Genomic DNA, 65,798 nt, shown 5'->3' with positions numbered 1-65,798 from the left:
TGATTTGTGCTGTAGGCATTGGTTATATTACTGTATGCTAATGCAGATGTGTGATGCTTTGAGACTGTCATTTATACTTTGACAAGTCTACCTTTTGGTGTGTAGTGTGCATTATCCTTAGCGTTGTATACTGTAGGTGCCTTTAAACCCAGTAACCTACAGTATTGTGATTCACTTTGATTCTCCCTAGTGTTTTTTGAGTCACTATCCTTTTCATGTTTAGGGTTGACAGTGTGTGTCGTTCCCTAGTGCTGTTCATTAGTGTTTAAGGGTCCATGCCTCTTTTTTAAGTGTTTTTAAATCATGTACTGTTTATTCATCCCTTTTTGCACTGTGTCAAATAAATAAACAAATATATCAATTGCATACCTGAGTGCTCCCATACGGGTTACTTTTTTCTCTTTTCACTCACATACAGTACTGGTATATATATATATATATATATATATATATATATATATATATATATATATATATATATATATATATATATATATATATATATATATATATATATATAGCTGTATGATATATATATATATATACACAGTGTATATATGTATACTGTATATATATATATATATATATATATATATATATATATATATATATATATATATATATATATATATATATATATACAGTGTATATATATATACAAAGTATATACTGTACAGTATATATTTATTTCTCTTCATGTCTTTATTTATTTATTTAGATTTATTTATTAATTGTGGGGCTGCTGTGCGTGAATTTTTTTTATTGGGGGTGAGGGGGGTGTTTGGCCCTTGGTGTGAGTTTACGACTTGCAGCAGCAGCACAATTAATAAATATAAATAAATAAATAAATAAATGACAATAAATACATTTGAAATACATTTTTATTGATAGTGTACATGTGCAGGGGGTCTCCGGAGCTGAAGCGCACAGGTTTCAGGTCTGGGGACCCCGTGCCCCCCGAGATACAGGCCCCTTTAGGGGGTGCCGGTATCCCTCTGCTCTGCTTGGTTTACAGGCCGCGATCACGTGATCGGGGCTTTTAACGCAGAGCTGGATACCGGCACCCCCTAAAGGGGCCTGTATCTCGGGGGGCACGGGGTCCCCAGACCTAAAACCAACGCGGTTCAGCTCCGGAGACCCCCTGCACATCTACACTATCAATAAAAATGTATTTCAAATGTATTTATTGTCATTTATTTATTTATTTTTTGGCGGCTGCTGTGTGTATTTTATTGTTGTGGGTTGCGGGAGGGTGGGTGAATGGGGTATTCGCCCCAACGATGGTTGGGGAGGGCTTGCGGGGGGGGGGGGGTGGGGTAGCGGGAGGGCTTAACCCCTTCATGACCGTAGCGGTATTAACTGCTACAATCGTGAAGGGGTTAAGTGCTCCCGCAACCCCCCCCCCCCTCCCGCAAGTCCTAAACTCATACCAAGGGCCAAATACCCCCCTCACCCATCCCCACTACACACAATAAAGCGGGCACGGTGGGTTAACCCCTTCATTGCCTTAGCGGCTATCCGCTATGGTAATGACGCAGCATTTCTGTATTTTTAATAATATTGAGCAGGAGCAGGGGGGGTCCCTGAGCATTAATTTCTGGCTCAGGGAACCCCCTGCTCACTTTACAATATTATTAAAATAATGCTTCTTTACCATAGCGCATAGACGCTAAGGTAAAGAACGAGTGTTTATTTATACTGTATATTGTATGTGTTTTATTGATACTGTACATGTGCAGAGGGTCTCCAGAGCAGAAGCGCACAGGTTTCAGGTCTGGGGACCCCGTGCCCCCCGAGAAACAGGCCCCTTTAGGGGGTGCCGGTATCCCTCTGCTCTGCTTGGTTTACAGGCCGCGGTCACGTGATCGTGGCTTTTAACGCAGAGCTGGATACCGGCACCCCCTAAAGGGGCCTGTATCTCGGGGGGCACGGGGTCCCCAGACCTAAAACCAACGCGGTTCAGCTCCGGAGACCCCCTGCACATCTACACTATCAATAAAAATGTATTTCAAATAATTTTTAATGTGCGGATGTTTGCGCAGAGAGAGAGCAGCGGATCTCTCTCTGCTGCAAACACATCTCGCCCCCGCCGCCCATACAGTAGTATCATTTATGTATGTGCATATACAGTACAGTACAGTACTGTACAGTACTGTATGTTAGGGCTTACAGGGGTTGTTGTTATACAGTATATATATATATATATATATATACTGCATTACAATTCATTATAGGGGACGGCTTCACAGAGAATAGCTCGCAAGCGCCACCATGTGTATTTTGACGGCATTGCAGTATTGTAACCAGCCAGAATAAAAAGCTTAAATTCCTGCCGGAAAATAACGCAATGCACTCTGGCTGAAAAATATCAGAAACCTGAATAAACCCGAGTATACCCGAATTCGCGGGACTAGCCGTGCTCGAATAAAGTGTGTCGCCAGTGTAGAAAGAAAGTGCGCAGAGAGAGAAAGAAAGTGCGCAGAGAGAGAGAGAAAGAGCATAGAGAGAGAAAGAAAGAGCGCAGAGAGAGAAAGAAAGAGCGCAGAGAGAGAGAGAAAGAAAGAGCGCAGAGAGAGAAAGAAAGAGCGCAGAGAGAGAAAAAAGAGCGCAGAGAGAGAGAGCGCAGAGAAAGAAAGAGCGCAGAGAGAGAAAGAAAGAGCGCAGAGAGAGAAAGAAAGAGCGCAGAGAGAGAGAAAGAGCGCAGAGAGAGAGAAAGAGCGCAGAGAGAGAGAGAGCGCAGAGAGAGAGAGAGAGCGCAGAGAGAGAGAGCGCAGAGAGAAAGAAAGAGCGCAGAGAGAAAGAAAGAGCGCAGAGAGAGAGAGAGCGCAGAGAGAGAGAAAGAAAGTGCACAGAGAGAAAGAAAGAGCGCAGAGAGAGAAAGAAAGAGCGCAGAGAGAGAGAAAGAAAGAAAGATCGCAGAGAGAGAAAGAAAGAGCGCTGAGAGAGAAAGAAAGAGCGCAGAGAGAAAGAGCGCAGGAGAGAAAGAAAGAGCGCAGAGAGAGAGAAAGAAAGAGCGCAGAGAGAGAGAAAGAAAGAGCGCAGAGAGAGAAAGAAAGAGCGCAGAGAGAGAAAGAAAGAGCGCAGAGAGAGAAAGAAAGAGCGCAGAGAGAGAAAGAAAGAGCGCAGAGAGAGAAAGAGCGCAGAGAGAGAGAGCACAGAGAGAAAGAAAGAGCGCAGAGAGAAAGAGCGCAGAGAGAGAGAAAGAAAGAGCGCAGAGAGAGAGAAAGTAAGAGCGCAGTGAGAGAAAGAAAGAGCGCAGAGAGAGAAAGAAAGAGCGCAGAGAGAGAGAGAATGAGCGCAGAGAGAGAGAAAGAGCGCAGCGAGAGAGAGAGAAAGAGCGCAGAGAGAGAGAAAGAAAGAGCGCAGAGAGAAAGAAAGAGCGCAGAGAGAGAGAAAGTAAGAGCGCAGAGAGAGAAAGAAAGAGCGCAGAGAGAGAAAGAAAGAGCGCAGAGAGAGAGAGAATGAGCGCAGAGAGAGAGAAAGAGCGCAGAGAGAGAGAAAGAGCGCAGGAGAGAAAGAAAGAGCGCAGAGAGAGAAAGAAAGAGCGCAGAGAGAGAGAAAGAAAGAGCGCAGAGAGAGAGAAAGAAAGAGCGCAGAGAGAGAGAAAGAGCGCAGAGAGAGAGAAAGAGCGCAGAGAGAGAGAAAGAGCGCAGAGAGAGAGAAAGATAGTGCGCAGAGAGAAAGAAAGAGCGCAGAGAGAGAGAGAGAAAGTGCACAGAGAGAGAGAAAGAAAGAGCGCAGAGAGAGAAAGAAAGAGCGCAGAGAGAGAAAGAAAGAGCGCAGAGAGAGAGAGAAAGAGCGCAGAGAAAGAGAGAGAAAGAAAGAGCACAGAGAGAGAGAAAGAAAGAGCGCAGAGAGAGAGAAAGAAAGAGCGCAGAGAGAGAGAGAGAAAGAAAGAGCGCAGAGAGAGAAAGAAAGAGCGCAGAGAGAGAAAGAAAGAGCGCAGAGAGAGAAAGAAAGCGCAGAGAGAGAAAGAAAGAGCGCAGAGAGAGAGAGAAAGAGCGCAGAGAGAGAGAGAAAGAGCGCAGAGAGAGAGAGAAAGAGCGCAGAGAAAGAGAAAGAGCGCAGAGAGAGAGAAAGAAAGAGCGCAGAGAGAGAGAAAGAAAGAGCGCAGAGAGAGAGAAAGAAAGAGCGCAGAGAGAGAAAGAAAGAAAGAGCGCAGAGAGAGAGAGAGCGCAAGAGAGAAAGAAAGAGCACAGAGAGAGAGAAAGAGCGCAGAGAGAGAGAGAAAGAGCGCAGAGAAAGAGAAAGAGCGCAGAGAGAGAGAAAGAAAGAGCGCAGAGAGAGAGAGAGAAAGAAAGAGCGCAGAGAGAGAATGAAAGAGCGCAGAGAGAGAAAGAAAGAGCGCAGAGAGAGAAAGAAAGAGCGCAGAGAGAGAGAAAGAGCGCAGAGAAAGAGAAAGAGCGCAGAGAGAGAGAAAGAAAGAGCGCAGAGAGAGAGAAAGAAAGAGCGCAGAGAGAGAAAGAAAGAGCGCAGAGAGAGAAAGAAAGAGCGCAGAGAGAGAGAGAGCGCAGAGAGAGAGCGCAAGAGAGAAAGAAAGAGCGCAGAGAGAGAAAAAGAGCGCAGAGAGAGAGAAAGAAAGTGCGCAGAGAGAAAGAAAGAGCGCAGAGAGAAAGAAAGAGCACAGAGAGAGAAAGAAAGAGCACAGAGAGAGAGAAAGAAAGAGCACAGAGAGAGAGAAAGAAAGAGCGTAGAGAGAGAAAGAAAGAGAGCAGAGAGAGAAAGAAAGAGCGCAGAGAGAGAGAGAGCGCAGAGAAAGAAAGAGCGCAGAGAGAGAAAGAAAGAAAGAGCGCAGAGAGAGGAAGAAAGAGCGCAGAGAGATAAAGAAAGAGCTCAGAGAGAGAAAGAAAGAGCGCAGAGAGAGAAAGAAAGAGCGCAGAGAGAGAAAGAAAGAGCGCAGAGAGAGGGAGAGCGCAGAGAAAGAAAGAGCGCAGAGAGAGAAAGAAAGAAAGAGCGCAGAGAGAAAGAAAATGTGCAGAGAGAGAAAGAAAGAGCGCAGAGAGAGAAAGAAAGAGCGCAGAGAGAGAAAGAAAGAAAGAGCGCAGAGAGAGAAAGAAAGAGCACAGAGAGAGAGAAAGAAAGAGCGCAGAGAGAGAGAAAGAAAGAGCGCAGAGAGAGAGAAAGAAAGAGCACAGAGAGAGAAAGAGAGAGCGCAGAGAGAGAGAAAGAAAGAGCGCAGAGAGAGAAAGAAAGAGCGCAGAGAGAGAGAGAATGAGCGCAGAGAGAGAGAAAGAGCGCAGCGAGAGAGAGAGAAAGAGCGCAGAGAGAGAGAAAGAAAGAGCGCAGAGAGAAAGAAAGAGCGCAGAGAGAGAGAAAGAAAGAGCGCAGAGAGAGAGAAAGAAAGTGCGCAGAGAGAAAGAAAGAGCGCAGAGAGAGAGAGAGAAAGAAAGAGCGCAGAGAGAGAGAAAGAAAGAGCGCAGAGAGAGAAAGAAAGAAAGAGCGCAGAGAGAGAAAGAAAGAGCGCAGAGAGAGAAAGAAAGAGCGCAGAGAGAGAAAGAAAGAGCGCAGAGAGAGAAAGAAAGAGCGCAGAGAGAGAAAGAAAGAGCACAGAGAGAGAGAAAGAAAGAGCGCAGAGAGAAAGAAAGAAAGAGCGCAGAGAGAGAGAAAGAAAGAGCGCAGAGAGAGAAAGAAAGAGCGCAGAGAGAGAGAGAGCGCAGAGAAAGAAAGAGAGCAGAGAGAGAAAGAAAGAGCGCAGAGAGAGAAAGAAAGAGCGCAGAGAGAGAAAGAAAGAGCGCAGAGAGAAAAAAAAGAGTGCAGAGAGAGAGAGAGCGCAGAGAGAGAGAGAGTGCAGAGAGAGAGAGAGAATGAGCGCAGAGAGAGAGAAAGAGCGCAGCGAGAGAGAGAGAAAGAGCGCAGAGAGAGAGAAAGAAAGAGCGCAGAGAGAAAGAAAGAGCGCAGATAGAGAGAAAGTAAGAGCGCAGATAGAGAGAAAGTAAGAGCGCAGAGAGAGAAAGAAAGAGCGCAGAGAGAGAGAGAATGAGCGCAGAGAGAGAGAAAGAGCGCAGAGAGAGAGAAAGAGCGCAGGAGAGAAAGAAAGAGCGCAGAGAGAGAGAAAGAAAGAGCGCAGAGAGAGAGAAAGAAAGAGCGCAGAGAGAGAGAAAGATAGTGCGCAGAGAGAGAGAAAGAGTGCAGCGAGAGAGAGAGAAAGAGCGCAGAGAGAGAGAAAGAAAGAGCGCAGAGAGAAAGAAAGAGCGCAGAGAGAGAGAAAGTAAGAGCGCAGAGAGAGAAAGAAAGAGCGCAGAGAGAGAAAGAAAGAGCGCAGAGCGAGAGAGAATGAGCGCAGAGAGAGAGAAAGAGCGCAGAGAGAGAGAAAGAGCGCAGGAGAGAAAGAAAGAGCGCAGAGAGAGAAAGAAAGAGCGCAGAGAGAGAGAAAGAAAGAGCGCAGAGAGAGAGAAAGAGCGCAGAGAGAGAGAAAGAGCGCAGAGAGAGAGAAAGAGCGCAGAGAGAGAGAAAGATAGTGCGCAGAGAGAAAGAAAGAGCGCAGAGAGAGAGAGAGAAAGTGCACAGAGAGAGAGAAAGAAAGAGCGCAGAGAGAGAAAGAAAGAGCGCAGAGAGAGAAAGAAAGAGCGCAGAGAGAGAGAGAAAGAGCGCAGAGAAAGAGAGAAAGAGCGCAGAGAAAGAGAGAGAAAGAAAGAGCACAGAGAGAGAGAAAGAAAGAGCGCAGAGAGAGAGAAAGAAAGAGCGCAGAGAGAGAGAGAGAAAGAAAGAGCGCAGAGAGAGAAAGAAAGAGCGCAGAGAGAGAAAGAAAGAGCGCAGAGAGAGAAAGAAAGCGCAGAGAGAGAAAGAAAGAGCGCAGAGAGAGAGAGAAAGAGCGCAGAGAGAGAGAGAAAGAGCGCAGAGAAAGAGAAAGAGCGCAGAGAGAGAGAAAGAAAGAGCGCAGAGAGAGAGAAAGAAAGAGCGCAGAGAGAGAGAAAGAAAGAGCGCAGAGAGAGAAAGAAAGAAAGAGCGCAGAGAGAGAGAGAGCGCAAGAGAGAAAGAAAGAGCACAGAGAGAGAGAAAGAGCGCAGAGAGAGAGAGAAAGAGCGCAGAGAAAGAGAAAGAGCGCAGAGAGAGAGAAAGAAAGAGCGCAGAGAGAGAGAAAGAAAGAGCGCAGAGAGAGAGAGAGAAAGAAAGAGCGCAGAGAGAGAATGAAAGAGCGCAGAGAGAGAAAGAAAGAGCGCAGAGAGAGAAAGAAAGAGCGCAGAGAGAGAGAAAGAGCGCAGAGAAAGAGAAAGAGCGCAGAGAGAGAGAAAGAAAGAGCGCAGAGAGAGAGAAAGAAAGAGCGCAGAGAGAGAAAGAAAGAGCGCAGAGAGAGAAAGAAAGAGCGCAGAGAGAGAGAGAGCGCAGAGAGAGAGCGCAAGAGAGAAAGAAAGAGCGCAGAGAGAGAAAAAGAGCGCAGAGAGAGAGAAAGAAAGTGCGCAGAGAGAAAGAAAGAGCGCAGAGAGAAAGAAAGAGCACAGAGAGAGAAAGAAAGAGCACAGAGAGAGAGAAAGAAAGAGCACAGAGAGAGAGAAAGAAAGAGCGTAGAGAGAGAAAGAAAGAGAGCAGAGAGAGAAAGAAAGAGCGCAGAGAGAGAGAGAGCGCAGAGAAAGAAAGAGCGCAGAGAGAGAAAGAAAGAAAGAGCGCAGAGAGAGGAAGAAAGAGCGCAGAGAGATAAAGAAAGAGCTCAGAGAGAGAAAGAAAGAGCGCAGAGAGAGAAAGAAAGAGCGCAGAGAGAGAAAGAAAGAGCGCAGAGAGAGGGAGAGCGCAGAGAAAGAAAGAGCGCAGAGAGAGAAAAAGAGCGCAGAGAGAGAGAAAGAAAGTGCGCAGAGAGAAAGAAAGAGCGCAGAGAGAAAGAAAGAGCACAGAGAGAGAAAGAAAGAGCACAGAGAGAGAGAAAGAAAGAGCACAGAGAGAGAGAAAGAAAGAGCGTAGAGAGAGAAAGAAAGAGAGCAGAGAGAGAAAGAAAGAGCGCAGAGAGAGAGAGAGCGCAGAGAAAGAAAGAGCGCAGAGAGAGAAAGAAAGAAAGAGCGCAGAGAGAGGAAGAAAGAGCGCAGAGAGATAAAGAAAGAGCTCAGAGAGAGAAAGAAAGAGCGCAGAGAGAGAAAGAAAGAGCGCAGAGAGAGAAAGAAAGAGCGCAGAGAGAGGGAGAGCGCAGAGAAAGAAAGAGCGCAGAGAGAGAAAGAAAGAAAGAGCGCAGAGAGAAAGAAAATGTGCAGAGAGAGAAAGAAAGAGCGCAGAGAGAGAAAGAAAGAGCGCAGAGAGAGAAAGAAAGAAAGAGCGCAGAGAGAGAAAGAAAGAGCACAGAGAGAGAGAAAGAAAGAGCGCAGAGAGAGAGAAAGAAAGAGCGCAGAGAGAGAGAAAGAAAGAGCACAGAGAGAGAAAGAGAGAGCGCAGAGAGAGAGAAAGAAAGAGCGCAGAGAGAGAAAGAAAGAGCGCAGAGAGAGAGAGAATGAGCGCAGAGAGAGAGAAAGAGCGCAGCGAGAGAGAGAGAAAGAGCGCAGAGAGAGAGAAAGAAAGAGCGCAGAGAGAAAGAAAGAGCGCAGAGAGAGAGAAAGAAAGAGCGCAGAGAGAGAGAAAGAAAGTGCGCAGAGAGAAAGAAAGAGCGCAGAGAGAGAGAGAGAAAGAAAGAGCGCAGAGAGAGAGAAAGAAAGAGCGCAGAGAGAGAAAGAAAGAAAGAGCGCAGAGAGAGAAAGAAAGAGCGCAGAGAGAGAAAGAAAGAGCGCAGAGAGAGAAAGAAAGAGCGCAGAGAGAGAAAGAAAGAGCGCAGAGAGAGAAAGAAAGAGCACAGAGAGAGAGAAAGAAAGAGCGCAGAGAGAAAGAAAGAAAGAGCGCAGAGAGAGAGAAAGAAAGAGCGCAGAGAGAGAAAGAAAGAGCGCAGAGAGAGAGAGAGCGCAGAGAAAGAAAGAGAGCAGAGAGAGAAAGAAAGAGCGCAGAGAGAGAAAGAAAGAGCGCAGAGAGAGAAAGAAAGAGCGCAGAGAGAAAAAAAAGAGTGCAGAGAGAGAGAGAGCGCAGAGAGAGAGAGAGTGCAGAGAGAGAGAGAGAATGAGCGCAGAGAGAGAGAAAGAGCGCAGCGAGAGAGAGAGAAAGAGCGCAGAGAGAGAGAAAGAAAGAGCGCAGAGAGAAAGAAAGAGCGCAGATAGAGAGAAAGTAAGAGCGCAGATAGAGAGAAAGTAAGAGCGCAGAGAGAGAAAGAAAGAGCGCAGAGAGAGAGAGAATGAGCGCAGAGAGAGAGAAAGAGCGCAGAGAGAGAGAAAGAGCGCAGGAGAGAAAGAAAGAGCGCAGAGAGAGAGAAAGAAAGAGCGCAGAGAGAGAGAAAGAAAGAGCGCAGAGAGAGAGAAAGATAGTGCGCAGAGAGAGAGAAAGAGTGCAGCGAGAGAGAGAGAAAGAGCGCAGAGAGAGAGAAAGAAAGAGCGCAGAGAGAAAGAAAGAGCGCAGAGAGAGAGAAAGTAAGAGCGCAGAGAGAGAAAGAAAGAGCGCAGAGAGAGAAAGAAAGAGCGCAGAGCGAGAGAGAATGAGCGCAGAGAGAGAGAAAGAGCGCAGAGAGAGAGAAAGAGCGCAGGAGAGAAAGAAAGAGCGCAGAGAGAGAAAGAAAGAGCGCAGAGAGAGAGAAAGAAAGAGCGCAGAGAGAGAGAAAGAGCGCAGAGAGAGAGAAAGAGCGCAGAGAGAGAGAAAGAGCGCAGAGAGAGAGAAAGATAGTGCGCAGAGAGAAAGAAAGAGCGCAGAGAGAGAGAGAGAAAGTGCGCAGAGAGAGAGAAAGAAAGAGCGCAGAGAGAGAAAGAAAGAGCGCAGAGAGAGAAAGAAAGAGCGCAGAGAGAGAGAGAAAGAAAGTGCGCAGAGAGAAAGAAAGAGCGCAGAGAGAGAGAGAAAGAGCGCAGAGAAAGAGAGAGAAAGAAAGAGCACAGAGAGAGAGAAAGAAAGAGCGCAGAGAGAGAGAAAGAAAGAGCGCAGAGAGAGAGAGAGAAAGAAAGAGCGCAGAGAGAGAAAGAAAGAGCGCAGAGAGAGAAAGAAAGCGCAGAGAGAGAAAGAAAGCGCAGAGAGAGAGAGAAAGAGCGCAGAGAGAGAGAGAAAGAGCGCAGAGAGAGAGAGAGAAAGAGCGCAGAGAGAGAGAAAGAGCGCAGAGAGAGAGAAAGAAAGAGCGCAGAGAGAGAGAAAGAAAGAGCGCAGAGAGAGAGAGAAAGAAAGAGCGCAGAGAGAGAAAGAAAGAAAGAGCGCAGAGAGAGAAAGAAAGAAAGAGCGCAGAGAGAGAGAGAGCGCAAGAGAGAAAGAAAGAGCACAGAGAGAGAGAAAGAGCGCAGAGAGAGAGAGAAAGAGCGCAGAGAAAGAGAAAGAGCGCAGAGAGAGAGAAAGAAAGAGCGCAGAGAGAGAGAAAGAAAGAGCGCAGAGAGAGAGAGAGAAAGAAAGAGCGCAGAGAGAGAATGAAAGAGCGCAGAGAGAGAAAGAAAGAGCGCAGAGAGAGAAAGAAAGAGCGCAGAGAGAGAGAAAGAGCGCAGAGAAAGAGAAAGAGCGCAGAGAGAGAGAAAGAAAGAGCGCAGAGAGAGAGAAAGAAAGAGCGCAGAGAGAGAAAGAAAGAGCGCAGAGAGAGAAAGAAAGAGCGCAGAGAGAGAGAGAGCGCAGAGAGAGAGCGCAAGAGAGAAAGAAAGAGCGCAGAGAGAGAAAAAGAGCGCAGAGAGAGAGAAAGAAAGTGCGCAGAGAGAAAGAAAGAGCGCAGAGAGAAAGAAAGAGCACAGAGAGATAAAGAAAGAGCACAGAGAGAGAGAAAGAAAGAGCACAGAGAGAGAGAAAGAAAGAGCGTAGAGAGAGAAAGAAAGAGAGCAGAGAGAGAAAGAAAGAGCGCAGAGAGAGAGAGAGCGCAGAGAAAGAAAGAGCGCAGAGAGAGAAAGAAAGAAAGAGCGCAGAGAGAGGAAGAAAGAGCGCAGAGAGATAAAGAAAGAGCTCAGAGAGAGAAAGAAAGAGCGCAGAGAGAGAAAGAAAGAGCGCAGAGAGAGGGAGAGCGCAGAGAAAGAAAGAGCGCAGAGAGAGAAAGAAAGAAAGAGCACAGAGAGAAAGAAAATGTGCAGAGAGAGAAAGAAAGAGCGCAGAGAGAGAAAGAAAGAGCGCAGAGAGAGAAAGAAAGAAAGAGCGCAGAGAGAGAAAGAAAGAGCACAGAGAGAGAGAAAGAAAGAGCGCAGAGAGAGAGAAAGAAAGAGCGCAGAGAGAGAGAAAGAAAGAGCACAGAGAGAGAAAGAAAGAGCGCAGAGAGAGAGAAAGAAAGAGCGCAGAGAGAGAAAGAAAGAGCGCAGAGAGAGAGAGAATGAGCGCAGAGAGAGAGAAAGAGCGCTGCGAGAGAGAGAGAAAGAGCGCAGAGAGAGAGAAAGAAAGAGCGCAGAGAGAAAGAAAGAGCGCAGAGAGAGAGAAAGAGCGCAGAGAGAGAGAAAGAAAGAGCGCAGAGAGAGAAAGAAAGAAAGAGCGCAGAGAGAGAAAGAAAGAGCGCAGAGAGAGAGAGAGAGAGCGCAGAGAAAGAAAGAGCGCAGAGAGAGAAAGAAAGAAAGAGCGCAGAGAGAGAAAGAAAGAGCGCAGAGAGAGAGAAAGAGCGCAGAGAGAGAGAAAGAAAGAGCGCAGAGAGAGAAAGAAAGAAAGAGCGCAGAGAGAGAAAGAAAGAGCGCAGAGAGAGAAAGAAAGAGCGCAGAGAGAGAAAGAAAGAGCGCAGAGAGAGAAAGAAAGAGCGCAGAGAGAGAAAGAAAGAGCACAGAGAGAGAGAAAGAAAGAGCGCAGAGAGAAAGAAAGAAAGAGCGCAGAGAGAGAGAAAGAAAGAGCACAGAGAGAGAGAAAGAAAGAGCGTAGAGAGAGAAAGAAAGAGAGCAGAGAGAGAAAGAAAGAGCGCAGAGAGAGAGAGAGCGCAGAGAAAGAAAGAGCGCAGAGAGAGAAAGAAAGAAAGAGCGCAGAGAGAGGAAGAAAGAGCGCAGAGAGATAAAGAAAGAGCTCAGAGAGAGAAAGAAAGAGCGCAGAGAGAGAAAGAAAGAGCGCAGAGAGAGAAAGAAAGAGCGCAGAGAGAGGGAGAGCGCAGAGAAAGAAAGAGCGCAGAGAGAGAAAGAAAGAAAGAGCGCAGAGAGAAAGAAAATGTGCAGAGAGAGAAAGAAAGAGCGCAGAGAGAGAAAGAAAGAGCGCAGAGAGAGAAAGAAAGAAAGAGCGCAGAGAGAGAAAGAAAGAGCACAGAGAGAGAGAAAGAAAGAGCGCAGAGAGAGAGAAAGAAAGAGCACAGAGAGAGAAAGAGAGAGCGCAGAGAGAGAGAAAGAAAGAGCGCAGAGAGAGAGAAAGAAAGAGCGCAGAGAGAGAAAGAAAGAGCGCAGAGAGAGAGAGAATGAGCGCAGAGAGAGAGAAAGAGCGCAGCGAGAGAGAGAGAAAGAGCGCAGAGAGAGAGAAAGAAAGAGCGCAGAGAGAAAGAAAGAGCGCAGAGAGAGAGAAAGAAAGAGCGCAGAGAGAGAGAAAGAAAGTGCGCAGAGAGAAAGAAAGAGCGCAGAGAGAGAGAGAGAAAGAAAGAGCGCAGAGAGAGAGAAAGAAAGAGCGCAGAGAGAGAAAGAAAGAAAGAGCGCAGAGAGAGAAAGAAAGAGCGCAGAGAGAGAAAGAAAGAGCGCAGAGAGAGAAAGAAAGAGCGCAGAGAGAGAAAGAAAGAGCGCAGAGAGAGAAAGAAAGAGCACAGAGAGAGAGAAAGAAAGAGCGCAGAGAGAAAGAAAGAAAGAGCGCAGAGAGAGAGAAAGAAAGAGCGCAGAGAGAGAAAGAAAGAGCGCAGAGAGAGAGAGAGCGCAGAGAAAGAAAGAGAGCAGAGAGAGAAAGAAAGAGCGCAGAGAGAGAAAGAAAGAGCGCAGAGAGAGAAAGAAAGAGCGCAGAGAGAAAAAAAAGAGTGCAGAGAGAGAGAGAGCGCAGAGAGAGAGAGAGTGCAGAGAGAGAGAGAGAATGAGCGCAGAGAGAGAGAAAGAGCGCAGCGAGAGAGAGAGAAAGAGCGCAGAGAGAGAGAAAGAAAGAGCGCAGAGAGAAAGAAAGAGCGCAGATAGAGAGAAAGTAAGAGCGCAGATAGAGAGAAAGTAAGAGCGCAGAGAGAGAAAGAAAGAGCGCAGAGAGAGAGAGAATGAGCGCAGAGAGAGAGAAAGAGCGCAGAGAGAGAGAAAGAGCGCAGGAGAGAAAGAAAGAGCGCAGAGAGAGAGAAAGAAAGAGCGCAGAGAGAGAGAAAGAAAGAGCGCAGAGAGAGAGAAAGATAGTGCGCAGAGAGAGAGAAAGAGTGCAGCGAGAGAGAGAGAAAGAGCGCAGAGAGAGAGAAAGAAAGAGCGCAGAGAGAAAGAAAGAGCGCAGAGAGAGAGAAAGTAAGAGCGCAGAGAGAGAAAGAAAGAGCGCAGAGAGAGAAAGAAAGAGCGCAGAGCGAGAGAGAATGAGCGCAGAGAGAGAGAAAGAGCGCAGAGAGAGAGAAAGAGCGCAGGAGAGAAAGAAAGAGCGCAGAGAGAGAAAGAAAGAGCGCAGAGAGAGAGAAAGAAAGAGCGCAGAGAGAGAGAAAGAAAGAGCGCAGAGAGAGAGAAAGAGCGCAGAGAGAGAGAAAGAGCGCAGAGAGAGAGAAAGATAGTGCGCAGAGAGAAAGAAAGAGCGCAGAGAGAGAGAGAGAAAGTGCGCAGAGAGAGAGAAAGAAAGAGCGCAGAGAGAGAAAGAAAGAGCGCAGAGAGAGAAAGAAAGAGCGCAGAGAGAGAGAGAAAGAAAGTGCGCAGAGAGAAAGAAAGAGCGCAGAGAGAGAGAGAAAGAGCGCAGAGAAAGAGAGAGAAAGAAAGAGCACAGAGAGAGAGAAAGAAAGAGCGCAGAGAGAGAGAAAGAAAGAGCGCAGAGAGAGAGAGAGAAAGAAAGAGCGCAGAGAGAGAAAGAAAGAGCGCAGAGAGAGAAAGAAAGCGCAGAGAGAGAGAGAAAGAGCGCAGAGAGAGAGAGAAAGAGCGCAGAGAGAGAGAGAGAAAGAGCGCAGAGAGAGAGAAAGAGCGCAGAGAGAGAGAAAGAAAGAGCGCAGAGAGAGAGAAAGAAAGAGCGCAGAGAGAGAGAGAAAGAAAGAGCGCAGAGAGAGAAAGAAAGAAAGAGCGCAGAGAGAGAAAGAAAGAAAGAGCGCAGAGAGAGAGAGAGCGCAAGAGAGAAAGAAAGAGCACAGAGAGAGAGAAAGAGCGCAGAGAGAGAGAGAAAGAGCGCAGAGAAAGAGAAAGAGCGCAGAGAGAGAGAAAGAAAGAGCGCAGAGAGAGAGAAAGAAAGAGCGCAGAGAGAGAGAGAGAAAGAAAGAGCGCAGAGAGAGAATGAAAGAGCGCAGAGAGAGAAAGAAAGAGCGCAGAGAGAGAAAGAAAGAGCGCAGAGAGAGAGAAAGAGCGCAGAGAAAGAGAGCAGAGAGAGAGAAAGAAAGAGCGCAGAGAGAGAGAAAGAAAGAGCGCAGAGAGAGAAAGAAAGAGCGCAGAGAGAGAAAGAAAGAGCGCAGAGAGAGAGAGAGCGCAGAGAGAGAGCGCAAGAGAGAAAGAAAGAGCGCAGAGAGAGAAAAAGAGCGCAGAGAGAGAGAAAGAAAGTGCGCAGAGAGAAAGAAAGAGCGCAGAGAGAAAGAAAGAGCACAGAGAGAGAAAGAAAGAGCACAGAGAGAGAGAAAGAAAGAGCACAGAGAGAGAGAAAGAAAGAGCGTAGAGAGAGAAAGAAAGAGAGCAGAGAGAGAAAGAAAGAGCGCAGAGAGAGAGAGAGCGCAGAGAAAGAAAGAGCGCAGAGAGAGAAAGAAAGAAAGAGCGCAGAGAGAGGAAGAAAGAGCGCAGAGAGATAAAGAAAGAGCTCAGAGAGAGAAAGAAAGAGCGCAGAGAGAGAAAGAAAGAGCGCAGAGAGAGGGAGAGCGCAGAGAAAGAAAGAGCGCAGAGAGAGAAAGAAAGAAAGAGCACAGAGAGAAAGAAAATGTGCAGAGAGAGAAAGAAAGAGCGCAGAGAGAGAAAGAAAGAGCGCAGAGAGAGAAAGAAAGAAAGAGCGCAGAGAGAGAAAGAAAGAGCACAGAGAGAGAGAAAGAAAGAGCGCAGAGAGAGAGAAAGAAAGAGCGCAGAGAGAGAGAAAGAAAGAGCACAGAGAGAGAAAGAAAGAGCGCAGAGAGAGAGAAAGAAAGAGCGCAGAGAGAGAAAGAAAGAGCGCAGAGAGAGAGAGAATGAGCGCAGAGAGAGAGAAAGAGCGCTGCGAGAGAGAGAGAAAGAGCGCAGAGAGAGAGAAAGAAAGAGCGCAGAGAGAAAGAAAGAGCGCAGAGAGAGAGAAAGAGCGCAGAGAGAGAGAAAGAAAGAGCGCAGAGAGAGAAAGAAAGAAAGAGCGCAGAGAGAGAAAGAAAGAGCGCAGAGAGAGAAAGAAAGAGCGCAGAGAGAGAAAGAAAGAGCGCAGAGAGAGAAAGAAAGAGCGCAGAGAGAGAAAGAAAGAGCACAGAGAGAAAGAAAGAGCGCAGAGAGAAAGAAAGAAAGAGCGCAGAGAGAGAGAAAGAAAGAGCGCAGAGAGAGAAAGAAAGAGCGCAGAGAGAGAGAGAGCGCAGAGAAAGAAAGAGAGCAGAGAGAGAAAGAAAGAGCGCAGAGAGAGAAAGAAAGAGCGCAGAGAGAGAAAGAAAGAGCGCAGAGAGAAAAAAAAGAGTGCAGAGAGAGAGAGAGCGCAGAGAGAGAGAGAGTGCAGAGAGAGAGAGAGAATGAGCGCAGAGAGAGAGAAAGAGCACAGCGAGAGAGAGAGAAAGAGCGCAGAGAGAGAGAAAGAAAGTGCGCAGAGAGAAAGAAAGAGCGCAGATAGAGAGAAAGTAAGAGCGCAGATAGAGAGAAAGTAAGAGCGCAGAGAGAGAAAGAAAGAGCGCAGAGAGAGAGAGAATGAGCGCAGAGAGAGAGAAAGAGCGCAGAGAGAGAGAAAGAGCGCAGGAGAGAAAGAAAGAGCGCAGAGAGAGAGAAAGAAAGAGCGCAGAGAGAGAGAAAGAAAGAGCGCAGAGAGAGAGAAAGAGCGCAGAGAGAGAGAAAGATAGTGCGCAGAGAGAAAGAAAGAGCTCAGAGAGAGAGAAAGAAAGTGCACAGAGAGAGAGAAAGTAAGAGCGCAGAGAGAGAAAGAAAGAGCGCAGAGAGAGAAAGAAAGAGCGCAGAGAGAGAGAAAGAAAGTGCACAGAGAGAGAGAAAGTAAGAGCGCAGAGAGAGAAAGAAAGAGCGCAGAGAGAGAAAGAAAGAGCGCAGAGAGAGAAAGAAAGAGCGCAGAGAGAGAGAGAAAGAAAGTGCGCAGAGAGAAAGAAAGAGCGCAGAGAGAGAGAAAGAGCGCAGAGAAAGAGAGAGAAAGAAAGAGCGCAGAGAGAGAGAAAGAAAGAGCGCAGAGAGAGAGAAAGAAAGAGCGCAGAGAGAGAGAGAGAAAGAAAGAGCGCAGAGAGAGAAAGAAAGAGCGCAGAGAGAGAAAGAAAGAGCGCAGAGAGAGAAAGAAAGAGCGCAGAGAGAGAGAGAAAGAGCGCAGAGAGAGAGAAAGAAAGAGCGCAGAGAGAGAGAAAGAAAGAGCGCAGAGAGAGAGAGAAAGAAAGAGCGCAGAGAGAGAAAGAAAGAGCGCAGAGAGAGAGAGAGCGCAAGAGAGAAAGAAAGAGCGCAGAGAGAGAGAAAGAACGCAGAGAGAGAGAGAAAGAGCGCAGAGAAAGAGAAAGAGCGCAGAGAGAGAGAAAGAAAGAGCGCAGAGAGAGAGAAAGAAAGAGCGCAGAGAGAGAGAAAGAAAGAGCGCAGAGAGAGAGAAAGAAAGAGCGCAGAGAGAGAAAGAAAGAGCGCAGAGAAAGAAAGAAAGAGCACAGAGAGAAAGAAAATGTGCAGAGAGAGAAAGAAAGAGCGCAGAGAGAGAAAGAAAGAGCGCAGAGAGAGAAAGAAAGAAAGAGCGCAGAGAGAGAAAGAAAGAGCGCAGAGAAAGAAAGAAAGAGCACAGAGAGAAAGAAAATGTGCAGAGAGAGAAAGAAAGAGCGCAGAGAGAGAAAGAAAGAGCGCAGAGAGAGAAAGAAAGAGCGCAGAGAGAGAAAGAAAGAGCACAGAGAGAGAGAAAGAAAGAGCGCAGAGAGAGAGAAAGAAAGAGCGCAGAGAGAGAGAAAGAAAGAGCACAGAGAGAGAAAGAAAGAGCGCAGAGAGAGAGAAAGAAAGAGCGCAGAGAGAGAAAGAAAGAGCGCAGAGAGAGAGAGAATGAGCGCAGAGAGAGAGAAAGAGCGCAGCGAGAGAGAGAGAAAGAGCGCAGAGAGAGAGAAAGAAAGAGCGCAGAGAGAAAGAAAGAGCGCAGAGAGAGAGAAAGAGCGCAGAGAGAGAGAAAGAAAGAGCGCAGAGAGAGAAAGAAAGAAAGAGCGCAGAGAGAGAAAGAAAGAGCGCAGAGAGAGAAAGAAAGAGCGCAGAGAGAGAAAGAAAGAGCGCAGAGAGAGAAAGAAAGAGCGCAGAGAGAGAAAGAAAGAGCGCAGAGAGAGAAAGAAAGAGCACAGAGAGAGAGAAAGAAAGAGCGCAGAGAGAAAGAAAGAAAGAGCGCAGAGAGAGAGAAAGAAAGAGCGCAGAGAGAGAAAGAAAGAGCGCAGAGAGAGAGAGAGCGCAGAGAAAGAAAGAGAGCAGAGAGAGAAAGAAAGAGCGCAGAGAGAGAAAGAAAGAGCGCAGAGAGAGAAAGAAAGAGCGCAGAGAGAAAAAAAAGAGTGCAGAGAGAGAGAGAGCGCAGAGAGAGAGAGAGTGCAGAGAGAGAGAGAGAATGAGCGCAGAGAGAGAGAAAGAGCGCAGCGAGAGAGAGAGAAAGAGCGCAGAGAGAGAGAAAGAAAGAGCGCAGAGAGAAAGAAAGAGCGCAGATAGAGAGAAAGTAAGAGCGCAGATAGAGAGAAAGTAAGAGCGCAGAGAGAGAAAGAAAGAGCGCAGAGAGAGAGAGAATGAGCGCAGAGAGAGAGAAAGAGCACAGAGAGAGAGAAAGAGCGCAGGAGAGAAAGAAAGAGTGCAGAGAGAGAGAAAGAAAGAGCGCAGAGAGAGAGAAAGAAAGAGCGCAGAGAGAGAGAAAGAGCGCAGAGAGAGAGAAAGATAGTGCGCAGAGAGAAAGAAAGAGCTCAGAGAGAGAGAAAGAAAGTGCACAGAGAGAGAGAAAGTAAGAGCGCAGAGAGAGAAAGAAAGAGCGCAGAGAGAGAAAGAAAGAGCGCAGAGAGAGAGAAAGAAAGTGCACAGAGAGAGAGAAAGTAAGAGCGCAGAGAGAGAAAGAAAGAGCGCAGAGAGAGAAAGAAAGAGCGCAGAGAGAGAGAGAGAAAGAAAGTGCGCAGAGAGAAAGAAAGAGCGCAGAGAGAGAGAAAGAAAGAGCGCAGAGAGAAAGAAAGAAAGAGCGCAGAGAGAGAGAAAGAAAGAGCGCAGAGAGAGAAAGAAAGAGCGCAGAGAGAGAGAGAGCGCAGAGAAAGAAAGAGAGCAGAGAGAGAAAGAAAGAGCGCAGAGAGAGAAAGAAAGAGCGCAGAGAGAGAAAGAAAGAGCGCAGAGAGAAAAAAAAGAGTGCAGAGAGAGAGAGAGCGCAGAGAGAGAGAGAGTGCAGAGAGAGAGAGAGAATGAGCGCAGAGAGAGAGAAAGAGCGCAGCGAGAGAGAGAGAAAGAGCGCAGAGAGAGAGAAAGAAAGAGCGCAGAGAGAAAGAAAGAGCGCAGATAGAGAGAAAGTAAGAGCGCAGATAGAGAGAAAGTAAGAGCGCAGAGAGAGAAAGAAAGAGCGCAGAGAGAGAGAGAATGAGCGCAGAGAGAGAGAAAGAGCGCAGAGAGAGAGAAAGAGCGCAGGAGAGAAAGAAAGAGCGCAGAGAGAGAGAAAGAAAGAGCGCAGAGAGAGAGAAAGAAAGAGCGCAGAGAGAGAGAAAGAGCGCAGAGAGAGAGAAAGATAGTGCGCAGAGAGAAAGAAAGAGCTCAGAGAGAGAGAAAGAAAGTGCACAGAGAGAGAGAAAGTAAGAGCGCAGAGAGAGAAAGAAAGAGCGCAGAGAGAGAAAGAAAGAGCGCAGAGAGAGAGAAAGAAAGTGCACAGAGAGAGAGAAAGTAAGAGCGCAGAGAGAGAAAGAAAGAGCGCAGAGAGAGAAAGAAAGAGCGCAGAGAGAGAGAGAAAGAAAGTGCGCAGAGAGAAAGAAAGAGCGCAGAGAGAGAGAGAAAGAGCGCAGAGAAAGAGAGAGAAAGAAAGAGCGCAGAGAGAGAGAAAGAAAGAGCGCAGAGAGAGAGAGAGAAAGAAAGAGCGCAGAGAGAGAAAGAAAGAGCGCAGAGAGAGAAAGAAAGCGCAGAGAGAGAAAGAAAGAGCGCAGAGAGAGAAAGAAAGAGCGCAGAGAGAGAGAGAAAGAGCGCAGAGAAAGAGCGCAGAGAGAGAGAAAGAAAGAGCGCAGAGAGAGAGAAAGAAAGAGCGCAGAGAGAGAGAGAAAGAAAGAGCGCAGAGAGAGAAAGAAAGAGCGCAGAGAGAGAGAGAGCGCAAGAGAGAAAGAAAGAGCGCAGAGAGAGAGAAAGAACGCAGAGAGAGAGAGAAAGAGCGCAGAGAAAGAGAAAGAGCGCAGAGAGAGAGAAAGAAAGAGCGCAGAGAGAGAGAAAGAAAGAGCGCAGAGAGAGAGAAAGAAAGAGCGCAGAGAGAGAGAAAGAAAGAGCGCAGAGAGAGAGAAAGAAAGAGCGCAGAGAGAGAAAGAAAGAGCGCAGAGAGAGAAAGAAAGAGCGCAGAGAGAGAAAGAAAGAGAGCAGAGAGAGAAAGAAAGCGCAGAGAGAGAAAGAAAGAGCGCAGAGAGAGAGAAAGAGCGCAGAGAAAGAGAAAGAGCGCAGAGAGAGAGAAAGAAAGAGCGCAGAGAGAGAGAGAAAGAAAGAGCGCAGAGAGAGAGAGAAAGAAAGAGCGCAGAGAGAGAAAGAAAGAGCGCAGAGAGAGAGCGCAGAGAGAGAGCGCAAGAGAGAAAGAAAGAGCGCAGAGAGAGAGAAAGAGCACAGAGAGAGAAAGAAAGAGCGCAGAGAGAGAAAGAAAGAGAGCAGAGAGAGAAAGAAAGCGCAGAGAGAGAAAGAAAGAGCGCAGAGAGAGAGAGAAAGAGCGCAGAGAAAGAGAAAGAGCGCAGAGAGAGAGAGAAAGAAAGAGCGCAGAGAGAGAGAAAGAAAGAGCGCAGAGAGAGAGAGAAAGAAAGAGCGCAGAGAGAGAAAGAAAGAGCGCAGAGAGAGAGCGCAGAGAGAGAGCGCAAGAGAGAAAGAAAGAACGCAGAGAGAAAGAAAGAGCACAGAGAGAGAAAGAAAGAGCACAGAGAGAGAGAAAGAAAGAGCACAGAGAGAGAGAAAGAAAGAGCGTAGAGAGAGAGAAAGAAAGAGCGCAGAGAGAGAAAGAAAGAGCGCAGAGAGAGAGAGAGCGCAGAGAAAGAAAGAGCGCAGAGAGAGAAAGAAAGAAAGAGCGCAGAGAGAGAAAGAAAGAGCGCAGAGAGAGAAAGAAAGAGCTCAGAGAGAGAAAGAAAGAGCGCAGAGAGAGAAAGAAAGAGCGCAGAGAGAGGGAGAGCGCAGAGAAAGAAAGAGCGCAGAGAGAGAAAGAAAGAAAGAGCGCAGAGAGAGAAAGAAAATGTGCAGAGAGAGAAAGAAAGAAAGAGCGCAGAGAGAGAAAGAAAATGTGCAGAGAGAGAAAGAAAGAGCGCAGAGAGAGAAAGAAAGAGCGCAGAGAGAGAAAGAAAGAAAGAGCGCAGAGAGAGAAAGAAAGAGCACAGAGAGAGAGAAAGAAAGAGCGCAGAGAGAGAGAAAGAAAGAGCGCAGAGAGAGAGAAAGAAAGAGCGCAGAGAGAGAAAGAAAGAGCGCAGAGAGAGAGAAAGAAAGAGCGCAGAGAGAGAAAGAAAGAGCGCAGAGAGAGAGAGAATGAGCGCAGAGAGAGAGAAAGAGCGCAGCGAGAGAGAGAGAAAGAGCGCAGAGAGAGAGAAAGAAAGAGCGCAGAGAGAGAGAAAGAGCGCAGAGAGAGAGAAAGAAAGTGCGCAGAGAGAAAGAAAGAGCGCAGAGAGAGAGAGAGAAAGAAAGAGCGCAGAGAGAGAGTAAGAAAGAGCGCAGAGAGAAAGAAAGAAAGAGCGCAGAGAGAGAAAGAAAGAGCGCAGAGAGAGAAAGAAAGAGCGCAGAGAGAGAAAGAAAGAAAGAGCGCAGAGAGAGAAAGAAAGAGCACAGAGAGAGAGAAAGAAAGAGCGCAGAGAGAGAGAAAGAAAGAGCGCAGAGAGAGAGAAAGAAAGAGCGCAGAGAGAGAGAAAGAAAGAGCGCAGAGAGAGAAAGAAAGAGCGCAGAGAAAGAAAGAGAGCAGAGAGAGAAAGAAAGAAAGAGCGCAGAGAAAGAAAGAAAGAGCGCAGAGAGAGAAAGAAAGAGCGCAGAGAGAGAAAGAAAGAGCGCAGAGAGAAAAAAAAGAGTGCAGAGAGAGAGAGCGCAGAGAGAGAGAGAGCGCAGAGAGAGAGAGAATGAGCGCAGAGAGAGAGAAAGAGCGCAGCGAGAGAGAGAGAAAGAGCGCAGAGAGAGAGAAAGAAAGAGCGCAGAGAGAAAGAAAGAGCGCAGATAGAGAGAAAGTAAGAGCGCAGAGAGAGAAAGAAAGAGCGCAGAGAGAGAAAGAAAGAGCGCAGAGAGAGAGAGAATGAGCGCAGAGAGAGAGAAAGAGCGCAGAGAGAGAGAAAGAGCGCAGGAGAGAAAGAAAGAGCGCAGAGAGAGAGAAAGAAAGAGCGCAGAGAGAGAGAAAGAAAGAGCGCAGAGAGAGAGAAAGAGCGCAGAGAGAGAGAAAGATAGTGCGCAGAGAGAAAGAAAGAGCGCAGAGAGATAGAAAGAGCGCAGAGAGAGAGAAAGTAAGAGCGCAGAGAGAGAAAGAAAGAGCGCAGAGAGAGAAAGAAAGAGCGCAGAGAGAGAGAATGAGCGCAGAGAGAGAGAAAGAGCGCAGCGAGAGAGAGAGAAAGAGCGCAGAGAGAGAGAAAGAAAGAGCGCAGAGAGAAAGAAAGAGCGCAGAGAGAGAAAAAGAGCGCAGAGAGAGAGAAAGAAAGTGCGCAGAGAGAAAGAAAGAGCGCAGAGAGAAAGAAAGAGCGCAGAGAGAGAGAAAGAAAGAGCGCAGAGAGAGAGAAAGAAAGAGCGCAGAGAGAGAGAAAGAAAGAGCGCAGAGAGAGAGAAAGTAAGAGCGCAGAGAGAGAAAAAAAGAGCGCAGAGAGAAAGAAAGAGCGCAGAGAGAGAGAGAGAAAGAAAGAGCGCAGAGAGAGAAAGAAAGAGCGCAGAGAGAGAGAAAGAAAGAGCGCAGAGAGAGAAAGAAAGAAAGAGCGCAGAGAGAGAAAGAAAATGCGCAGAGAGAGAAAGAAAGAGCGCAGAGAGAGAAAGAAAGAGCGCAGAGAGAGAAAGAAAGAAAGAGCGCAGAGAGAGAAAGAAAGAGCACAGAGAGAGAGAAAGAAAGAGCGCAGAGAGAGAGAAAGAAAGAGTGCAGAGAGAGAGAAAGAAAGAGCGCAGAGAGAGAAAGAAAGAAAGAAAGAGCGCAGAGAGAGAAAGAAAGAGCGCAGAGAGAGAAAGAAAGAGCGCAGAGAGAGAAAGAAAGAGCGCAGAGAGAGAAAGAAAGAAAGAGCGCAGAGAGAAAGAAAGAGCGCAGAGAGAGAAAGAAAGAGCGCAGAGAGAGAGAGAATGAGCGCAGAGAGAGAGAAAGAGCACAGCGAGAGAGAGAGAAAGAGCGCAGAGAGAGAGAAAGAAAGAGCGCAGAGAGAAAGAGCGCAGAGAGAGAGAAAGAAAGTGCGCAGAGAGAAAGAAAGAGCGCAGAGAGAGAGAGAGAAAGAAAGAGCGCAGAGAGAGAGAAAGAAAGAGCGCAGAGAGAGAGAAAGAAAGTGCGCAGAGAGAAAGAAAGAGCGCAGAGAGAGAGAGAGAAAGAAAGAGCGCAGAGAGAGAGAAAGAAAGAGCGCAGAGAGAAAGAAAGAAAGAGCGCAGAGAGAGAAAGAAAATGCGCAGAGAGAGAAAGAAAGAGCGCAGAGAGAGAAAGAAAGAGCGCAGAGAGAGAAAGAAAGAAAGAGCGCAGAGAGAGAAAGAAAGAAAGAGCGCAGAGAGAGAAAGAAAGAGCACAGAGAGAGAGAAAGAAAGAGCGCAGAGAGAGAGAAATAAAGAGCGCAGAGAGAGAGAAAGAAAGAGCGCAGAGAGAGAAAGAAAGAGCGCAGAGAGAGAGAAAGAATGAGCGCAGAGAGAGAAAGAATGAGCGCAGAGAGAGAGAAAGAGCGCAGCAAGAGAGAGAGAAAGAGCGCAGAGAGAGAGAAAGAAAGAGCGCAGAGAGAGAGAAAGTAAGAGCGCAGAGAGAGAAAGAAAGAGCGCAGAGAGAAAGAAAGAGCGCAGAGAGAGAGAGAGAAAGAAAGAGCGCAGAGAGAGAAAGAAAGAGCGCAGAGAGAGAAAGAAAGAGCGCAGAGAGAGAGAAAGAAAGAGCGCAGAGAGAGAGAAAGAAAGAGCGCAGAGAGAGAAAGACAGAGCGCAAAGAGAGAAAGAAAGAGCGCAGAGAGAGAGAAAGTAAGAGCGCAGAGAGAGAAAGAAAGAGCGCAGAGAGAGAAAGAAAGAGCGCAGAGAGAGAGAGAATGAGCGCAGCGAGAGAGAGAGAAAGAGCGCAGAGAGAGAGAAAGAAAGAGCGCAGAGAGATAGAAAGAGCGCAGAGAGAGAGAAAGTAAGAGCGCAGAGAGAGAAAGAAAGAGCGCAGAGAGAGAAAGAAAGAGCGCAGAGAGAGAGAGAATGAGCGCAGAGAGAGAAAGAGCGCAGCGAGAGAGAGAGAAAGAGCGCAGAGAGAGAGAAAGAAAGAGCGCAGAGAGAAAGAAAGAGCGCAGAGAGAGAAAAAGAGCGCAGAGAGAGAGAAAGAAAGTGCGCAGAGAGAAAGAAAGAGCGCAGAGAAAGAGAGAGAGAGAGAGAGAGAAAGAAAGAGCGCAGAGAGAGAGAAAGAAAGAGCGCAGAGAGAGAGAAAGTAAGAGCGCAGAGAGAGAAAAAAAGAGCGCAGAGAGAAAGAAAGAGCGCAGAGAGAGAGAGAGAAAGAAAGAGCGCAGAGAGAGAAAGAAAGAGCGCAGAGAGAGAGAAAGAAAGAGCGCAGAGAGAGAAAGAAAGAAAGAGCGCAGAGAGAGAAAGAAAATGCGCAGAGAGAGAAAGAAAGAGCGCAGAGAGAGAAAGAGAGCGCAGAGAGAGAAAGAAAGAAAGAGCGCAGAGAGAGAAAGAAAGAGCACAGAGAGAGAGAAAGAAAGAGCGCAGAGAGAGAGAAAGAAAGAGTGCAGAGAGAGAGAAAGAAAGAGCGCAGAGAGAGAAAGAAAGAAAGAGCGCAGAGAGAGAAAGAAAGAGCGCAGAGAGAGAAAGAAAGAGCGCAGAGAGAGAAAGAAAGAGCAAAGAGAGAGAAAGAAAGAAAGAGCGCAGAGAGAAAGAAAGAGCGCAGAGAGAGAAAGAAAGAGCGTAGAGAGAGAGAGAATGAGCGCAGAGAGAGAGAGAATGAGCGCAGAGAGAGAGAAAGAGCGCAGCGAGAGAGAGAGAAAGAGCGCAGAGAGAGAGAAAGAAAGAGCGCAGAGAGAGAGAGAAAGAAAGAGCGCAGAGAGAGAGAAAGAAAGAGCGCAGAGAGAGAAAGAAAGTGCGCAGAGAGAAAGAAAGAGCGCAGAGAGAGAGAGAGAAAGAAAGAGCGCAGAGAGAGAGAAAGAAAGAGCGCAGAGAGAAAGAAAGAAAGAGCGCAGAGAGAGAAAGAAAATGCGCAGAGAGAGAAAGAAAGAGCGCAGAGAGAGAAAGAAAGAGCGCAGAGAGAGAAAGAAAGAAAGAGCGCAGAGAGAGAAAGAAAGAGCACAGAGAGAGAGAAAGAAAGAGCGCAGAGAGAGAGAAATAAAGAGCGCAGAGAGAGAGAAAGAAAGAGCGCAGAGAGAGAAAGAAAGAGCGCAGAGAGAGAGAAAGAATGAGCGCAGAGAGAGAAAGAATGAGCGCAGAGAGAGAGAAAGAGCGCAGCAAGAGAGAGAGAAAGAGCGCAGAGAGAGAGAAAGAAAGAGCGCAGAGAGAAAGAAAGAGCGCAGAGAGAGGGAAAGAGCGCAGAGAGAGAGAAAGAAAGTGCGCAGAGAGAAAGAAAGAGCGCAGAGAGAGAGAAAGAAAGAGCGCAGAGAGAGAAAGAAAGAAAGAGCGCAGAGAGAGAAAGAAAGAGCGCAGAGAGAGAAAGAAAGAGCGCAGAGAGAGAAAGAAAGAGCGCAGAGAGAGAAAGAAAGAAAGAGCGCAGAGAGAGAAAGAAAGAGCACAGAGAGAGAGAAAGAAAGAGCGCAGAGAGAGAGAAAGAAAGAGCGCAGAGAGAGAGAAAGAAAGAGCGCAGAGAGAGAAAGAAAGAGCGCAGAGAGAGAGAGAGAGCGCAGAGAAAGAAAGAGCACAGAGAGAGAAAGAAAGAAAGAGCGCAGAGAGAGAAAGAAAGAGCGCAGAGAGATAAAGAAAGAGCGCAGAGAGAAAAAAAAGAGTGCAGAGAGAGAGCGCAGAGAGAGAGCGCAGAGAGAAAGAAATAGCGCAGAGAGAGAGAAAGAAAGTGCGCAGAGAGAGAGAGAGAAAGAGCATAGAGAGAGAAAGAAAGAGCGCAGAGAGAGAAAGAAAGAGCGCAGAGAGAGAAAGAAAGAGCACAGAGAGAGAGAGAAAGAAAGAGCGCAGAGAGAGAAAGAAAGAGCGCAGAGAGAGAGAGAGAGCGCAGAGAAAGAAAGAGCGCAGAGAGAGAAAGAAAGAGCGCAGAGAGAGAAAGAAAGAGCGCAGAGAGAGAAAGAAAGAGCGCAGAGAGAGAGAAAGAGCGCAGAGAGAGAGAAAGAAAGAGCGCAGAGAGAGAAAGAAAGAGCGCAGAGAGAGAAAGAAAGAGCGCAGAGAGAGAAAGAAAGAGCGCAGAGAGAGAGAGAGCGCAGAGAGAGAGAGAGTGCAGAGAGAAAGAAAGAGCGCAGAGAGATAGAAAGAAAGTGCGCAGAGAGAGAAAAAGAAAGTGCGCAGAGAGAGAGAGAGAAAGAGCATAGAAAGAGAAAGAAAGAGCGCAGAGAGAGAAAGAAAGAGCGCAGAGAGAGAAAGAAAGAGCACAGAGAGAGAGAGAAAGAAAGAGCGCAGAGAGAGAAAGAAAGAGCGCAGAGAGAGAGAGAGAGCGCAGAGAAAGAAAGAGCGCAGAGAGAGAAAGAAAGAAAGAGCGCAGAGAGAGAAAGAAAGAGCGCAGAGAGAGAAAGAAAGAGCGCAGAGAGAGAGAAAGAGCGCAGAGAGAGAGAAAGAGCGCAGAGAGAGAGAAAGAAAGAGCGCAGAGAGAGAAAGAAAGAGCGCAGAGAGAGAGAGAGCGCAGAGAGAGAGAGAGCGCAGAGAGAAAGAAAGAGCGCAGAGAGAAAGAAAGAGCGCAGAGAGAGAGAGAGCGCAGAGAGAGAGAAAGAAAGAGCGCAGAGAGAGAATGAAAGAGCGCAGAGAGAGAATGAAAGAGCGCAGAGAGAGAGAAAGAAAGAAAGATCGCAGAGAGAGAAAGAAAGAGCGCAGAGAGAGAGAAAGAGCGCAGAGAGAGAGAAAGAAAAAGCGCAGAGAGAGAGAAAGAAAGAGCGCAGAGAGAGAGAAAGAAAGAGCGCAGAGAGAGAAAGAAAGAGCGCAGAGAGAGAAAGAAAGAGCGTAGACAGAGAAAGAAAGAGCGCAGAGAGAGAAAGAGCGCAGAGAGAGAAAGAGCGCAGAGAGAGAGAGAGCGCAGAGAGAGAGAGAGCGCAGAGAGAAATAAAGAGCGCAGAGAGAAAGTAAGAGCGCAGAGAGAGAAAGAAAGAGCGCAGAGAGAGAAAGAAAGAGCGCAGAGAGAGAGAGAATGAGCGCAGAGAGAGAGAAAGAGCGCAGCGAGAGAGAGAGAAAGAGCGCAGAGAGAGAGAAAGAAAGAGCGCAGAGAGATAGAAAGAGCGCAGAGAGAGAGAAAGTAAGAGCGCAGAGAGAGAAAGAAAGAGCGCAGAGAGAGAAAGAAAGAGCGCAGAGAGAGAGAGAATGAGCGCAGAGAGAGAGAAAGAGTGCAGCTAGAGAGAGAGAGAAAGAGCGCAGAGAGAGAGAAAGAAAGAGCGCAGAGAGAAAGAAAGAGCGCAGAGAGAGAAAAAGAGCGCAGAGAGAGAGAAAGAAAGTGCGCAGAGAGAAAGAAAGAGCGCAGAGAGAGAGAGAGAAAGAAAGAGCGCAGAGAGAGAGAAAGAAAGAGCGCAGAGAGAGAGAAAGTAAGAGCGCAGAGAGAGAAAGAAAGAGCGCAGAGAGAGAAAGAAAGAGCGCAGAGAGAGAGAGAAAGAGCGCAGAGAGAGAGAAAGAGCGCAGCGAGAGAGAGAGAAAGAGCGCAGAGAGAGAGAAAGAAAGAGCGCAGAGAGATAGAAAGAGCGCAGAGAGAGAGAAAGTAAGAGCGCAGAGAGAGAGAAAGTAAGAGCGCAGAGAGAGAAAGAAAGAGCGCAGAGAGAGAAAAAGAGCGCAGAGAGAGAGAAAGAAAGTGCGCAGAGAGAAAGAAAGAGCGCAGAGAGAGAGAGAGAAAGAAAGAGCGCAGAGAGAGAGAAAGAAAGAGCGCAGAGAGAGAGAAAGTAAAAGCGCAGAGAGAGAAAGAAAGAGCGCAGAGAGAGAAAGAAAGAGCGAGAGACAGAGAGAAAGAGCGCAGAGAGAGAGAAAGAAAGAGCGCAGAGAGAAAGAAAGAGCGCAGAGAGAGAAAAAGAGCGCAGAGAGAGAGAAAGAAAGTGCGCAGAGAGAAAGAAAGAGCGCAGAGAGAGAGAGAGAGAAAGAAAGAGCGCAGAGAGAGAGAGAGAAAGAAAGAGCGCAGAGAGAGAGAAAGAAAGAGCGCAGAGAGAGAGAAAGTAAGAGCGCAGAGAGAGAAAGAAAGAGCGCAGAGAGAGAGAGAATGAGCGCAGAGAGAGAGAAAGAGCGCAGCGAGAGAGAGAGAAAGAGCGCAGAGAGAGAGAAAGAAAGAGCGCAGAGAGAGAGAAAGAAAGAGCGCAGAGAGAGAGAGAAAGAAAAAGCGCAGAGAGAGAAAGAAAGAGCGCAGAGAGAGAAAGAAAGAGCGCAGAGAGAGAAAGAAAGAGCACAGAGAGAGAGAGAAAGAGCGCAGAGAAAGAGCACAGAGAGAGAGAAAGAAAGAGCGCAGAGAGAGAGAAAGAAAGAGCGCAGAGAGAGAAAGAAAGAGCGCAGAGAGAGAAAGAAAGAGCGCAGAGAGAGAAAGAAAGAGCGCAGAGAGAGAGAGAGTGCAGAGAGAGAGAGTGCAGAGAGAAAGAAAGAGCGCAGAAAGAGAGAAAGAGCGCAGAGAGAGAGAAAGTAAGAGCACAGAGAGAAAGAAAGAGCGAGAGAGAAAGAAAAAGCACAGAGAGAGAGAGAATGAGCGCAGAGAGAGAGAAAGAGCGCAGCGAGAGAGAGAGAAAGAGCGCAGAGAGAAAGAAAGAGCGCAGAGAGAGAGAAAGTGCGAAGAGAGAGAGAAAGAAAGAGCACAGAGAGAGAGAGAAAGAAAGAGCACAGAGAGAGAGAGAAAGAAAGAGCGCAGAGAGAGAGAAAGAAAGAGCGCAGAGAGAGAGAAAGAAAGAGCGCAGAGAGAGAAAGAAAGAGCGCAGAGAGAGAGAAAGAGCGCAGAGAGAGAGAAAGAGCGCAGAGAGAGAGAAAGAGCGCAGAGAGAGAGAAAGAAAGAGCGCAGAGAGAGAAAGAAAGAGCGCAGAGAGAGAGCGCAGAGAGAGAGAGAGCGCAGAGAGAAAGAAAGAGCGCAGAGAGAAAGAAAGAGCGCAGAGAGAGAGAGAGCGCAGAGAGAGAATGAAAGAGCGCAGAGAGAGAGAAAGAAAGAAAGATCGCAGAGAGAGAAAGAAAGAGCGCAGAGAGAGAGAAAGAGCGCAGAGAGAGAGAAAGAAAAAGCGCAGAGAGAGAGAAAGAAAGAGCGCAGAGAGAGAGAAAGAAAGAGCGCAGAGAGAGAAAGAAAGAGCGCAGAGAGAGAAAGAAAGAGCGTAGACAGAGAAAGAAAGAGCGCAGAGAGAGAAAGAAAGAGCGCAGAGAGAGAAAGAGCGCAGAGAGAGAAAGAGCGCAGAGAGAGAGAGAGCGCAGAGAGAAATAAAGAGCGCAGAGAGAAAGTAAGAGCGCAGAGAGAGAAAGAAAGAGCGCAGAGAGAGAAAGAAAGAGCGCAGAGAGAGAGAGAATGAGCGCAGAGAGAGAGAAAGAGCGCAGCGAGAGAGAGAGAAAGAGCGCAGAGAGAGAGAAAGAAAGAGCGCAGAGAGATAGAAAGAGCGCAGAGAGAGAGAAAGTAAGAGCGCAGAGAGAGAAAGAAAGAGCGCAGAGAGAGAAAGAAAGAGCGCAGAGAGAGAGAGAATGAGCGCAGAGAGAGAGAAAGAGTGCAGCGAGAGAGAGAGAGAAAGAGCGCAGAGAGAGAGAAAGAAAGAGCGCAGAGAGAGAAAAAGAGCGCAGAGAGAGAGAAAGAAAGTGCGCAGAGAGAAAGAAAGAGCGCAGAGAGAAAGAAAGAGCGCAGAGAGAAAGAAAGAGCGCAGAGAGAGAGAGAGAAAGAAAGAGCGCAGAGAGAGAGAAAGAAAGAGCGCAGAGAGAGAGAAAGTAAGAGCGCAGAGAGAGAAAGAAAGAGCGCAGAGAGAGAGAAAGAAAGAGCGCAGAGAGAGAGAAAGAAAGAGCGCAGAGAGAGAAAGAAAGAGCGCAGAGAGAGAAAGAAAGAGCGTAGACAGAGAAAGAAAGAGCGCAGAGAGAGAAAGAAAGAGCGCAGAGAGAGAAAGAGCGCAGAGAGAGAAAGAGCGCAGAGAGAGAGAGAGCGCAGAGAGAAATAAAGAGCGCAGAGAGAAAGTAAGAGCGCAGAGAGAGAAAGAAAGAGCGCAGAGAGAGAAAGAAAGAGCGCAGAGAGAGAGAGAATGAGCGCAGAGAGAGAGAAAGAGCGCAGCGAGAGAGAGAGAAAGAGCGCAGAGAGAGAGAAAGAAAGAGCGCAGAGAGATAGAAAGAGCGCAGAGAGAGAGAAAGTAAGAGCGCAGAGAGAGAAAGAAAGAGCGCAGAGAGAGAAAGAAAGAGCGCAGAGAGAGAGAGAATGAGCGCAGAGAGAGAGAAAGAGTGCAGCGAGAGAGAGAGAGAAAGAGCGCAGAGAGAGAGAAAGAAAGAGCGCAGAGAGAGAAAAAGAGCGCAGAGAGAGAGAAAGAAAGTGCGCAGAGAGAAAGAAAGAGCGCAGAGAGAAAGAAAGAGCGCAGAGAGAGAGAGAGAAAGAAAGAGCGCAGAGAGAGAGAAAGAAAGAGCGCAGAGAGAGAGAAAGTAAGAGCGCAGAGAGAGAAAGAAAGAGCGCAGAGAGAGAAAGAAAGAGCGCAGAGAGAGAGAGAAAGAGCGCAGAGAGAGAGAAAGAGCGCAGCGAGAGAGAGAGAAAGAGCGCAGCGAGAGAGAGAGAAAGAGCACAGAGAGAGAGAAAGAAAGAGCGCAGAGAGATAGAAAGTAAGAGCGCAGAGAGAGAGAAAGTAAGAGCGCAGAGAGAGAGAAAGTAAGAGCGCAGAGAGAGAAAGAAAGAGCGCAGAGAGAGAGAGAATGAGCGCAGAGAGAGAGAAAGAGTGCAGCGAGATACAGAGAGAAAGAGCGCAGAGAGAGAGAAAGAAAGAGCGCAGAGAGAAAGAAAGAGCGCAGAGAGAGAAAAAGAGCGCAGAGAGAGAGAAAGAAAGTGCGCAGAGAGAAAGAAAGAGCGCAGAGAGAGAGAGAGAAAGAAAGAGCGCAGAGAGAGAGAAAGAAAGAGCGCAGAGAGAGAAAGAAAGAGCGCAGAGAGAGAGAGAATGAGCGCAGAGAGAGAGAAAGAGCGCAGCGAGAGAGAGAGAAAGAGCGCAGAGAGAGAGAAAGAGCGCAGCGAGAGAGAGAGAAAGAGCGCAGAGAGAGAGAAAGAAAGAGCGCAGAGAGAGAGAAAGAGCGCAGAGAGAGAGAGAAAGAAAAAGCGCAGAGAGAGAAAGAAAGAGCGCAGAGAGAGAAAGAAAGAGCGCAGAGAGAGAAAGAAAGAGCACAGAGAGAGAGAGAAAGAGCGCAGAGAAAGAGCACAGAGAGAGAGAAAGAAAGAGCGCAGAGAGAGAGAAAGAAAGAGCGCAGAGAGAGAAAGAAAGAGCGCAGAGAGAGAAAGAAAGAGCGCAGAGAGAGAGAGAGAGTGCAGAGAGAGAGAGTGCAGAGAGAAAGAAAGAGCGCAGAAAGAGAGAAAGAGCGCAGAGAGAGAGAAAGTAAGAGCACAGAGAGAAAGAAAGAGCGAGAGAGAAAGAAAAAGCACAGAGAGAGAGAGAATGAGCGCAGAGAGAGAGAAAGAGCGCAGCGAGAGAGAGAGAAAGAGCGCAGAGAGAAAGAAAGAGCGCAGAGAGAGAGAAAGTGCGAAGAGAGAGAGAAAGAAAGTGCACAGAGAGAAAGAAAGAGCACAGAGAGAGAGAGAAAGAAAGAGCGCAGAGAGAGAGAAAGAAAGAGCGCAGAGAGAGAGAAAGAAAGAGCGCAGAGAGAGAAAGAAAGAGCGCAGAGAGAGAAAGAAACAAAGAGCGCAGAGAGAGAAAGAAAGAGCGCAGAGAGAGAAAGAAAGAGCGCAGAGAGAGAAAGAAAGAGCGCAGAGAAAGAGAAAGAGCGCAGAAAGAGAGAAAGAAAGAGCGCAGAGAGAGAGAAAGAAAGAGCGCAGAGAGAGAGATAGAAAGAAAGAGCGCAGAGAGAGAGAGAGAAAGAAAGAGCGCAGAGAGAGAAAGAAAGAGCGCAGAGAGAGAAAGAAAGAGCGCAGAGAGAGAAAGAAAGAGCGCAGAGAGAGAAAGAAAGAGCGCAGAGAGAGAAAGAAAGAGCGCAGAGAGAGAGAGAAAGAGCGCAGAGAAAGAGAAAGAGCGCAGAGAGAGAGAAAGAAAGAGCGCAGAGAGAGAGAAAGAAAGAGCGCAGAGAGAGATAGAAAGAAAGAGCGCAGAGAGAGAAAGAAAGAGCGCAGAGAGAGAAAGAAAGAGCGCAGAGAGAGAGCGCAGAGAGAGAGCGCAAGAGAGAAAGAAAGAGCGCAGAGAGAGAGAAAGAGCGCAGAGAGAGAGAAAGAAAGAGCGCAGAGAGAAAGAAAGAGCGCAGAGAGAAAGAAAGAGCGCAGAGAGAGAAAGAAAGAGCACAGAGAGAGAGAAAGAAAGAGCACAGAGAGAGAGAAAGAAAGAGCGCAGAGAGAGAAAGAAAGAGCGCAGAGAGAGAAAGAAAGAGCGCAGAGAGAGAAAGAAAGAGCGCAGAGAGAGAAAGAAAGAAAGAGCGCAGAGAGAAAGAAAGAGCGCAGAGAGAGAAAGAAAGAGCGCAGAGAGAGAGAGAATGAGCGCAGAGAGAGAGAAAGAGCGCAGCGAGAGAGAGAGAAAGAGCGCAGAGAGAGAGAAAGAAAGAGCGCAGAGAGAAAGAAAGAGCGCAGAGAGAGAGAAAGAGCGCAGAGAGAGAGAAAGAAAGTGCGCAGAGAGAAAGAAAGAGCGCAGAGAGAGAGAGAGAGAAAGAAAGAGCGCAGAGAGAGAGAAAGAAAGAGCGCAGAGAGAGAGAAAGAAAGTGCGCAGAGAGAAAGAAAGGGCGCAGAGAGAGAGAGAGAAAGAAAGAGCGCAGAGAGAGAGAAAGAAAGAGCGCAGAGAGAAAGAAAGAAAGAGCGCAGAGAGAGAAAGAAAATGCGCAGAGAGAGAAAGAAAGAGCGCAGAGAGAGAAAGAAAGAGCGCAGAGAGAGAAAGAAAGAAAGAGCGCAGAGAGAGAAAGAAAGAGCACAGAGAGAGAGAAAGAAAGAGCGCAGAGAGAGAGAAATAAAGAGCGCAGAGAGAGAGAAAGAAAGAGCGCAGAGAGAGAAAGAAAGAGCGCAGAGAGAGAGAAAGAATGAGCGCAGAGAGAGAAAGAATGAGCGCAGAGAGAGAGAAAGAGCGCAGCAAGAGAGAGAGAAAGAGCGCAGAGAGAGAGAAAGAAAGAGCGCAGAGAGAGAAAGAAAGAGCGCAGAGAGAGAGAGAGCGCAGAGAAAGAAAGAGCACAGAGAGAGAAAGAAAGAAAGAGCGCAGAGAGAGAAAGAAAGAGCGCAGAGAGATAAAGAAAGAGCGCAGAGAGAAAAAAAAGAGTGCAGAGAGAGAGCGCAGAGAGAGAGAGAGAGTGCAGAGAGAAAGAAATAGCGCAGAGAGAGAGAAAGAAAGTGCGCAGAGAGAGAGAGAGAGAAAGAGCATAGAGAGAGAAAGAAAGAGCGCAGAGAGAGAAAGAAAGAGCGCAGAGAGAGAAAGAAAGAGCACAGAGAGAGAGACAAATATAATCACTGCGCTTCTCCATGTAAAGAGCATGCAGCTAGTGAAGGAAATGGCCATACAAATGTGCAAAACAGAAAGTGAATCCCTGCGCTTCTCCCATAGGGATAGCAATCAATGGGGAATATATATATATATGTATGGTGTAAATACCTATAAGAAAAAAGGAGACTTTTGGTATACATCCTTTGATCAAATAATGCCAAGCCTGCTAACCACGTCAAGGTAAGTCTCTTTAGCAGGTCCCTACGCTAAATGCATACTAGTGTTATGTGAAATAAGCCCAGAAGGGGTTAAAATATCAAAGCATATGCTTGTATAACCTAGTGCAATTAAAAACTGGTATATACCAGTACAGATACTCACATGTAAGTGAAGTGGAATAAGGGGACCTTGCTAGGAGATTATATACCTAGACGAGGAGGGGCTGGCCTGCCACAAACTGCTTAATAAGCAGTTGCAGGTGATTGGCTAAATATATTCAATTACACCATAGTAGTGTTGCCCTCTAGGAGCGTGCTGCAAAGGATTAAAATCGGCCCAACAAATAATGTAAAACAAATATAATCACTGCGCTTCTCCATGTAAAGAGCATGCAGCTAGTGAAGGAAATGGCCATACAAATGTGCAAAACAGAAAGTGAATCCCTGCGCTTCTCCCATAGGGATAGCAATCAATGGGGAATATATATATATATGTATGGTGTAAATACCTATAAGAAAAAAGGAGACTTTTGGTATACATCCTTTGATCAAATAATGCCAAGCCTGCTAACCACGTCAAGGTAAGTCTCTTTAGCAGGTCCCTACGCTAAATGCATACTAGTGTTATGTGAAATAAGCCCAGAAGGGGTTAAAATATCAAAGCATATGCTTGTATAACCTAGTGCAATTAAAAATTGGTATATACCAGTACAGATACTCACATGTAAGTGAAGTGGAATAAGGGGACCTTGCTAGGAGATTATATACCTAGACGAGGAGGGGCTGGCCTGCCACAAACTGCTCAATAAGCAGTTGCAGGTGATTGGCTAAATATATTCAATTACACCATAGTAGTGTTGCCCTCTAGGAGCGTGCTGCAAAGGATTAAAATCGGCCCAACAAATAATGTAAAACAAATATAATCACTGCGCTTCTCCATGTAAAGAGCATGCAGCTAGTGAAGGTCCCCTTATTCCACTTCACTTACATGTGAGTATCTGTACTGGTATATACCAGTTTTTAATTGCACTAGGTTATACAAGCATATGCTTTGATATTTTAACCCCTTCTGGGCTTATTTCACATAACACTAGTATGCATTTAGCGTAGGGACCTGCTAAAGAGACTTACCTTGACGTGGTTAGCAGGCTTGGCATTATTTGATCAAAGGATGTATACCAAAAGTCTCCTTTTTTCTTATAGGTATTTACACCATACATATATATATATATTCCCCATTGATTGCTATCCCTATGGGAGAAGCGCAGGGATTCACTTTCTGTTTTGCACATTTGTATGGCCATTTCCTTCACTAGCTGCATGCTCTTTACATGGAGAAGCGCAGTGATTATATTTGTTTTACATTATTTGTTGGGCCGATTTTAATCCTTTGCAGCACGCTCCTAGAGGGCAACACTACTATGGTGTAATTGAATATATTTAGCCAATCACCTGCAACTGCTTATTGAGCAGTTTGTGGCAGGCCAGCCCCTCCTCGTCTAGGTATATAATCTCCTAGCAAGGTCCCCTTATTCCACTTCACTTACATGTGAGTATCTGTACTGGTATATACCAGTTTTTAATTGCACTAGGTTATACAAGCATATGCTTTGATATTTTAACCCCTTCTGGGCTTATTTCACATAACACTAGTATGCATTTAGCGTAGGGACCTGCTAAAGAGACTTACCTTGACGTGGTTAGCAGGCTTGGCATTATTTGATCAAAGGATGTATACCAAAAGTCTCCTTTTTTCTTATAGGTATTTACACCATACATATATATATATATTCCCCATTGATTGCTATCCCTATGGGAGAAGCGCAGGGATTCACTTTCTGTTTTGCACATTTGTATGGCCATTTCCTTCACTAGCTGCATGCTCTTTACATGGAGAAGCGCAGTGATTATATTTGTTTTACATTATTTGTTGGGCCGATTTTAATCCTTTGCAGCATGCTCCTAGAGGGCAACACTACTATGGTGTAATTGAATATATTTAGCCAATCACCTGCAACTGCTTATTGAGCAGTTTGTGGCAGGCCAGCCCCTCCTCGTCTAGGTATATAATCTCCTAGCAAGGTCCCCTTATTCCACTTCACTTACATGTGAGTATCTGTACTGGTATATACCAGTTTTTAATTGCACTAGGTTATACAAGCATATGCTTTGATATTTTAACCCCTTCTGGGCTTATTTCACATAACACTAGTATGCATTTAGCGTAGGGACCTGCTAAAGAGACTTACCTTGACGTGGTTAGCAGGCTTGGCATTATTTGATCAAAGGATGTATACCAAAAGTCTCCATTTTTCTTATAGGTATTTACACCATACATATATATATATATTCCCCATTGATTGCTATCCCTATGGGAGAAGCGCAGGGATTCACTTTCTGTTTTGCACAGAGAGAGAGAGAAAGAAAGAGCGCAGAGAGAGAAAGAAAGAGCGCAGAGAGAAAGAAAGAGCGCAGAGAGAGAAAGAAAGAGCGCAGAGAAAGAAAGAAAGAGCGCAGAGAGAGAGAAAGAGCGCAGAGAGAGAGAAAGAAAGAGCGCAGAGAGAGAAAGAAAGAGCGCAGAGAGAGAGAGAGAGAGCGCAGAGAGAGAGAGAGTGCAGAGAGAAAGAAAGAGCGCAGAGAGATAGAAAGAAAGTGCGCAGAGAGAGAAAAAGAAAGTGCGCATAGAGAGAGAAAGAAAGAGCGCAGAGAGAGAAAGAAAGAGCGCAGAGAGAGAAAGAAAGAGCACAGAGAGAGAGAGAAAGAAAGAGCGCAGAGAGAGAGAGAGAGCGCAGAGAAAGAAAGAGCGCAGAGAGAGAAAGAAAGAAAGAGCGCAGAGAGAGAAAGAAAGAGCGCAGAGAGAGAAAGAAAGAGCGCAGAGAGAGAGAAAGAGCGCAGAGAGAGAGAAAGAGCGCAGAGAGAGAGAAAGAAAGAGCGCAGAGAGAGAAAGAAAGAGCGCAGAGAGAGAGAGAGCGCAGAGAGAGAGAGAGCGCAGAGAGAAAGAAAGAGCGCAGAGAGAAAGAAAGAGCGCAGAGAGAGAGAGAGCGCAGAGAGAGAGAAAGAAAGTGCGCAGAGAGAAAGAAAGAGCGCAGAGAGAGAGAAAGAAAGAAAGATCGCAGAGAGAGAAAGAAAGAGCGCAGAGAGAAAGAAAATGCGCAGAGAGAGAAAGAAAGAGCGCAAAGAGAGAAAGAAAGAGCGCAGAGAGAGAAAGAAAGAAAGAGCGCAGAGAGAGAAAGAAAGAGCACAGAGAGAGAGAAAGAAAGAGCACAGAGAGAGAGAAAGAAAGAGCGCAGAGAGAGAGAAATAAAGAGCGCAGAGAGAGAGAAAGAAAGAGCGCAGAGAGAGAAAGAAAGAGCGCAGAGAGAGAGAAAGAATGAGCGCAGAGAGAAAGAAATAGCGCAGAGAGAGAGAAAGAAAGTGCGCAGAGAGAGAGAGAGAAAGAGCATAGAGAGAGAAAGAAAGAGCATAGAGAGAGAAAGAAAGAGCGCAGAGAGAGAAAGAAAGAGCGCAGAGAGAGAAAGAAAGAGCACAGAGAGAGAGAGAAAGAAAGAGCGCAGAGAGAGAAAGAAAGAGCGCAGAGAGAGAGAGAGAGAGCGCAGAGAAAGAAAGAGCGCAGAGAGAGAAAGAAAGAGCGCAGAGAGAGAAAGAAAGAGCGCAGAGAGAGAAAGAAAGAGCGCAGAGAGAGAGAAAGAGCGCAGAGAGAGAGAAAGAGCGCAGAGAGAGAGAAAGAGCGCAGAGAGAGAAAGAAAGAGCGCAGAGAGAGAGAGAGAGCGCAGAGAGAGAGAGAGTGCAGAGAGAAAGAAAGAGCGCAGAGAGATAGAAAGAAAGTGCGCAGAGAGAGAAAAAGAAAGTGCGCAGAGAGAGAGAGAGAAAGAGCATAGAGAGAGAAAGAAAGAGCGCAGAGAGAGAAAGAAAGAGCGCAGAGAGAGAAAGAAAGAGCACAGAGAGAGAGAGAAAGAAAGAGCGCAGAGAGAGAAAGAAAGAGCGCAGAGAGAGAGAGAGCGCAGAGAAAGAAAGAGCGCAGAGAGAGAAAGAAAGAAAGAGCGCAGAGAGAGAAAGAAAGAGCGCAGAGAGAGAGAGAGAGCGCAGAGAGAGAGAGCGCAGAGAGAAAGAAAGAGCGCAGAGAGAAAGAAAGAGCGCAGAGAGAGAGAGAGCGCAGAGAGAGAGAAAGAAAGTGCGCAGAGAGAAAGAAAGAGCGCAGAGAGAGAATGAAAGAGCGCAGAGAGAGAGAAAGAAAGAAAGATCGCAGAGAGAGAAAGAAAGAGCGCAGAGAGAAAGAAAATGCGCAGAGAGAGAAAGAAAGAGCGCAGAGAGAGAAAGAAAGAGCGCAGAGAGAGAAAGAAAGAAAGAGCGCAGAGAGAGAAAGAAAGAGCACAGAGAGAGAGAAAGAAAGAGCGCAGAGAGAGAGAAATAAAGAGCGCAGAGAGAGAGAAAGAAAGAGCGCAGAGAGAGAAAGAAAGAGCGCAGAGAGAGAGAAAGAATGAGCGCAGAGAGAGAAAGAATGAGCGCAGAGAGAGAGAAAGAGCGCAGCAAGAGAGAGAGAAAGAGCGCAGAGAGAGAGAAAGAAAGAGCGCAGAGAGAAAGAAAGAGCGCAGAGAGAGGGAAAGAGCGCAGAGAGAGAGAAAGAAAGTGCGCAGAGAGAAAGAAAGAGCGCAGAGAGAGAGAAAGAAAGAGCGCAGAGAGAGAAAGAAAGAAAGAGCGCAGAGAGAGAAAGAAAGAGCGCAGAGAGAGAAAGAAAGAGCGCAGAGAGAGAAAGAAAGAGCGCAGAGAGAGAAAGAAAGAAAGAGCGCAGAGAGAGAAAGAAAGAGCACAGAGAGAGAGAAAGAAAGAGCGCAGAGAGAGAGAAAGAAAGAGCGCAGAGAGAGAGAAAGAAAGAGCGCAGAGAGAGAAAGAAAGAGCGCAGAGAGAGAGAGAGAGCGCAGAGAAAGAAAGAGCACAGAGAGAGAAAGAAAGAAAGAGCGCAGAGAGAGAAAGAAAGAGCGCAGAGAGATAAAGAAAGAGCGCAGAGAGAAAAAAAAGAGTGCAGAGAGAGAGCGCAGAGAGAAAGAAATAGCGCAGAGAGAGAGAAAGAAAGTGCGCAGAGAGAGAGAGAGAAAGAGCATAGAGAGAGAAAGAAAGAGCGCAGAGAGAGAAAGAAAGAGCGCAGAGAGAGAAAGAAAGAGCACAGAGAGAGAGAGAAAGAAAGAGCGCAGAGAGAGAGAGAGAGCGCAGAGAAAGAAAGAGCGCAGAGAGAGAAAGAAAGAGCGCAGAGAGAGAAAGAAAGAGCGCAGAGAGAGAGAAAGAGCGCAGAGAGAGAGAAAGAGCGCAGAGAGAAAGAAAGAGCGCAGAGAGAGAAAGAAAGAGCGCAGAGAGAGAGAGAGAGCGCAGAGAGAGAGAGAGTGCAGAGAGAAAGAAAGAGCGCAGAGAGATAGAAAGAAAGTGCGCAGAGAGAGAAAAAGAAAGTGCGCAGAGAGAGAGAGAGAAAGAGCGCAGAGAGAGAGAAAGAAAGAGCGCAGAGAGAGAGAGAAAGAAAAAGCGCAGAGAGAGAAAGAAAGAGCGCAGAGAGAGAAAGAAAGAGCGCAGAGAGAGAAAGAAAGAGCACAGAGAGAGAGAGAAAGAGCGCAGAGAAAGAGCACAGAGAGAGAGAAAGAAAGTGCGCAGAGAGAGAGAGAGAAAGAGCATAGAGAGAGAAAGAAAGAGCATAGGGAGAGAAAGAAAGAGCGCAGAGAGAGAAAGAAAGAGCGCAGAGAGAGAAAGAAAGAGCACAGAGAGAGAGAGAAAGAAAGAGCGCAGAGAGAGAAAGAAAGAGCGCAGAGAGAGAGAGAGAGCGCAGAGAAAGAAAGAGCGCAGAGAGAGAAAGAAAGAGCGCAGAGAGAGAAAGAAAGAGCGCAGAGAGAGAAAGAAAGAGCGCAGAGAGAGAGAAAGAGCGCAGAGAGAGAGAAAGAGCGCAGAGAGAGAGAAAGAGCGCAGAGAGAGAAAGAAAGAGCGCAGAGAGAGAGAGAGAGCGCAGAGAGAGAGAGAGTGCAGAGAGAAAGAAAGAGCGCAGAGAGATAGAAAGAAAGTGCGCAGAGAGAGAAAAAGAAAGTGCGCAGAGAGAGAGAGAGAAAGAGCATAGAGAGAGAAAGAAAGAGCGCAGAGAGAGAAAGAAAGAGCGCAGAGAGAGAAAGAAAGAGCACAGAGAGAGAGAGAAAGAAAGAGCGCAGAGAGAGAAAGAAAGAGCGCAGAGAGAGAGAGAGCGCAGAGAAAGAAAGAGCGCAGAGAGAGAAAGAAAGAAAGAGCGCAGAGAGAGAAAGAAAGAGCGCAGAGAGAGAGAGAGAGCGCAGAGAGAGAGAGAGCGCAGAGAGAGAGAGCGCAGAGAGAAAGAAAGAGCGCAGAGAGAAAGAAAGAGCGCAGAGAGAGAGAGAGCGCAGAGAGAGAGAAAGAAAGTGCGCAGAGAGAAAGAAAGAGCGCAGAGAGAGAATGAAAGAGCGCAGAGAGAGAGAAAGAAAGAAAGATCGCAGAGAGAGAAAGAAAGAGCGCAGAGAGAAAGAAAATGCGCAGAGAGAGAAAGAAAGAGCGCAGAGAGAGAAAGAAAGAGCGCAGAGAGAGAAAGAAAGAAAGAGCGCAGAGAGAGAAAGAAAGAGCACAGAGAGAGAGAAAGAAAGAGCGCAGAGAGAGAGAAATAAAGAGCGCAGAGAGAGAGAAAGAAAGAGCGCAGAGAGAGAAAGAAAGAGCGCAGAGAGAGAGAAAGAATGAGCGCAGAGAGAGAAAGAATGAGCGCAGAGAGAGAGAAAGAGCGCAGCAAGAGAGAGAGAAAGAGCGCAGAGAGAGAGAAAGAAAGAGCGCAGAGAGAAAGAAAGAGCGCAGAGAGAGGGAAAGAGCGCAGAGAGAGAGAAAGAAAGTGCGCAGAGAGAAAGAAAGAGCGCAGAGAGAGAGAAAGAAAGAGCGCAGAGAGAGAAAGAAAGAAAGAGCGCAGAGAGAGAAAGAAAGAGCGCAGAGAGAGAAAGAAAGAGCGCAGAGAGAGAAAGAAAGAGCGCAGAGAGAGAAAGAAAGAAAGAGCGCAGAGAGAGAAAGAAAGAGCACAGAGAGAGAGAAAGAAAGAGCGCAGAGAGAGAGAAAGAAAGAGCGCAGAGAGAGAGAAAGAAAGAGCGCAGAGAGAGAAAGAAAGAGCGCAGAGAGAGAGAGAGAGCGCAGAGAAAGAAAGAGCACAGAGAGAGAAAGAAAGAAAGAGCGCAGAGAGAGAAAGAAAGAGCGCAGAGAGATAAAGAAAGAGCGCAGAGAGAAAAAAAAGAGTGCAGAGAGAGAGCGCAGAGAGAAAGAAATAGCGCAGAGAGAGAGAAAGAAAGTGCGCAGAGAGAGAGAGAGAAAGAGCATAGAGAGAGAAAGAAAGAGCGCAGAGAGAGAAAGAAAGAGCGCAGAGAGAGAAAGAAAGAGCACAGAGAGAGAGAGAAAGAAAGAGCGCAGAGAGAGAGAGAGAGCGCAGAGAAAGAAAGAGCGCAGAGAGAGAAAGAAAGAGCGCAGAGAGAGAAAGAAAGAGCGCAGAGAGAGAGAAAGAGCGCAGAGAGAGAGAAAGAGCGCAGAGAGAAAGAAAGAGCGCAGAGAGAGAAAGAAAGAGCGCAGAGAGAGAGAGAGAGCGCAGAGAGAGAGAGAGTGCAGAGAGAAAGAAAGAGCGCAGAGAGATAGAAAGAAAGTGCGCAGAGAGAGAAAAAGAAAGTGCGCAGAGAGAGAGAGAGAAAGAGCGCAGAGAGAGAGAAAGAAAGAGCGCAGAGAGAGAGAGAAAGAAAAAGCGCAGAGAGAGAAAGAAAGAGCGCAGAGAGAGAAAGAAAGAGCGCAGAGAGAGAAAGAAAGAGCACAGAGAGAGAGAGAAAGAGCGCAGAGAAAGAGCACAGAGAGAGAGAAAGAAAGAGCGCAGAGAGAGAGAAAGAAAGAGCGCAGAGAGAGAAAGAAAGAGCGCAGAGAGAGAAAGAAAGAGCGCAGAGAGAGAAAGTGCAGAGAGAGAGAGCGCAGAGAGAAAGAAAGAGCGCAGAAAGAGAGAAAGAGCGCAGAGAGAGAGAAAGTAAGAGCACAGAGAGAAAGAAAGAGCGCAGAGAGAGAAAGAAAAAGCACAGAGAGAGAGAGAATGAGCGCAGAGAGAGAAAGAGCGCAGCGAGAGAGAGAGAAAGAGCGCAGAGAGAAAGAAAGAGCGCAGAGAGAGAGAAAGTGCGAAGAGAGAGAGAAAGAAAGTGCGCAGAGAGAAAGAAAGAGCACAGAGAGAGAGAGAAAGAAAGAGCGCAGAGAGAGAGAAAGAAAGAGCGCAGAGAGAGAGAAAGAAAGAGCGCAGAGAGAGAAAGAAAGAGCGCAGAGAGAGAAAGAAAGAGCGCAGAGAGAGAAAGAAACAAAGAGCGCAGAGAGAGAAAGAAAGAGCGCAGAGAGAGAAAGAAAGAGCGCAGAGAGAGAAAGAAAGAGCGCAGAGAAAGAGAAAGAGCGCAGAGAGAGAGAAAGAAAGAGCGCAGAGAGAGAGAAAGAAAGAGCGCAGAGAGAGAGAGAGAGAAAGAAAGAGCGCAGAGAAAGAAAGAAAGAGCGCAGAGAGAGAAAGAAAGAGCGCAGAGAGAGAAAGAAAGAGCGCAGAGAGAGAAAGAAAGAGCGCAGAGAGAGAAAGAAAGAGCGCAGAGAGAGAAAGAAAGAGCGCAGAGAGAGAGAGAAAGAGCGCAGAGAAAGAGAAAGAGCGCAGAGAGAGAGAAAGAAAGAGCGCAGAGAGAGAAAGAAAGAGCGCAGAGAGAGATAGAAAGAAAGAGCGCAGAGAGAGAAAGAAAGAGCGCAGAGAGAGAGAGCGCAGAGAGAGAGCGCAAGAGAGAAAGAAAGAGCGCAGAGAGAGAGAAAGAGCGCAGAGAGAGAGAAAGAAAGAGCGCAGAGAGAAAGAAAGAGCGCAGAGAGAAAGAAAGAGCGCAGAGAGAGAAAGAAAGAGCACAGAGAGAGAGAAAGAAAGAGCACAGAGAGAGAGAAAGAAAGAGCGCAGAGAGAGAAAGAAAGAGCACAGAGAGAGAGAAAGAAAGAGCACAGAGAGAGAGAAAGAAAGAGCGCAGAGAGAGAGAAAGAAAGAGCGCAGAGAGAGAAAGAAAGAACGCAGAGAGAGAAAGAAAGAAAGAGCGCAGAGAGAGAAAGAAAGAGCGCAGAGAGAGAAAGAAAGAGCGCAGAGAGAGAGAAAGAGCGCAGAGAGAGAGAAAGAGCGCAGGAGAGAAAGAAAGAGCGCAGAGAGAGAGAAAGAAAGAGCGCAGAGAGAGAGAAAGAAAGAGCGCAGAGAGAGAGAAAGAAAGAGCTCAGAGAGAGAAAGAAAGAGCGCAGAGAGAGAAAGAAAGAGCGCAGAGAGAGAAAGAAAGAGCGCAGAGAGAGAAAGAAATAGCGCAGAGAGAGAAAGAGCGCAGAGAGAGAGAGCGCAGAGAGAAAGAAAGAGCTTAGAGAGAGAGAAAGAGCGCAGAAAGAGAGAAAGAAAGAGCGCAGAGAGAGAAAGAAAGAGCGTAGACAGAGAAAGAAAGAGCGCAGATAGAGAAAGAAAGAGCACAGAGAGAGAAAGAGCGCAGAGAGAGAGAGCGCAGAGAGAAATAAAGAGCGCAGAGAGAAAGTAAGAGCGCAGAGAGAGAAAGAAAGAGCGCAGAGAGAGAAAGAAAGAGCGCAGAGAGAGAGAGAATGAGCGCAGAGAGAGAATGAAAGAGCGCAGAGAGAGAGAAAGAAAGAAAGATCGCAGAGAGAGAAAGAAAGAGCGCAGAGAGAGAGAAAGAGCGCAGGAGAGAAAGAAAGAGCGCAGAGAGAGAGAAAGAAAAAGCGCAGAGAGAGAGAAAGAAAGAGCGCAGAGAGAGAGAAAGAAAGAGCGCAGAGAGAGAAAGAAAGAGCGCAGAGAGAGAAAGAAAGAGCGTAGACAGAGAAAGAAAGAGCGCAGAGAGAGAAAGAAAGAGCGCAGAGAGAGAAAGAGCGCAGAGAGAGAGAGAGCGCAGAGAGAAATAAAGAGCGCAGAGAGAAAGTAAGAGCGCAGAGAGAGAAAGAAAGAGCGCAGAGAGAGAAAGAAAGAGCGCAGAGAGAGAGAGAATGAGCGCAGAGAGAGAGAAAGAGCGCAGCGAGAGAGAGAGAAAGAGCGCAGAGAGAGAGAAAGAAAGAGCGCAGAGAGATAGAAAGAGCGCAGAGAGAGAGAAAGTAAGAGCGCAGAGAGAGAAAGAAAGAGCGCAGAGAGAGAAAGAAAGAGCGCAGAGAGAGAGAGAATGAGCGCAGAGAGAGAGAAAGAGTGCAGCGAGAGAGAGAGAGAAAGAGCGCAGAGAGAGAGAAAGAAAGAGCGCAGAGAGAAAGAAAGAGCGCAGAGAGAGAAAAAGAGCGCAGAGAGAGAGAAAGAAAGTGCGCAGAGAGAAAGAAAGAGCGCAGAGAGAGAGAGAGAAAGAAAGAGCGCAGAGAGAGAGAAAGAAAGAGCGCAGAGAGAGAGAAAGTAAGAGCGCAGAGAGAGAAAGAAAGAGCGCAGAGAGAGAAAGAAAGAGCGCAGAGAGAGAGAGAATGAGCGCAGAGAGAGAGAAAGAGCGCAGCGAGAGAGAGAGAAAGAGCGCAGAGATAGAGAAAGAAAGAGCGCAGAGAGATAGAAAGAGCGCAGAGAGAGAGAAAGTAAGAGCGCAGAGAGAGAAAGAAAGAGCGCAGAGAGAGAAAGAAAGAGCGCAGAGAGAGAGAGAATGAGCGCAGAGAGAGAGAAAGAGTGCAGCGAGAGAGAGAGAGAAAGAGCGCAGAGAGAGAGAAAGAAAGAGCGCAGAGAGAAAGAAAGAGCGCAGAGAGAGAAAAAGAGCGCAGAGAGAGAGAAAGAAAGTGCGCAGAGAGAAAGAAAGAGCGCAGAGAGAGAGAGAGAAAGAAAGAGCGCAGAGAGAGAGAAAGAAAGAGCGCAGAGAGAGAGAAAGTAAGAGCGCAGAGAGAGAAAGAAAGAGCGCAGAGAGAGAAAGAAAGAGCGCAGAGAGAGAGAGAATGAGCGCAGAGAGAGAGAAAGAGCGCAGCGAGAGAGAGAGAAAGAGCGCAGAGAGAGAAAGAAAGAGCGCAGAGAGAGAGAAAGAAAGAGCGCAGAGAGAGAGAGAGTAAGAAAAAGCGCAGAGAGAGAAAGAAAGAGCGCAGAGAGAGAAAGAAAGAGCGCAGAGAGAGAAAGAAAGAGCACAGAGAGAGAGAGAAAGAGCGCAGAGAAAGAGCACAGAGAGAGAGAAAGAAAGAGCGCAGAGAGAGAGAAAGAAAGAGCGCAGAGAGAGAAAGAAAGAGCGCAGAGAGAGAAAGAAAGAGCGCAGAGAGAGAGAGAGTGCAGAGAGAGAGAGCGCAGAGAGAAAGAAAGAGCGCAGAAAGAGAGAAAGAGCGCAGAGAGAGAGAAAGTAAGAGCACAGAGAGAAAGAAAGAGCGCAGAGAGAGAAAGAAAAAGCACAGAGAGAGAGAGAATAAGCGCAGAGAGAGAGAAAGAGCGCAGCGAGAGAGAGAGAAAGAGCGCAGAGAGAAAGAAAGAGCGCAGAGAGAGAGAAAGTGCGAAGAGAGAGAGAAAGAAAGTGCGCAGAGAGAGAGAAAGTGCGCAGAGAGAGAGAAAGAAAGTGCGCAGAGAGAAAGAAAGAAAGAGCGCAGAGAGAGAGAAAGAAAGAGCGCAGAGAGAGAGAAAGAAAGAGCGCAGAGAGAGAAAGAAAGAGCGCAGAGAGAGAAAGAAACAAAGAGCGCAGAGAGAGAAAGAAAGAGCGCAGAGAGAGAAAGAAAGAGCGCAGAGAGAGAAAGAAAGAGCGCAGAGAAAGAGAAAGAAAGAGCTCAGAGAGAGAAAGAAAGAGCGCAGAGAGAGAAAGAAAGAGCGCAGAGAGAGAAAGAAAGAGCGCAGAGAGAGAAAGAAATAGCGCAGAGAGAGAAAGAGCGCAGAGAGAGAGAGCGCAGAGAGAAAGAAAGAGCTTAGAGAGAGAGAAAGAGCGCAGAAAGAGAGAAAGAAAGAGCGCAGAGAGAGAAAGAAAGAGCGTAGACAGAGAAAGAAAGAGCGCAGATAGAGAAAGAAAGAGCACAGAGAGAGAAAGAGCGCAGAGAGAGAGAGCGCAGAGAGAAATAAAGAGCGCAGAGAGAAAGTAAGAGCGCAGAGAGAGAAAGAAAGAGCGCAGAGAGAGAAAGAAAGAGCGCAGAGAGAGAGAGAATGAGCGCAGAGAGAGAATGAAAGAGCGCAGAGAGAGAGAAAGAAAGAAAGATCGCAGAGAGAGAAAGAAAGAGCGCAGAGAGAGAGAAAGAGCGCAGGAGAGAAAGAAAGAGCGCAGAGAGAGAGAAAGAAAAAGCGCAGAGAGAGAGAAAGAAAGAGCGCAGAGAGAGAGAAAGAAAGAGCGCAGAGAGAGAAAGAAAGAGCGCAGAGAGAGAAAGAAAGAGCGTAGACAGAGAAAGAAAGAGCGCAGAGAGAGAAAGAAAGAGCGCAGAGAGAGAAAGAGCGCAGAGAGAGAGAGAGCGCAGAGAGAAATAAAGAGCGCAGAGAGAAAGTAAGAGCGCAGAGAGAGAAAGAAAGAGCGCAGAGAGAGAAAGAAAGAGCGCAGAGAGAGAGAGAATGAGCGCAGAGAGAGAGAAAGAGCGCAGCGAGAGAGAGAGAAAGAGCGCAGAGAGAGAGAAAGAAAGAGCGCAGAGAGATAGAAAGAGCGCAGAGAGAGAGAAAGTAAGAGCGCAGAGAGAGAAAGAAAGAGCGCAGAGAGAGAAAGAAAGAGCGCAGAGAGAGAGAGAATGAGCGCAGAGAGAGAGAAAGAGTGCAGCGAGAGAGAGAGAGAAAGAGCGCAGAGAGAGAGAAAGAAAGAGCGCAGAGAGAAAGAAAGAGCGCAGAGAGAGAAAAAGAGCGCAGAGAGAGAGAAAGAAAGTGCGCAGAGAGAAAGAAAGAGCGCAGAGAGAGAGAGAGAAAGAAAGAGCGCAGAGAGAGAGAAAGAAAGAGCGCAGAGAGAGAGAAAGTAAGAGCGCAGAGAGAGAAAGAAAGAGCGCAGAGAGAGAAAGAAAGAGCGCAGAGAGAGAGAGAATGAGCGCAGAGAGAGAGAAAGAGCGCAGCGAGAGAGAGAGAAAGAGCGCAGAGATAGAGAAAGAAAGAGCGCAGAGAGATAGAAAGAGCGCAGAGAGAGAGAAAGTAAGAGCGCAGAGAGAGAAAGAAAGAGCGCAGAGAGAGAAAGAAAGAGCGCAGAGAGAGAGAGAATGAGCGCAGAGAGAGAGAAAGAGTGCAGCGAGAGAGAGAGAGAAAGAGCGCAGAGAGAGAGAAAGAAAGAGCGCAGAGAGAAAGAAAGAGCGCAGAGAGAGAAAAAGAGCGCAGAGAGAGAGAAAGAAAGTGCGCAGAGAGAAAGAAAGAGCGCAGAGAGAGAGAGAGAAAGAAAGAGCGCAGAGAGAGAGAAAGAAAGAGCGCAGAGAGAGAGAAAGTAAGAGCGCAGAGAGAGAAAGAAAGAGCGCAGAGAGAGAAAGAAAGAGCGCAGAGAGAGAGAGAATGAGCGCAGAGAGAGAGAAAGAGCGCAGCGAGAGAGAGAGAAAGAGCGCAGAGAGAGAAAGAAAGAGCGCAGAGAGAGAGAAAGAAAGAGCGCAGAGAGAGAGAGAGTAAGAAAAAGCGCAGAGAGAGAAAGAAAGAGCGCAGAGAGAGAAAGAAAGAGCGCAGAGAGAGAAAGAAAGAGCACAGAGAGAGAGAGAAAGAGCGCAGAGAAAGAGCACAGAGAGAGAGAAAGAAAGAGCGCAGAGAGAGAGAAAGAAAGAGCGCAGAGAGAGAAAGAAAGAGCGCAGAGAGAGAAAGAAAGAGCGCAGAGAGAGAGAGAGTGCAGAGAGAGAGAGCGCAGAGAGAAAGAAAGAGCGCAGAAAGAGAGAAAGAGCGCAGAGAGAGAGAAAGTAAGAGCACAGAGAGAAAGAAAGAGCGCAGAGAGAGAAAGAAAAAGCACAGAGAGAGAGAGAATAAGCGCAGAGAGAGAGAAAGAGCGCAGCGAGAGAGAGAGAAAGAGCGCAGAGAGAAAGAAAGAGCGCAGAGAGAGAGAAAGTGCGAAGAGAGAGAGAAAGAAAGTGCGCAGAGAGAGAGAAAGTGCGCAGAGAGAGAGAAAGAAAGTGCGCAGAGAGAAAGAAAGAAAGAGCGCAGAGAGAGAGAAAGAAAGAGCGCAGAGAGAGAGAAAGAAAGAGCGCAGAGAGAGAAAGAAAGAGCGCAGAGAGAGAAAGAAAGAGCGCAGAGAGAGAAAGAAAGAGCGCAGAGAGAGAGAAAGAGCGCAGAGAGAGAGAAAGAGCGCAGGAGAGAAAGAAAGAGCGCAGAGAGAGAGAAAGAAAGAGCGCAGAGAGAGAGAAAGAAAGAGCGCAGAGAGAGAGAAAGAAAGAGCTCAGAGAGAGAAAGAAAGAGCGCAGAGAGAGAAAGAAAGAGCGCAGAGAGAGAAAGAAAGAGCGCAGAGAGAGAAAGAAATAGCGCAGAGAGAGAAAGAGCGCAGAGAGAGAGAGCGCAGAGAGAAAGAAAGAGCTTAGAGAGAGAGAAAGAGCGCAGAAAGAGAGAAAGAAAGAGCGCAGAGAGAGAAAGAAAGAGCGTAGACAGAGAAAGAAAGAGCGCAGATAGAGAAAGAAAGAGCACAGAGAGAGAAAGAGCGCAGAGAGAGAGAGCGCAGAGAGAAATAAAGAGCGCAGAGAGAAAGTAAGAGCGCAGAGAGAGAAAGAAAGAGCGCAGAGAGAGAAAGAAAGAGCGCAGAGAGAGAGAGAATGAGCGCAGAGAGAGAATGAAAGAGCGCAGAGAGAGAGAAAGAAAGAAAGATCGCAGAGAGAGAAAGAAAGAGCGCAGAGAGAGAGAAAGAGCGCAGGAGAGAAAGAAAGAGCGCAGAGAGAGAGAAAGAAAAAGCGCAGAGAGAGAGAAAGAAAGAGCGCAGAGAGAGAGAAAGAAAGAGCGCAGAGAGAGAAAGAAAGAGCGCAGAGAGAGAAAGAAAGAGCGTAGACAGAGAAAGAAAGAGCGCAGAGAGAGAAAGAAAGAGCGCAGAGAGAGAAAGAGCGCAGAGAGAGAGAGAGCGCAGAGAGAAATAAAGAGCGCAGAGAGAAAGTAAGAGCGCAGAGAGAGAAAGAAAGAGCGCAGAGAGAGAAAGAAAGAGCGCAGAGAGAGAGAGAATGAGCGCAGAGAGAGAGAAAGAGCGCAGCGAGAGAGAGAGAAAGAGCGCAGAGAGAGAGAAAGAAAGAGCGCAGAGAGATAGAAAGAGCGCAGAGAGAGAGAAAGTAAGAGCGCAGAGAGAGAAAGAAAGAGCGCAGAGAGAGAAAGAAAGAGCGCAGAGAGAGAGAGAATGAGCGCAGAGAGAGAGAAAGAGTGCAGCGAGAGAGAGAGAGAAAGAGCGCAGAGAGAGAGAAAGAAAGAGCGCAGAGAGAAAGAAAGAGCGCAGAGAGAGAAAAAGAGCGCAGAGAGAGAGAAAGAAAGTGCGCAGAGAGAAAGAAAGAGCGCAGAGAGAGAGAGAGAAAGAAAGAGCGCAGAGAGAGAGAAAGAAAGAGCGCAGAGAGAGAGAAAGTAAGAGCGCAGAGAGAGAAAGAAAGAGCGCAGAGAGAGAAAGAAAGAGCGCAGAGAGAGAGAGAATGAGCGCAGAGAGAGAGAAAGAGCGCAGCGAGAGAGAGAGAAAGAGCGCAGAGATAGAGAAAGAAAGAGCGCAGAGAGATAGAAAGAGCGCAGAGAGAGAGAAAGTAAGAGCGCAGAGAGAGAAAGAAAGAGCGCAGAGAGAGAAAGAAAGAGCGCAGAGAGAGAGAGAATGAGCGCAGAGAGAGAGAAAGAGTGCAGCGAGAGAGAGAGAGAAAGAGCGCAGAGAGAGAGAAAGAAAGAGCGCAGAGAGAAAGAAAGAGCGCAGAGAGAGAAAAAGAGCGCAGAGAGAGAGAAAGAAAGTGCGCAGAGAGAAAGAAAGAGCGCAGAGAGAGAGAGAGAAAGAAAGAGCGCAGAGAGAGAGAAAGAAAGAGCGCAGAGAGAGAGAAAGTAAGAGCGCAGAGAGAGAAAGAAAGAGCGCAGAGAGAGAAAGAAAGAGCGCAGAGAGAGAGAGAATGAGCGCAGAGAGAGAGAAAGAGCGCAGCGAGAGAGAGAGAAAGAGCGCAGAGAGAGAAAGAAAGAGCGCAGAGAGAGAGAAAGAAAGAGCGCAGAGAGAGAGAGAGTAAGAAAAAGCGCAGAGAGAGAAAGAAAGAGCGCAGAGAGAGAAAGAAAGAGCGCAGAGAGAGAAAGAAAGAGCACAGAGAGAGAGAGAAAGAGCGCAGAGAAAGAGCACAGAGAGAGAGAAAGAAAGAGCGCAGAGAGAGAGAAAGAAAGAGCGCAGAGAGAGAAAGAAAGAGCGCAGAGAGAGAAAGAAAGAGCGCAGAGAGAGAGAGAGTGCAGAGAGAGAGAGCGCAGAGAGAAAGAAAGAGCGCAGAAAGAGAGAAAGAGCGCAGAGAGAGAGAAAGTAAGAGCACAGAGAGAAAGAAAGAGCGCAGAGAGAGAAAGAAAAAGCACAGAGAGAGAGAGAATAAGCGCAGAGAGAGAGAAAGAGCGCAGCGAGAGAGAGAGAAAGAGCGCAGAGAGAAAGAAAGAGCGCAGAGAGAGAGAAAGTGCGAAGAGAGAGAGAAAGAAAGTGCGCAGAGAGAGAGAAAGTGCGCAGAGAGAGAGAAAGAAAGTGCGCAGAGAGAAAGAAAGAAAGAGCGCAGAGAGAGAGAAAGAAAGAGCGCAGAGAGAGAGAAAGAAAGAGCGCAGAGAGAGAAAGAAAGAGCGCAGAGAGAGAAAGAAACAAAGAGCGCAGAGAGAGAAAGAAAGAGCGCAGAGAGAGAAAGAAAGAGCGCAGAGAGAGAAAGAAAGAGCGCAGAGAAAGAGAAAGAGCGCAGAGAGAGAGAAAGAAAGAGCGCAGAGAGAGAGAAAGAAAGAGCGCAGAGAGAGAGAGAGAAAGAAAGAGCGCAGAGAGAGAGAGAGAAAGAAAGAGCGCAGAGAGAGAAAGAAAGAGCGCAGAGAGAGAAAGAAAGAGCGCAGAGAGAGAAAGAAAGAGCGCAGAGAGAGAAAGAAAGAGCGCAGAGAGAGAAAGAAAGAGCGCAGAGAGAGAAAGAAAGAGCGCAGAGAGAGAGAGAAAGAGCGCAGAGAAAGAGAAAGAGCGCAGAGAGAGAGAAAGAAAGAGCGCAGAGAGAGAGAAAGAAAGAGCGCAGAGAGAGATAGAAAGAAAGAGCGCAGAGAGAGAAAGAAAGAGCGCAGAGAGAGAGAGCGCAGAGAGAGAGCGCAAGAGAGAAAGAAAGAGCGCAGAGAGAGAGAAAGAGCGCAGAGAGAGAGAAAGAAAGAGCGCAGAGAGAAAGAAAGAGCGCAGAGAGAAAGAAAGAGCGCAGAGAGAGAAAGAAAGAGCACAGAGAGAGAGAAAGAAAGAGCACAGAGAGAGAGAAAGAAAGAGCGCAGAGAGAGAGAAAGAAAGAGCGCAGAGAGAGAAAGAAAGAACGCAGAGAGAGAAAGAAAGAAAGAGCGCAGAGAGAGAAAGAAAGAGCGCAGAGAGAGAAAGAAAGAGCGCAGAGAGAGAGAAAGAGCGCAGAGAGAGAGAAAGAGCGCAGGAGAGAAAGAAAGAGCGCAGAGAGAGAGAAAGAAAGAGCGCAGAGAGAGAGAAAGAAAGAGCGCAGAGAGAGAGAAAGAAAGAGCGCAGAGAGAGAGAAAGAAAGAGCTCAGAGAGAGAAAGAAAGAGCGCAGAGAGAGAAAGAAAGAGCGCAGAGAGAGAAAGAAAGAGCGCAGAGAGAGAAAGAAATAGCGCAGAGAGAGAAAGAGCGCAGAGAGAGAGAGCGCCGAGAGAAAGAAAGAGCTTAGAGAGAGAGAAAGAGCGCAGAAAGAGAGAAAGAAAGAGCGCAGAGAGAGAAAGAAAGAGCGCAGAGAGAGAGAGAAAGAGCGCAGCGAGAGAGAGAGAAAGAGCGCAGCGAGAGAGAGAGAAAGAGCGCAGAGAGAGAAAGAAAGAGAGCAGGAGAGAAAGAAAGAGCGCAGAGAGAGAGAGAGCGCAGAGAGAAAGAAAGAGCGCAGAGAGAAAGAAAGAGCGCAGAGAGAGAGAGAGCGCAGAGAGAGAGAAAGAAAGTGCGCAGAGAGAAAGAAAGTGCGCAGAGAGAAAGAAAGAGCGCAGAGAGAGAATGAAAGAGCGCAGAGAGAGAGAAAGAAAGAAAGATCGCAGAGAGAGAAAGAAAGAGCGCAGAGAGAGAGAAAGAGCGCAGGAGAGAAAGAAAGAGCGCAGAGAGAGAGAAAGAAAGAGCGCAGAGAGAGAGAAAGAAAGAGCGCAGAGAGAGAGAAAGAAAGAGCGCAGAGAGAGAGAAAGAAAGAGCGCAGAGAGAGAAAGAAAGAGCGCAGAGAGAGAAAGAAAGAGCGTAGACAGAGAAAGAAAGAGCGCAGAGAGAGAAAGAAAGAGCGCAGAGAGAGAAAGAGCGCAGAGAGAGAGAGCGCAGAGAGAAATAAAGAGCGCAGAGAGAGAGAAAGAGCGCAGAGAGAGAGAAAGAAAGAGCGCAGAGAGAGAGAAAGTAAGAGCGCAGAGAGAGAAAGAAAGAGCGCAGAGAGAGAAAGAAAGAGCGCAGAGAGAGAATGAGCGCAGAGAGAGAGAAAGAGCGCAGCGAGAGAGAGAGAAAGAGCGCAGAGAGAGAGAAAGAAAGAGCGCAGAGAGATAGAAAGAGCGCAGAGAGAGAGAAAGTAAGAGCGCAGAGAGAGAAAGAAAGAGCGCAGAGAGAGAAAGAAAGAGCGCAGAGAGAGAGAAAGTAAGAGCGCAGAGAGAGAAAGAAAGAGCGCAGAGAGAGAAAGAAAGAGCGCAGAGAGAGAGAGAATGAGCGCAGAGAGAGAGAAAGAGCGCAGCGAGAGAGAGAGAAAGAGCGCAGAGAGAGAGAAAGAAAGAGCGCAGAGAGATAGAAAGAGCGCAGAGAGAGAGAAAATAAGAGCGCAGAGAGAGAAAGAAAGAGCGCAGAGAGAGAAAGAAAGAGCGCAGAGAGAGAGAGAATGAGCGCAGAGAGAGAGAAAGAGCGCAGCGAGAGAGAGAGAAAGAGCGCAGAGACAGAGAAAGAAACAGCGCAGAGAGAAAGAAAGAGCGCAGAGAGAGAAAAAGAGCGCAGAGAGAGAGAAAGAAAGTGCGCAGAGAGAAAGAAAGAGCGCAGAGAGAGAGAGAGAGAGAGAGAAAGAAAGAGCGCAGAGAGAGAGAAAGAAAGAGCGCAGAGAGAGAGAAAGTAAGAGCGCAGAGAGAGAAAAAAAGAGCGCAGAGAGAAAGAAAGAGCGCAGAGAGAGAGAGAAAGAAAGAGCGCAGAGAGAGAAAGAAAGAGCGCAGAGAGAGAGAAAGAAAGAGCGCAGAGAGAGAAAGAAAGAAAGAGCGCAGAGAGAGAAAGAAAATGCGCAGAGAGAGAAAGAAAGAGCGCAGAGAGAGAAAGAAAGAGCGCAGAGAGAGAAAGAAAGAAAGAGCGCAGAGAGAGAAAGAAAGAGCAAAGAGAGAGAGAAAGAAAGAGCGCAGAGAGAGAGAAAGAAAGAGTGCAGAGAGAGAGAAAGAAAGAGCGCAGAGAGAGAAAGAAAGAAAGAAAGAGCGCAGAGAGAGAAAGAAAGAGCGCAGAGAGAGAAAGAAAGAGCATAGAGAGAGAAAGAAAGAGCGCAGAGAGAGAAAGAAAGAGCGCAGAGAGAGAGAGAGAGCGCAGAGAAAGAAAGAGCACAGAGAGAGAAAGAAAGAAAGAGCGCAGAGAGAGAAAGAAAGAGCGCAGAGAGAGAGAGAATGAGCGCAGAGAGAGAGAAAGAGCGCAGCGAGAGAGAGAGAAAGAGCGCAGAGAGAGAGAAAGAAAGAGCGCAGAGAGAAAGAAAGAGCGCAGAGAGAGAGAAAGAGCGCAGAGAGAGAGAAAGAAAGTGCGCAGAGAGAAAGAAAGAGCGCAGAGAGAGAGAGAGAAAGAAAGAGCGCAGAGAGAGAGAAAGAAAGAGCGCAGAGAGAGAGAAAGAAAGTGCGCAGAGAGAAAGAAAGAGCGCAGAGAGAGAGAGAGAAAGAAAGAGCGCAGAGAGAGAGAAAGAAAGAGCGCAGAGAGAAAGAAAGAAAGAGCGCAGAGAGAGAAAGAAAATGCGCAGAGAGAGAAAGAAAGAGCGCAGAGAGAGAAAGAAAGAGCGCAGAGAGAGAAAGAAAGAAAGAGCGCAGAGAGAGAAAGAAAGAGCACAGAGAGAGAGAAAGAAAGAGCGCAGAGAGAGAGAAATAAAGAGCGCAGAGAGAGAGAAAGAAAGAGCGCAGAGAGAGAAAGAAAGAGCGCAGAGAGAGAGAAAGAATGAGCGCAGAGAGAGAAAGAATGAGCGCAGAGAGAGAGAAAGAGCGCAGCAAGAGAGAGAGAAAGAGCACAGAGAGAGAGAAAGAAAGAGCACAGAGAGAAAGAAAGAGCGCAGAGAGAGGGAAAGAGCGCAGAGAGAGAGAAAGAAAGTGCGCAGAGAGAAAGAAAGAGCGCAGAGAGAGAAAGAAAGAGTGCAGAGAGAGAGAAAGAAAGAGCGCAGAGAGAGAAAGAAAGAAAGAAAGAGCGCAGAGAGAGAAAGAAAGAGCGCAGAGAGAGAAAGAAAGAGCGCAGAGAGAGAAAGAAAGAGCGCAGAGAGAGAAAGAAAGAAAGAGCGCAGAGAGAAAGAAAGAGCGCAGAGAGAGAAAGAAAGAGCGCAGAGAGAGAGAGAATGAGCGCAGAGAGAGAGAAAGAGCGCAGCGAGAGAGAGAGAAAGAGCGCAGAGAGAGAGAAAGAGCGCAGAGAGAGAGAAAGAAAGTGCGCAGAGAGAAAGAAAGAGCGCAGAGAGAGAGAGAGAAAGAAAGAGCGCAGAGAGAGAGAAAGAAAGTGCGCAGAGAGAAAGAAAGAGCGCAGAGAGAGAGAGAGAAAGAAAGAGCGCAGAGAGAGAGAAAGAAAGAGCGCAGAGAGAAAGAAAGAAAGAGCGCAGAGAGAGAAAGAAAATGCGCAGAGAGAGAAAGAAAGAGCGCAGAGAGAGAAAGAAAGAGCGCAGAGAGAAAGAAAGAGCGCAGAGAGAGAGAAAGAGCGCAGAGAGAGAGAAAGAAAGTGCGCAGAGAGAAAGAAAGAGCGCAGAGAGAGAGAGAGAAAGAAAGAGCGCAGAGAGAGAGAAAGAGCGCAGAGAGAGAGAAAGAAAGTGTGCAGAGAGAAAGAAAGAGCGCAGAGAGAGAGAGAGAAAGAAAGAGCGCAGAGAGAGAGAAAGAAAGAGCGCAGAGAGAAAGAAAGAAAGAGCGCAGAGAGAGAAAGAAAATGCGCAGAGAGAGAAAGAAAGAGCGCAGAGAGAGAAAGAAAGAGCGCAGAGAGAGAAAGAAAGAAAGAGCGCAGAGAGAGAAAGAAAGAGCACAGAGAGAGAGAAAGAAAGAGCGCAGAGAGAGAGAAATAAAGAGCGCAGAGAGAGAGAGAATGAGCGCAGAGAGAGAGAAAGAGCGCAGCGAGAGAGAGAGAAAGAGCGCAGAGAGAGAGAAAGAAACAGCGCAGAGAGAAAGAAAGAGCGCAGAGAGAGAAAAAGAGCGCAGAGAGAGAGAAAGAAAGTGCGCAGAGAGAAAGAAAGAGCGCAGAGAGAGAGAGAGAGAGAGAGAGAGAAAGAAAGAGCGCAGAGAGAGAGAAAGAAAGAGCGCAGAGAGAGAGAAAGTAAGAGCGCAGAGAGAGAAAAAAAGAGCGCAGAGAGAAAGAAAGAGCGCAGAGAGAGAGAGAGAAAGAAAGAGCGCAGAGAGAGAAAGAAAGAGCGCAGAGAGAGAGAAAGAAAGAGCGCAGAGAGAGAAAGAAAGAAAGAGCGCAGAGAGAGAAAGAAAATGCGCAGAGAGAGAAAGAAAGAGCGCAGAGAGAGAAAGAAAGAGCGCAGAGAGAGAAAGAAAGAAATTGCGCAGAGAGAGAAAGAAAGAGCAAAGAGAGAGAGAAAGAAAGAGCGCAGAGAGAGAGAAAGAAAGAGTGCAGAGAGAGAGAAAGAAAGAGCGCAGAGAGAGAAAGAAAGAAAGAAAGAGCGCAGAGAGAGAAAGAAAGAGCGCAGAGAGAGAAAGAAAGAGCATAGAGAGAGAAAGAAAGAGCGCAGAGAGAGAAAGAAAGAAAGAGCGCAGAGAGAAAGAAAGAGCGCAGAGAGAGAAAGAAAGAGCGCAGAGAGAGAGAGAATGAGCGCAGAGAGAGAGAAAGAGCGCAGCGAGAGAGAGAGAAAGAGCGCAGAGAGAGAGAAAGAAAGAGCGCAGAGAGAAAGAAAGAGCGCAGAGAGAGAGAAAGAGCGCAGAGAGAGAGAGAGAGAGAAAGTGCGCAGAGAGAAAGAAAGAGCGCAGAGAGAGAGAGAGAAAGAAAGAGCGCAGAGAGAGAGAAAGAAAGAGCGCAGAGAGAGAGAAAGAAAGTGCGCAGAGAGAAAGAAAGAGCGCAGAGAGAGAGAGAGAAAGAAAGAGCGCAGAGAGAGAGAAAGAAAGAGCGCAGAGAGAAAGAAAGAAAGAGCGCAGAGAGAGAAAGAAAATGCGCAGAGAGAGAAAGAAAGAGCGCAGAGAGAGAAAGAAAGAGCGCAGAGAGAGAAAGAAAGAAAGAGCGCAGAGAGAGAAAGAAAGAGCACAGAGAGAGAGAAAGAAAGAGCGCAGAGAGAGAGAAATAAAGAGCGCAGAGAGAGAGAAAGAAAGAGCGCAGAGAGAGAAAGAAAGAGCGCAGAGAGAGAGAAAGAATGAGCGCAGAGAGAGAAAGAATGAGCGCAGAGAGAGAGAAAGAGCGCAGCAAGAGAGAGAGAAAGAGCACAGAGAGAGAGAAAGAAAGAGCACAGAGAGAAAGAAAGAGCGCAGAGAGAGGGAAAGAGCGCAGAGAGAGAGAAAGAAAGTGCGCAGAGAGAAAGAAAGAGCGCAGAGAGAGAGAAAGAAAGAGTGCAGAGAGAGAGAAAGAAAGAGCGCAGAGAGAGAAAGAAAGAAAGAAAGAGCGCAGAGAGAGAAAGAAAGAGCGCAGAGAGAGAAAGAAAGAGCGCAGAGAGAGAAAGAAAGAGCGCAGAGAGAGAAAGAAAGAAAGAGCGCAGAGAGAAAGAAAGAGCGCAGAGAGAGAAAGAAAGAGCGCAGAGAGAGAGAGAATGAGCGCAGAGAGAGAGAAAGAGCGCAGCGAGAGAGAGAGAAAGAGCGCAGAGAGAGAGAAAGAGCGCAGAGAGAGAGAAAGAAAGTGCGCAGAGAGAAAGAAAGAGCGCAGAGAGAGAGAGAGAAAGAAAGAGCGCAGAGAGAGAGAAAGAGCGCAGAGAGAGAGAAAGAAAGTGCGCAGAGAGAAAGAAAGAGCGCAGAGAGAGAGAGAGAAAGAAAGAGCGCAGAGAGAGAGAAAGAAAGAGCGCAGAGAGAAAGAAAGAAAGAGCGCAGAGAGAGAAAGAAAATGCGCAGAGAGAGAAAGAAAGAGCGCAGAGAGAGAAAGAAAGAGCGCAGAGAGAAAGAAAGAGCGCAGAGAGAGAGAAAGAGCGCAGAGAGAGAGAAAGAAAGTGCGCAGAGAGAAAGAAAGAGCGCAGAGAGAGAGAGAGAAAGAAAGAGCGCAGAGAGAGAGAAAGAGCGCAGAGAGAGAGAAAGAAAGTGCGCAGAGAGAAAGAAAGAGCGCAGAGAGAGAGAGAGAAAGAAAGAGCGCAGAGAGAGAGAAAGAAAGAGCGCAGAGAGAAAGAAAGAAAGAGCGCAGAGAGAGAAAGAAAATGCGCAGAGAGAGAAAGAAAGAGCGCAGAGAGAGAAAGAAAGAGCGCAGAGAGAGAAAGAAAGAAAGAGCGCAGAGAGAGAAAGAAAGAGCACAGAGAGAGAGAAAGAAAGAGCGCAGAGAGAGAGAAATAAAGAGCGCAGAGAGAGAGAAAGAAAGAGCGCAGAGAGAGAAAGAAAGAGCGCAGAGAGAGAGAAAGAATGAGCGCAGAGAGAGAAAGAATGAGCGCAGAGAGAGAGAAAGAGCGCAGCAAGAGAGAGAGAAAGAGCGCAGAGAGAGAGAAAGAAAGAGCGCAGAGAGAAAGAAAGAGCACAGAGAGAGGGAAAGAGCGCAGAGAGAGAGAAAGAAAGTGCGCAGAGAGAAAGAAAGAGCGCAGAGAGAGAGAAAGAAAGAGCGCAGAGAGAGAAAGAAAGAAAGAGCGCAGAGAGAGAAAGAAAGAGCGCAGAGAGAGAAAGAAAGAGCGCAGAGAGAGAAAGAAAGAGCGCAGAGAGAGAAAGAAAGAGCGCAGAGAGAGAAAGAAAGAGCGCAGAGAGAGAAAGAAAGAAAGAGCGCAGAGAGAGAAAGAAAGAGCACAGAGAGAGAGAAAGAAAGAGCGCAGAGAGAGAGAAAGAAAGACCGCAGAGAGAGAGAAAGAAAGAGCGCAGAGAGAGAAAGAAAGAGCGCAGAGAGAGAGAGAGCGCTCAGAGAAAGAAAGAGCACAGAGAGAGAAAGAAAGAAAGAGCGCAGAGAGAGAAAGAAAAAGAGCAGAGAGATAAAGAAAGAGCGCAGTGAGAAAAAAAAGAGTGCAGAGAGAGAGCGCAGAGAGAGAGAGAGCGCAGAGAGAAAGAAATAGCGCAGAGAGAGAGAAAGAAAGTGCGCAGAGAGAGAGAGAGAAAGAGCATAGAGAGAGAAAGAAAGAGCGCAGAGAGAGAAAGAAAGAGCGCAGAGAGAGAAAGAAAGAGCACAGAGAGAGAGAGAAAGAAAGAGCGCAGAGAGAGAAAGAAAGAGCGCAGAGAGAGAGCGCAGAGAAAGAAAGAGCGCAGAGAGAGAAAGAAAGAGCGCAGAGAGAGAAAGAAAGAGCGCAGAGAGAGAGAAAGAGCGCAGAGAGAGAGAAAGAGCGCAGAGAGAGAGAAAGAAAGAGCGCAGAGAGAGAAAGAAAGAGCGCAGAGAGAGAGAGAGCGCAGAGAGAGAGAGAGTGCAGAGAGAAAGAAAGAGCGCAGAGAGAGAGAAAGTAAGAGCGCAGAGAGAGAAAGAAAGAGCGCAGAGAGAGAAAGAAAGAGCGCAGAGAGAGAGAGAGAGAGCGCAGAGAGAGAGAGAATGAGCGCAGAGAGAGAGAAAGAGTGCAGCGAGAGAGAGAGAGAAAGAGCGCAGAGAGAGAGAAAGAAAGAGCGCAGAGAGAAAGAAAGAGCGCAGAGAGAGAAAAAGAGCGCAGAGAGAGAGAAAGAAAGTGCGCAGAGAGAAAGAAAGAGCGCAGAGAGAGAGAGAGAAAGAAAGAGCGCAGAGAGAGAGAAAGAAAGAGCGCAGAGAGAGAGAAAGTAAGAGCGCAGAGAGAGAAAGAAAGAGCGCAGAGAGAGAAAGAAAGAGCGCAGAGAGAGAGAGAATGAGCGCAGAGAGAGAGAAAGAGCGCAGCGAGAGAGAGAGAAAGAGCGCAGAGAGAGAGAAAGAAAGAGCGCAGAGAGATAGAAAGAGCGCAGAGAGAGAGAAAGTAAGAGCGCAGAGAGAGAAAGAAAGAGCGCAGAGAGAGAAAGAAAGAGCGCAGAGAGAGAGAGAATGAGCGCAGAGAGAGAGAAAGAGTGCAGCGAGAGAGAGAGAGAAAGAGCGCAGAGAGAGAGAAAGAAAGAGCGCAGAGAGAAAGAAAGAGCGCAGAGAGAGAAAAAGAGCGCAGAGAGAGAGAAAGAAAGTGCGCAGAGAGAAAGAAAGAGCGCAGAGAGAGAGAGAGAAAGAAAGAGCGCAGAGAGAGAGAAAGAAAGAGCGCAGAGAGAGAGAAAGTAAGAGCGCAGAGAGAGAAAGAAAGAGCGCAGAGAGAGAAAGAAAGAGCGCAGAGAGAGAGAGAATGAGCGCAGAGAGAGAGAAAGAGCGCAGCGAGAGAGAGAGAAAGAGCGCAGAGAGAGAGAAAGAAAGAGCGCAGAGAGAGAGAAAGAAAGAGCGCAGAGAGAGAGAGAAAGAAAAAGCGCAGAGAGAGAAAGAAAGAGCGCAGAGAGAGAAAGAAAGAGCGCAGAGAGAGAAAGAAAGAGCACAGAGAGAGAGAGAAAGAGCGCAGAGAAAGAGCACAGAGAGAGAGAAAGAAAGAGCGCAGAGAGAGAGAAAGAAAGAGCGCAGAGAGAGAAAGAAAGAGCGCAGAGAGAGAAAGAAAGAGCGCAGAGAGAGAGAGTGCAGAGAGAGAGAGCGCAGAGAGAAAGAAAGAGCGCAGAAAGAGAGAAAGAGCGCAGAGAGAGAGAAAGTAAGAGCGCAGAGAGAGAAAGAAAGAGCGCAGAGAGAGAAAGAAAAAGCACAGAGAGAGAGAGAATGAGCGCAGAGAGAGAGAAAGAGCGCAGCGAGAGAGAGAGAAAGAGCGCAGAGAGAAAGAAAGAGCGCAGAGAGAGAGAAAGTGCGAAGAGAGAGAGAAAGAAAGTGCGCAGAGAGAAAGAAAGAGCACAGAGAGAGAGAGAAAGAAAGAGCGCAGAGAGAGAGAAAGAAAGAGCGCAGAGAGAGAGAAAGAAAGAGCGCAGAGAGAGAAAGAAAGAGCGCAGAGAGAGAAAGAAACAAAGAGCGCAGAGAGAGAAAGAAAGAGCGCAGAGAGAGAAAGAAAGAGCGCAGAGAGAGAACGAAAGAGCGCAGAGAGAGAAAGAAAGAGCGCAGAGAGAGAAAGAAAAAGCACAGAGAGAGAGAGAATGAGCGCAGAGAGAGAGAAAGAGCGCAGCGAGAGAGAGAGAAAGAGCGCAGAGAGAAAGAAAGAGCGCAGAGAGAGAGAAAGTGCGAAGAGAGAGAGAAAGAAAGTGCGCAGAGAGAAAGAAAGAGCACAGAGAGAGAGAGAAAGAAAGAGCGCAGAGAGAGAGAAAGAAAGAGCGCAGAGAGAGAGAAAGAAAGAGCGCAGAGAGAGAAAGAAAGAGCGCAGAGAGAGAAAGAAACAAAGAGCGCAGAGAGAGAAAGAAAGAGCGCAGAGAGAGAACGAAAGAGCGCAGAGAGAGAAAGAAAGAGCGCAGAGAGAGAAAGAAAGAGCGCAGAGAAAGAGAAAGAGCGCAGAGAGAGAGAAAGAAAGAGCGCAGAGAGAGAGAGAGAAAGAAAGAGCGCAGAGAGAGAAAGAAAGAGCGCAGAGAGAGAAAGAAAGAGCGCAGAGAGAGAAAGAAAGAGCGCAGAGAGAGAAAGAAAGAGCTCAGAGAGAGAAAGAAAGAGCGCAGAGAGAGAAAGAAAGAGCGCAGAGAGAGAAAGAAAGAGCGCAGAGAGAGAGAGAAAGAGCGCAGAGAAAGAGAAAGAGCGCAGAGAGAGAGAAAGAAAGAGCGCAGAGAGAGAGAAAGAAAGAGCGCAGAGAGAGATAGAAAGAAAGAGCGCAGAGAGAGAAAGAAAGAGCGCAGAGAGAGAGAGCGCAGAGAGAGAGAGCGCAAGAGAGAAAGAAAGAGCGCAGAGAGAGAGAGAGAAAGAAAGAGCGCAGAGAGAGAAAGAAAGAGCGCAGAGAGAGAAAGAAAGAGCGCAGAGAGAGAAAGAAAGAGCGCAGAGAGAGAAAGAAAGAGCGCAGAGAGAGAAAGAAAGAGCGCAGAGAGAGAAAGAAAGAGCGCAGAGAGAGAAAGAAAGAGCGCAGAGAGAGAGAGAAAGAGCGCAGAGAAAGAGAAAGAGCGCAGAGAGAGAGAAAGAAAGAGCGCAGAGAGAGAGAAAGAAAGAGCGCAGAGAGATAGAAAGAAAGAGCGCAGAGAGAGAAAGAAAGAGCGCAGAGAGAGAGAGCGCAGAGAGAGAGCGCAAGAGAGAAAGAAAGAGCGCAGAGAGAGAGAAAGAGCGCAGAGAGAGAGAAAGAAAGAGCGCAGAGAGAAAGAAAGAGCGCAGAGAGAAAGAAAGAGCGCAGAGAGAGAAAGAAAGAGCACAGAGAGAGAGAAAGAAAGAGCACAGAGAGAGAGAAAGAAAGAGCGCAGAGAGAGAGAAAGAAAGAGCGCAGAGAGAGAAAGAAAGAACGCAGAGAGAGAAAGAAAGAAAGAGCGCAGAGAGAGAAAGAAAGAGTGCAGAGAGAGAAAGAAAGAGCGCAGAGAGAGAGAAAGAGCACAGAGAGAGAGAAAGAGCGCAGGAGAGAAAGAAAGAGCGCAGAGAGAGAGAAAGAAAGAGCGCAGAGAGAGAGAAAGAAAGAGCGCAGAGAGAGAGAAAGAAAGAGCTCAGAGAGAGAAAGAAAGAGCGCAGAGAGAGAAAGAAAGAGCGCAGAGAGAGAAAGAAAGAGCGCAGAGAGAGAAAGAAAGAGCGCAGAGAGAGAAAGAAATAGCGCAGAGAGAGAAAGAGCTCAGAGAGAGAGAGCGCAGAGAGAAAGAAAGAGCTTAGAGAGAGAGAAAGAGCGCAGAAAGAGAGAAAGAAAGAGCGCAGAGAGAGAAAGAAAGAGCGCAGAGAGAGAGAGAATGAGCGCAGAGAGAGAGAAAGAGCGCAGCGAGAGAGAGAGAAAGAGCGCAGAGAGAGAAAGAAAGAGCGCAAAGAGAGAGAGAGCGCAGAGAGAGAGAGAGCGCAGAGAGAAAGAAAGAGCGCAGAGAGAAAGAAAGAGCGCAGAGAGAGAGAGAGCGCAGAGAGAGAGAAAGAAAGTGCGCAGAGAGAAAGAAAGAGCGCAGAGAGAGACTGAAAGAGCGCAGAGAGAGAGAAAGAAAGAAAGATCGCAGAGAGAGAAAGAAAGAGCGCAGAGAGAGAGAAAGAGCGCAGGAGAGAAAGAAAGAGCGCAGAGAGAGAGAAAGATAGAGCGCAGAGAGAGAGAAAGAAAGAGCGCAGAGAGAGAGAAAGAAAGAGCGCAGAGAGAGAGAAAGAAAGAGCGCAGAGAGAGAAAGAAAGAGCGTAGACAGAGAAAGAAAGAGCGCAGAGAGAGAAAGAAAGAGCGCAGAGAGAGAAAGAGCGCAGAGAGAGAGAGAGCGCAGAGAGAAATAAAGAGCGCAGAGAGAGAGAAAGAGCGCAGAGAGAGAGAAAGAAAGAGCGCAGAGAGAGAGAAAGTAAGAGCGCAGAGAGAGAAAGAGCGCAGCGAGAGAGAGAGAAAGAGCGCAGAGAGAGAAAGAAAGAGCGCAGAGAGAGAAAGAAAGAGCGCAGAGAGAGAATGAGCGCAGAGAGAGAGAAAGAGCGCAGCGAGAGAGAGAGAAAGAGCGCAGAGAGAGAGAAAGAAAGAGCGCAGAGAGATAGAAAGAGCGCAGAGAGAGAGAAAGTAAGAGCGCAGAGAGAGAAAGAAAGAGCGCAGAGAGAGAAAGAAAGAGCGCAGAGAGAGAGAGAATGAGCGCAGAGAGAGAGAAAGAGTGCAGCGAGAGAGAGAGAGAAAGAGCGCAGAGAGAGAGAAAGAAAGAGCTTAGAGAGAAAGAAAGAGCGCAGAAAGAGAGAAAGAAAGAGCGCAGAGAGAGAAAGAAAGAGCGCAGAGAGAAAGAAAGAGCGCAGAGAGAGAGAAAGAGCGCAGCGAGAGAGAGAGAAAGAGCGCAGAGAGAGAAAGAAAGAGCGCAAAGAGAGAGAGAGCGCAGAGAGAGAGAGCGCAGAGAGAAAGAAAGAGCGCAGAGAGAAAGAAAGAGCGCAGAGAGAGAGAGAGCGCAGAGAGAGAGAAAGAAAGTGCGCAGAGAGAAAGAAAGAGCGCAGAGAGAGACTGAAAGAGCGCAGAGAGAGAGAAAGAAAGAAAGATCGCAGAGAGAGAAAGAAAGAGCGCAGAGAGAGAGAAAGAGCGCAGGAGAGAAAGAAAGAGCGCAGAGAGAGAGAAAGATAGAGCGCAGAGAGAGAGAAAGAAAGAGCGCAGAGAGAGAGAAAGAAAGAGCGCAGAGAGAGAGAAAGAAAGAGCGCAGAGAGAGAAAGAAAGAGCGTAGACAGAGAAAGAAAGAGCGCAGAGAGAGAAAGAAAGAGCGCAGAGAGAGAAAGAGCGCAGAGAGAGAGAGAGCGCAGAGAGAAATAAAGAGCGCAGAGAGAGAGAAAGAGCGCAGAGAGAGAGAAAGAAAGAGCGCAGAGAGAGAGAAAGTAAGAGCGCAGAGAGAGAAAGAGCGCAGCGAGAGAGAGAGAAAGAGCGCAGAGAGAGAAAGAAAGAGCGCAGAGAGAGAAAGAAAGAGCGCAGAGAGAGAATGAGCGCAGAGAGAGAGAAAGAGCGCAGCGAGAGAGAGAGAAAGAGCGCAGAGAGAGAGAAAGAAAGAGCGCAGAGAGATAGAAAGAGCGCAGAGAGAGAGAAAGTAAGAGCGCAGAGAGAGAAAGAAAGAGCGCAGAGAGAGAAAGAAAGAGCGCAGAGAGAGAGAGAATGAGCGCAGAGAGAGAGAAAGAGTGCAGCGAGAGAGAGAGAGAAAGAGCGCAGAGAGAGAGAAAGAAAGAGCGCAGAGAGAAAGAAAGAGCGCAGAGAGAGAAAAAGAGCGCAGAGAGAGAGAAAGAAAGTGCGCAGAGAGAAAGAAAGAGCGCAGAGAGAGAGAGAGAAAGAAAGAGCGCAGAGAGAGAGAAAGAAAGAGCGCAGAGAGAGAGAAAGTAAGAGCGCAGAGAGAGAAAGAAAGAGCGCAGAGAGAGAAAGAAAGAGCGCAGAGAGAGAATGAGCGCAGAGAGAGAGAAAGAGCGCAGCGAGAGAGAGAGAAAGAGCACAGAGAGAGAGAAAGAAAGAGCGCAGAGAGAGAGAAAGAAAGAGCGCAGAGAGAGAGAGAAAGAAAAAGCGCAGAGAGAGAAAGAAAGAGCGCAGAGAGAGAAAGAAAGAGCGCAGAGAGAGAAAGAAAGAGCACAGAGAGAGAGAGAAAGAGCGCAGAGAAAGAGCACAGAGAGAGAGAAAGAAAGAGCGCAGAGAGAGAGAAAGAAAGAGCGCAGAGAGAGAGAGAAAGAAAGAGCGCAGAGAGAGAAAGAAAGAGCGCAGAGAGAGAGAGAGTGCAGAGAGAGAGAGCGCAGAGAGAAAGAAAGAGCGCAGAAAGAGAGAAAGAGCGCAGAGAGAGAGAAAGTAAGAGCACAGAGAGAAAGAAAGAGCGCAGAGAGAGAAAGAAAAAGCACAGAGAGAGAGAGAATGAGCGCAGAGAGAGAGAAAGAGCGCAGCGAGAGAGAGAGAAAGAGCGCAGAGAGAAAGAAAGAGCGCAGAGAGAGAGAAAGTGCGAAGAGAGAGAGAAAGAAAGGGCGCAGAGAGAAAGAAAGAGCACAGAGAGAGAGAGAAAGAAAGAGCGCAGAGAGAGAGAAAGAAAGAGCACAGAGAGAGAGAAAGAAAGAGCGCAGAGAGAGAAAGAAAGAGCGCAGAGAGAGAAAGAAAGAGCGCAGAGAGAGAAAGAAACAAAGAGCGCAGAGAGAGAAAGAAAGAGCGCAGAGAGAGAAAGAAAGAGCGCAGAGAGAGAAAGAAAGAGCGCAGAGAAAGAGAAAGAGCGCAGAGAGAGAGAAAGAAAGAGCGCAGAGAGAGAGAAAGAAAGAGCGCAGAGAGAGAGAGAGAAAGAAAGAGCGCAGAGAGAGAGAGAAAGAAAGAGCGCAGAGAGAGAAAGAAAGAGCGCAGAGAGAGAAAGAAAGAGCGCAGAGAAAGAAAGAGCGCAGAGAGAGAAAGAAAGAGCGCAGAGAGAGAAAGAAAGAGCGCAGAGAGAGAAAGAAAGAGCGCAGAGAGAGAGAGAAAGAGCGCAGAGAAAGAGAAAGAGCGCAGAGAAAGAGAAAGAGCGCAGAGAGAGAGAAAGAAAGAGCGCAGAGAGAGAGAAAGAAAGAGCGCAGAGAGAGATAGAAAGAAAGAGCGCAGAGAGAGAAAGAAAGAGCGCAGAGAGAGAGAGCGCAGAGAGAGAGCGCAAGAGAGAAAGAAAGAGCGCAGAGAGAGAGAAAGAGCGCAGAGAGAGAGAAAGAAAGAGCGCAGAGAGAAAGAAAGAGCGCAGAGAGAGAAAGAAAGAGCGCAGAGAGAGAAAGAAAGAGCACAGAGAGAGAGAAAGAAAGAGCACAGAGAGAGAGAAAGAAAGAGCGCAGAGAGAGAGAAAGAAAGAGCGCAGAGAGAGAAAGAAAGAACGCAGAGACAGAAAGAAAGAAAGAGCGCAGAGAGAGAAAGAAAGAGCGCAGAGAGAGAAAAAAAGAGCGCAGAGAGAGAGAAAGAGCGCAGGAGAGAAAGAAAGAGTGCAGAGAGAGAGAAAGAAAGAGCGCAGAGAGAGAGAAAGAAAGAGCGCAGAGAGAGAGAAAGAAAGAGCTCAGAGAGAGAAAGAAAGAGCGCAGAGAGAGAAAGAAAGAGCGCAGAGAGAGAAAGAAAGAGCGCAGAGAGAGAAAGAAATAGCGCAGAGAGAGAAAGAGCGCAGAGAGAGAGAGCGCAGAGAGAAAGAAAGAGCTTAGAGAGAGAGAAAGAGCGCAGAAAGAGAGAAAGAAAGAGCGCAGAGAGAGAAAGAAAGAGCGCAGAGAGAGAGAGAATGAGCGCAGAGAGAGAGAAAGAGCGCAGCGAGAGAGAGAGAAAGAGCGCAGAGAGAGAGAAAGAGAGAGCGCAGAGAGAAAGAAAGAGCGCAGAGAGAGAGAAAGAGCGCAGAGAGAGAGAAAGAAAGTGCGCAGAGAGAAAGAAAGAGCACAGAGAGAGAGAGAAAGAAAGAGCGCAGAGAGAGAGAAAGAAAGAGCGCAGAGAGAGAAAGAAAGAGCGCAGAGAGAGAAAGAAAGAGCGCAGAGAGAGAGAGAATGAGCGCAGAGAGAGATAAAGAGCGCAGCGAGAGAGAGAAAGAGCGCAGAGAGAGAGAAAGAAAGAGCGCAGAGAGAAAGAAAGAGCGCAGAGAGAAAGAAAGAGCGCAGAGAGAGAGAGAGAAAGAAAGAGCGCAGAGAGAGAGAGAGTGCATAGAGAGAGAGCGCCGAGAGAAAGAAAGAGCGCAGAGAGAGAGAAAGTAAGAGCACAGAGAGAAAGAAAGAGCGCAGAGAGAGAAAGAAAAAGCACAGAGAGAGAGAGAATGAGCGCAGAGAGAGAGAAAGAGCGCAGCGAGAGAGAGAGAAAGAGCGCAGAGAGAAAGAAAGAGCGCAGAGAGAGAGAAAGAGCGCAGAGAGAGAGA

The sequence above is a fragment of the Ascaphus truei genome, unplaced genomic scaffold (assembly GCF_040206685.1).
Source record: "Ascaphus truei isolate aAscTru1 unplaced genomic scaffold, aAscTru1.hap1 HAP1_SCAFFOLD_141, whole genome shotgun sequence".
In the NCBI taxonomy this organism is placed as follows: domain Eukaryota; kingdom Metazoa; phylum Chordata; class Amphibia; order Anura; family Ascaphidae; genus Ascaphus; species Ascaphus truei.
The sequence above is the reverse complement of the archived record's forward strand: the minus strand, read 5'-3'. Positions refer to the sequence as shown.